Source organism: Siphateles boraxobius, unplaced genomic scaffold, assembly GCF_051911475.1.
Source record: "Siphateles boraxobius isolate OS27281-9 unplaced genomic scaffold, OSU_SipBor_1 22, whole genome shotgun sequence".
NCBI classification, from domain to species: Eukaryota; Metazoa; Chordata; class Actinopteri; order Cypriniformes; family Leuciscidae; genus Siphateles; species Siphateles boraxobius.
The window spans coordinates 16102878-16157435 of NW_027508833.1; the positions used below are offsets into that span (position 1 = coordinate 16102878).

General features: G+C 39.1%; 3 protein-coding genes across 5 annotated transcripts; 2 read left to right on the forward strand and 1 right to left on the reverse strand.

The window, feature by feature from the left end:
* Positions 1-4495: 4495 nt before the first annotated feature.
* Positions 4496-26978, reverse strand: gckr (glucokinase (hexokinase 4) regulator). Of its 3 annotated transcripts, none has more exons than XM_077238183.1 (19): positions 26810-26978; positions 26490-26642; positions 26305-26373; positions 24670-24738; positions 24238-24311; positions 24089-24155; positions 23533-23586; positions 21592-21686; positions 21372-21477; positions 21105-21223; positions 18993-19091; positions 18724-18821; positions 18512-18588; positions 18296-18392; positions 18072-18169; positions 8057-8137; positions 7829-7978; positions 7384-7518; positions 4496-4719 (listed from the first exon to the last, which is right to left on the reverse strand). In XM_077238183.1, exons 1-19 carry the CDS (start codon positions 26936-26938, stop codon positions 4564-4566), a joined length of 1926 nt encoding a protein of 641 aa, XP_077094298.1. In that variant the 5' UTR covers positions 26939-26978; the 3' UTR covers positions 4496-4563. The 3 variants fall into 3 exon arrangements, with proteins under 3 accessions (XP_077094298.1, XP_077094297.1, XP_077094299.1); XM_077238182.1 differs by having other exon boundaries at positions 26490-26645; XM_077238184.1 differs by lacking the exon at positions 4496-4719 and adding an exon at positions 6231-6328 and having other exon boundaries at positions 26490-26645.
* Positions 26979-29829: 2851 nt separating this feature from the next.
* Positions 29830-40714, forward strand: fndc4b (fibronectin type III domain containing 4b). Its single transcript, XM_077238764.1, has 6 exons — positions 29830-30658; positions 33367-33482; positions 33612-33822; positions 34698-34787; positions 35720-35856; positions 40194-40714. The coding sequence occupies exons 1-6, from the start codon at positions 30586-30588 to the stop codon at positions 40233-40235; spliced, it is 669 nt and encodes a 222-aa protein (XP_077094879.1). The 5' UTR covers positions 29830-30585; the 3' UTR covers positions 40236-40714.
* Positions 40715-42665: 1951 nt separating this feature from the next.
* On the forward strand, positions 42666-52084 carry znf513b (zinc finger protein 513b). Its single transcript, XM_077238705.1, has 4 exons — positions 42666-43338; positions 44813-44941; positions 46357-47070; positions 48828-52084. Exons 1-4 carry the CDS (start codon positions 43299-43301, stop codon positions 49589-49591), a joined length of 1647 nt encoding a protein of 548 aa, XP_077094820.1. The 5' UTR covers positions 42666-43298; the 3' UTR covers positions 49592-52084.
* The last annotated feature ends 2474 nt before the right edge of the window (positions 52085-54558 follow it).

A 54558-nucleotide genomic window follows, 5' to 3' on the forward strand; every position in this document is an offset into this window, starting at 1 on the left:
GCGACAGGCGAACAAAAGACAGGAGCACTGCTCAACACTACATGTGAAGATCACTGAGCTTCAGGAGCATTTCTGCTCAACACTTGAGTGTGATAAAATTCCCTGAGCTTCAGGAGCATTTCTGCTAAACACTTGAGTGTGAAGAAATTCACTGAGCTTCAGGAGCATTTCTGCTCAACACCTGAGTGCGATGAATTTCACTGAGCTACAGGAGCATTTCTGTTCAACACCTGAGTGCGATAAACTTCACTGAGTTTCAGGAGCATTTCTGCTCAACATGTGAGTGTGATGAAATCACTGAACTTGAGCAGGCGCCAGGCGACAATGAATCGCAGTTGCTTTTTAGGAGGCTCACTGGGGAACGCATTTCTGCGGGCCCCTGGGGGCAGCTAAAAGCCAGTGTCTGTCCAAGGGTTGTCCGCTCGGACAGAATAAATGCAACTGGCAGGGAGACGTATCTGGAGAGGCAACTGCGCGGCCCCTGAGTGGATATGACCCAGCTGGACCCCCAGGGTATGGAGTCTCCACTCACCCCTGCCATAACTTTTGTGAGGCTCATCAGTGGCACGATTCAGTTGGCCGGGAAAATAGTGGAATGAAGCGTCCTCAGAAGCTTCTGACTCCAAGGGGGAGGTGATAGGTGAGTTGTGAAATGTGAGGGAAGCTTACACAATGGTCGCAATGTCTGCCTTTTCAGACCAGTACCAGCTCACTGAGCGGCGGTGGCTCAAAGCGAGGAGACTGCAAAAACTCGAGGCACGAATGCACGTGCAGTCGGAGGTCGCCCAGGCCTCCATTGAAGCACGCGCTTTGTACATGGCCCCTCAGTCGGTGAGGGTTTGGTAGCAGGCCGGGGTGAACTGTAGTCACACAGGGTGAGCTGCTCTGCCACGGTCCCCTCTGGACTTCATTGTGAAGCTAGCGCTGAAGCGGTCTTCATATGGAGGAAGCCATGCGGCTGCATCTGCCATATGCCCCAGGAGCCTCTGAAAGTTCTTTCAGTGGGACCCTTTCTCACTTCTATGCACACCAGCCGAACACACTCTCGTTGGAGAGACGTGTTGGACCGAGTCCACCTCCAAAACTGAAAAAGAGATACTCGACCCGTGGGTGAGATTACTCTCTCCCAGTTGACCTGAAGACCCAACGGGCTCTGGAGCACTCAAATAGAAGGACTCTGTACTGATACTTCAAATATAACATAAATTCACATAACATAAATCCAACAAGATTTAAGGAAAAAAAATATATATATATATCATTCAGACTGCAGAAGAAAACATAGATACATTTAAATAAATGCACGCTCCAAAAGATACAGCTTTAGTTTGAATTTAAACTCATATAAAGAGGAGTAGTGTGATGATCATCACTGACTTGAGCGGGAAAGCCGGCATTCAGTGAGGAAGCGGCTTGCCCACAAGCTTTATAAGCCTTGCCCGTAAGAGCGGACGAGAACTTACAGGTGACGAGGATCACCTCTCCAGGAGGCAGCAGCCCGCCGGACACAGTTGCATCGCGACAGACCGCTCCACTGGAGGGATAGCCTCATAACCCTTCACCGCTCCCCCGTCTAGGGTAGTGAGGAGGGAGGAGCTACTTAGGCAGTTTCAGGCAGAGAAAGGTGCCTTCCACGCCCTCGTAAGCACTTCAGAAAAGAAAGGTACCAGGGCGATGGGCTGAGAACCAGAGTGGCCCGCCCCGATAAACCAATAAAAAAAAACAGGCAAGTCATTAAGAACAGGTTCTTATTTACAATGGCGGCCTGACAAGTGGAATAACCCACTTAGGAAAGGAAATGGGGCTAAAATAAATACAATCATCCAACCGAGATGGCTCGGGACACGGTGGAGGGTTCCACACGAGCCCTACCGCCTCGGTGGCCTTCTTCAGCATAGCTGAGGGTTCCACACGAGCCCTACCCCCTCGGTGGCCTTCTTCAGCATAGCTGACATCTCTGGATCTGGCTCGGGCAACGCTGGTCTCCCAGAGATGGTCAGCGCAGCGGAGTAGTCATCGCCGGAGTTCAGCTCCCCTTCCGATGCTGCGATAAACATACTGTCCCCTGGAGGGGCCCCAAATGAAACAGCTGGTCGGTCCACTACAGAGGGACCAGTAGGTTCACTGGGGAGCTCCACCGGCTGCGGTGCGAAGGAGGAGTGAGGGATCCACGGGGACTTGCCGGGTGGATTGCCCCCACTGTGATCCTCAGATCACTCAGCGTGGACGGCACCCCAGTCTTCCCCTGGGAAGGTAATCCAGAAGAAGAGTCAGGGCGGGGCCCAGAGGCGGGGACTGCACCTACGCTTTTGACGTAGGCGAGTCTCGACCTCAACACCGAGATGCCCATGTTCCCGCAATGAGAACATGACTCATCCACGAAAACTGCCTCAGCGTGCTGTAGGCCCAAACACGTGATACAGCTTTTGTGACCGTCAGAGGGGGACAGAGCCTTACCGCACCCAGAAACGCACGGATTGAATGGCATCTTGAAAAAGACACACATACACATAAATGGGACCATCACCAGTGCCGGAGCACACAGGGAATGACCCTTCACCAATTCGTTGATAATGACAACCATACATAGTTTCAACACTGAATCAATCAGACTGAAACAGTGAACCACTCACTTCTTGCCCTCTAACCAGCCGTCAACACACAACAAAACAGTAGAAATTTGATGCTGTTAAAACAGCAGTTGAGAGCTGAGAAGCTCGCGATAACCGCTGCATCCACGCTGTAGAACACTGGGAGGTCTTCCCGCAAGAACACCGACACACTCACTCATTGAAACAACAGTAGGGCTGCAACTAACGATTATTTTGATAATCGATTAATCGGACGATTATTTTTTCGATTAATCGGATAGAAATTAAATTAGATTTTTTTTTTATTATAACTAAATAAAACCGTAAATCTGGGTATTTATGTGTAAAAGTGTACTTTAAAAAGTGCAAAAGCCACACATTGAGTTTTACTAATATCAATATTTGCATTGTTTTTAATGATAATTGCTGATGGCAAGTTGACAAACATGATTATTGTTAAAAAAATGATATCCAACATATTATGTTTTAACACAATTTTTGTTAAAACAAATTTACACAGACATGTTGTTCAGATGTGAATATCTGAACTAAAAACAAACTAAAAACATCTAAAATATATAATTCATTTAATTTTTATTTAAAATTAATTATATACAAGGAATATAAGGATAAAGAATATAATATACATTATATATATAATATATAAAAGAATATAATATAAGGATAAATTGATTAAATAAATATAGAAAGACTGAAAACAATTGTGTGAATGTAGAGCCGCAGTAGATCGCGTTTGAAAAACAATTAAAACTTAGTAGACAAATGCTATAAAAAGAGAACGGAATGGAGGTAACGTTACCCAGCAAGCTAACAGGCTTGAGTAAAGGACAGGAGAAATTATGCATTAGTGCACAAGCATTCGCTGAAAACCACTGAGTACAGTGACTAAAAAACAATATTTTACTGCTGCTGTTATTAACTGCCTTTGTATTTAATGCTTCACTTTGTAAGCACCGTTTTAATTTAACCTATTTCTGCGGTAGCGCTATTTTAATCCATCACCTACGTTGCGAGCGAACTGATTGCACAACCTGATGCTCGAGACAAAATACAGACATCCCGGAAGTCCCGGGAGTCTCCCGCATATTGATTGCGGCTCCCTGATGCCCGCGAATTAGTTCAAACTCCCGAAATCTAGAGCGCGCAAGCAAGAGCGCACATGCGAGACAGAAGAGACTGCTCCAAACCGTGTAGCGCGCGCGCTCGGCAGAGCGCCTGAGGGAGAGAGACCTTGCGTGTGTGTGCATACCAGTAAACGCTCCCCGTGACGTAAGCAGACCAACTAATCGATAATGACATTCGTTGACAACGATTTTCATAATCGATTATAATCGATTTTATCGATTAGTTGTTGCAGCCCTAAACAACAGCACTCTTCAGAGACATCAATGACGATTGGCTCCGAAGCGAAAGGCAACTAGTGTGTGCATCCACTTCCGTATTTATACCCGCGCCGTGGGTGCGGAGTGTGTGACGCACGCCAATTCCATTTGCTCGTTCAATAGTACTCGAAGATGATTGGCTCTCTGGCGCGATCCCCATTCAGTTGACGTCAACTACGTCCGACGGTATCGACTGAAAGGGAACTAACATGAACAAACAATGATCAGCTGTATTTTTATTAACTAATGTTAACAAAGATGAAGAAATAAAGTAACTAATGTATTGCTCATTGTTAGTTCATGTTAATTAATACATTGACTAGTGTTAACAAATGAGACCTTATTGTAAAGTGTTACCAGTTACACAAAATCCAAGCAACTTAAAACACTGTATCTTAAAAAAGGCCTTTCTTTGCAAGAATGCATCATTTCGAATCACGTGATAAAGTAAACAATTTTATAGGTAAATCTCATAGAAAAAAATCTGGATCATAATTTTTTAATTTATTATTAAATTTGCTCATTTGCAAAGTATAAATGAAACCATACATAGTTGTAACATTTATGCATCATTTTATCGTGTGTTCAGTCCACAGTGCTCTTGTTTTTGAGGAGTTGAGGCAGGCGCTCACTGCATCTCGAATCACAGGATGACAGTCCAAATGACGCTGTGCTTCAGCATGAGTGCAGCCACTCTGGATCATCACCAGTGCAGTCGGAACCACCTGCCAGTGCAGGACATATCAGGTATAACATATAATACATAGTTTTCACTATATAATACATAGTTTTCACTATAAATTCAACATTCATTCTTATTTATTTTACAAAAGTGATTCAGTCAAGGGCAGTAAATTACTTTCCTTCTGATCTTTGATTAACATTATTGACACAAATGGCGACAGCAGCTTTATTAGCAGCATCTGTCACTTTAAGACCTCAGGGTCGGAACTCAAATGCGCTGTGCAAAAACCGTCTCAAGTTCACCATGGTCTCAAAACTAGCATTTACAAAATGAATTCTCTTCCAGTGCTTACTGTGCCTGAGCAGTTTAAAATAATTTGTTTCTAAACCACAATGCTTAAAAACGTGTTTAAATTATAAACTTACATCATGATGGCGCAGCAAAATTGACATATTTCTACCAGATATATTATCGCCAGCCCTTTAGGCGAATATAGAGTTTGATCAAACACAAAAAGTAATATCATACATTCATCAAGTTAATTTAGTTAGTTTTATATTAGTAAAATAACCAGATAACTTGGGGATTTTACTGAGCAGCTCATGTTTCCTCTGCTGTTCAGCTTTTTAAAAAAATCATTTTTTGAGCCCCACTCAAACATGTTTTTTTTTAAGATGACATTTTTAGCTATGCTATCGAAGACGAAGATAATGCGTGACAATTTTAAGAATAGTCTAGAATGAAGTGAAGAGTGGAGGCGATTGATTGGTTGATGCGTATATTCTAATAAGGAGCAGGCAGCCATCATATGATAGGCCTACGTGCAGCAGCAGGTTAAATAAGTTAAATATAGAATAAATGTATTTGACTGGTATATCAAATTAAAACGTGACGTTTCAATTCACCATGCCCTGCTGCCCACGGGGGTTTGATTGACAGGCGACCTGACCAATCATAACGCCGAATGCACAATTTTGTCCGACAACAAAGCTGTCAGTAGATTAACGTCGGTGGACTTGAACTTGAAAAACGGTATTGTTTAAATTACTTAAATGACAATACTTGAGAGTTGAGACTTTTTTTTCATATCAACAGTAAGCTGCTCTGAGCCCTCTCTTGTATGTCGGCGCGTAGTCACTCAGTGTAACGTTAGTCTTTGCCCCGCAATGTATTTTTCACTGCGTGAGTGAGAACATGATGTGCGTGACTCGTGAGAGCCGCCTGTCACGCAGTAACTAAAAAAGGCGGGTCTTTGCGAACGGTCACTATAACATTAATGATAATGATTCCATGATAATACATGGAATATACGGCAAAGCGCCACTAAATAATAGGGCTAATTTGTGGGGAGGGTGGTAAGGCTTTGGCAATCAGATGGCTAGTAGTAGTCAATCTGCTCCACAGCCAATCACGGGCCCCCTCCTTGCTCGGGCCCCAGGGCTTTAGCCCCGCCTAGCCCTATTGTTAATGCGGCAATGGTTGTTTGTATCCAGACAGCAACAGTCTCGGCTCAGATCTGGCCCACATCTGGTAAACATGGATTCCACACGACCCGGATGTGGGCCGGATCTGGGCCGACACTATGTTCCTGCCTGGACAATCACCTTTACTGTATACTGAATGCAGTTTCTTCAAAGCCACTGAAATTACTGGGAAAAAAATCATCATTTGAGTGTCGTACACCAGTGACCCATTCCAAATTTACCCTATTTACTTTGCCAGCACACGTTACTAGTCTAGTGATGAACAATTAACCCCTGCAAGTTCATACACAAAAAAAATAGTTTGTCGTGATAAATCAAAATCTGAAAAATTTTCTTATGCTCTGGAATGGTTTTCCTTCTCTGAAGATGTCAGTTAGACAGCTTGGGTTGAGAATCCTTAAAGGGATAGTTCACCCAAAAATGAAAATTAACCCATGATTTACTCACCCTCAAGTCATCCTAGGCGTACAGTATATGAAATTCTTCTTTCAGACGAATACACGGAGTTATGTTAAAAAATGTCCTGGCTCTTCCAAGCTTTATAATGGCTTTTCTTACACAAACGCATCGCTTTGCTTCAGAAGGCCTTTATTAACCCCCCAGAGCTGTGTGCTGCGTGCAGCACTTTTATGAAGGATAGATGCACTTTTATGATGGATAGATGCACTTTTATGATGGATAGATGCACTTTTATGATGGATAGATGCACTTTTATGGACTTCAAAACAGAAACAGTTTCACTGCCCATTATAAAGCTTGGAAGAGCCAGGACATTTTTTAATATAACTCTCGATTGTATTTGTCTGAAAGAAGAATGTCATATACACCTAGGATGACTTGAGGGTGAGAAAATCATGGGCTAATTTTCATTTTTGGGTGAACTATACCTTTAACCACTCCCCTCCAACCGTCAGTCTGCTATGAGCGAGGGATGGAGGTGCACTAAAGTAAAACCCCGCCGTCTATTCAATATTCTGTTTCACTTGGAAATACGTCACAACACTGAAGTAAAGTCGGTTGCAACTTCCGTTTCACATGGACTTTAACGTTAAAAAATATTAACTAATATGACTTAATTGTAAAATGTTACCTACTATTTGTTTGTGTAAAAAAAAACACCTTTAAAAGTAAGTGTTAGGCTATGTAACCTGACTGTTTTTTAATCTTTAAAACTTCTGTCTGTCTCCACAGATGTTCGAGATAAATAAACCAGTTCTTACTCGCTCCTGTGTGTTAGCTGCATCTGTGTGTGCGTGGACATCTGCTGCTGTCATGTCTTCAGTCAGATCATCTGTCCTGTAGACGGCTCTCAGTAGAGCACTTTCACATTCGGTTTTGGAACAGCCTGTGAACCGCTGACAGTGATGGTGTATAATTAAACAACCAAGCAGAAAGCATACAAAGGGGTCATATTACAGTTCCAGCTCAATTACTTTTTAAAATTGAAGGCTAAAATTTGCCAGACAAATGAAAGAATATGAGAATAAGAATATGATTGATCTTTGCCCATGCATAACTCTTTGTTTACATGTCAGGGTTTTGGTATGTGGTTACCAAGGTATTTTCCAGGTAATAGTTTTAGCATCTTGCATTGTGGTTGCTAGGGCATGACATTCAATATATAGTATCTTTAAGAGAGCAGTACAGAAAATTAATTACTGATACCTGTAAAATGTTGATGGCTCTCCTGTACAACTTGCTGTTAGTTACTCTGAGATCTATCATGTAATTCATGTAGACTTTTCCCTTCAGTACATGAGCTCCTGTGCTGATTGCATTAAGACACAATTTGGTTGAAAGCTCCCAGTGCTGTCTCTGTTATATAAAAGAAGGATTGAAATCTTTACTTATACAGCTAGGTTTTACAATATATGTCAACTAAATATTACTTACCATCACAACTGAGTTGTCCTTCGCTGAAGAAAAAGGCCATGTGATATTTAGGACTGTTTCAAACATGTGGCAAACTTTTTCCTGAAACAATAAATGTAAGTACATGTCAAACAAGCAAATTAACTGTATTAAAAGGGCCACATTTTGCTGTATTGAGCAGCAAACAGGTATTTGAAGCTGGAGTCTCAAGAACCTCTCCATGCAGGCTGGCAGTTGTACATACAGTTGCATTTCAGCCACCCCTAACCAAAGCTCACAAAGAGAAACGTTTACAGTGGGTGTAGAAATACATGAAGACTCATTTTTAATTAGTTGTATTTACTGACTAAAGCCCCGTTCACACCGCCAGCGACACGCAGCGACAAAGCGACATGATCCCATTCATTTCAATGGAGCCTAATTCCTAGTCAAATTAAAATTATATAGTTGTAAATATCACTTGTGATGGTATTTTGTATAGATATGGCCAGACGTGCAGTCTACCAATAACATTAGAGCGACAGCACTACAAACGCCCACAAGCTACTTCACAGTACAGAGCCGAGCGACATACAGCGACAAAGTCGCTGGCGGTGTGAACGGGGCTTAAGGCTGTGCTGCAATGGATGGTCAGGATGGATGGATTTCTGGATGGTTGGTGAATGGCCAACCTATTCCAGCAAGACTGACGTCAACAAGGAGGTGACGGGTGATTAGGGTTGGGTTTTATCCGATACCAGTACCTACTCTGTATTTTTTAAACGGTTCCGGTGCTTAAACGGTTCTTGAAACTGTACTTAAAGAGTTAGTTCACCCAAAAATGAAAATTCTGTCAGTAATTACTCTCCCTCATGTTGTTCAACCCTGTAAGACCTTCGTTCATCTTCGGAAGACGAATTAAGATATTTTTGATTAAATCTGAGAGCTGGATCACTCCTCCATTGGCTTCTAAGGGATTGATACTTGTTCCCCGAAAAGTTCGTGAGTAAATAGCCTACTGGCAGAATTTTCATTTGTGGGTGAACTATCCCTTTAAGAAAACGAAACGTCTCAGGTTACGACTGTAACCTATGTTCCCTGAGAACAGGGAACGAGACAATACGTCAACGACGCTATGGGGGAACGCCTCAGGCGTGACAGGTGTCTGAAATCACTATCAAATCACGTCAATCATATTGACCGGCGACAGCCCGTGAATCATTAGCGTGAATGATTAACGTGCGACCTGGAAGTATAAAGGGGCGCCTTGCAAACATGACAAATCACCTTATCGTCTGAAGGGACTGAACGGTAGGCAAGCCCCGCGGCATGGCAGGGAGACGTATTGTCTCGTTCCCTGTTCTCAGGGAACATAGGTTACAGTCGTAACCTGAGACGTTCCCTTTCGAAGGGAACTCAACAATATGTCAACGACGCTATGGGGAACGATATACCAACGCCGCCATGCTAAGGGGAGTGCATGCCAAGTGGCAGTGACAACTGTCAGAACCAGCAACTTCAAATGAAACGCTAGAACCACTCACCCTCAGGTCACACTGGGCTGTCAGTGACAGCATTCCCTACGGTCATAGCCCAAGCTACAGCCTCACAGAAAAACCTTCATAAACATGGTTAAATGAAAGGTCTACCTGGGCCGGCTCCGGGCCTGGAACCTCAGCTTCCAATTAGAAGGGGTCCCTTCTAGGGAATGTGGCTAGGGAACCCAAGGGAACCCCAGCCAGTCACTATTCAGGGGAACGTACTCACCCCGAAATGCCACCAGGACGGCCTGACCTGGCGCCAGTACATAGACACTTAGTCTGGCCAAATCCTGTCTGTCTGAAGACAGAGCCTCTGGACAAATGCCTTAAGTAAGGCATCCAACCCGAGGGACTGCGAAGCTGGCAGTGAACCACTCGGCCCGGATCTCAGAGACGGGATATCCCGGAGAGTATGACTCAGCATAGTGCTTTCCGACCCTTGCTAGTGAGAGGAGTTTCTCTACTCGATCCACGGATCAACCCAGTGTCTGTGTTTCAAAACACTGAGGAGGCCTGTGAAGGCCTAAGGGCTGATCTAACTGGGAGGCCTCACGAGAGGCCTACGACCGTCTGACCAGACTCAGGAAGCCGCATGCTCAAAGAGACCCTCGTGAGGGGAGCACAAGGTCTGCCTGGTAGGCAAACCTGGCTGTAGGCAGAAAAGGTTCCGGGAGGGAACCTTTAGCAGAGAATGAACACTTAAGCGAGCCAGGGCGCAAGCTCGCCTTCAGCAGCTGCCTATTAAGGCTAGCTGAAACTGATAGCAAGAGACCACTAGCTTCATAAACCCAGCACCACTAGGGAGCGTTACAGGGAGGCCCGGAGAGGCCTACTACCTGATCCTTTAGGGAGGCACGTGAGGCCTACTACCTGATAACCACAGTACGTGGGAACTCACCTTCAGGGAGGCCCGGTGAGGCCTGCTACCCTACAACCACAGTATGTGGGGAGCTCACCTTCAGGGAGGCCTGGAGAGGCCTACTACCTGGTAACCACAAACTGTGGGAACTCACCTTCAGGGAGGCCTGGTGAGGCCTACTACCTGACCGTTCTCAATCAAGGAGGCCTGGAGGAGCCTACTACCTGATAACCCCAGTATGTGAGATGCTCACCTTCAGAGAGGCCAAGAGAGGCCTACTACCTGATAACCACAGTACGTGGGAACTCCTCCTTCAGGGAGGCCCGGTGAGGCCTGCTACCTTACAACCACAGTATGTGGGGAGCTCACCTTCAGGGAGGCCTGGTGAGGCCTACTACCTGGTCACCACTATCTGTGGGAACTCACCTTCAGGGAGGCCTGGTGAGGCCTACTACCTGACCGTTCTCATTCAAGGAGGCCTGGAGGAGCCTACTACCTGATAATCACAGCATGTGGGAACTCACCTTCAGGGAGGCCTGGTGAGGCCTACTACCTGACAGCCAAAATATTTGGGAGCCCACATCCAGGGAGGCCCAGAGCGGCCTACTACCTGACAGCCACAATATTTGGGAGCTCACATTCAGGGAGGCCCAGAGAGGCCTACTACCTGATAGCCAACGTAAGTGGGAATTCGCCTTCAGGGCGGCCGGGTGAGGCCTACTACCTGATAACCATCTTAAGTGGGAATTCACCTTCAGGGAGGCCTGAGTGGCCTACTACCTGATAACCACTGGTAGCTTTGAGCCCTGAGTCCGGGTGAAAGTATAAGGTGGCCTGCTAAGGCCAGCCAGCTGGGGACTCGCCTATCAGGGAGGCCTGGTCGGGCCTACTAGCTAATAGCAAGTCATATTCTGCCATAAGGTACACTGTTGGAAACCATACTACACAGCATAATTCACTAATGGGCTTCCAGTAGCGCTATAAGGTATGTCCCACAATGTTGGGACTCACCTCCGAGGAGGCCTGTTTAAGGCCTACTACCCATCAGTGAGTCAACTGCCCGAACCACCAAGGCCAACCACGTAAAGTGAGCTGGCCTACAGTGCCCTCTGGGGGGCTGTCCAATCAAGGAGGCCTGCTGAGGCCTACTACCTAATGGCGCAGCCTTCTTTGGCAGAAAAACTGTTTACACAGCGCTTACAGCATCCTGGTGCCTAATCACATTGCCCATGGCAGTGTACTCCGCAAGAAAGCTAGCACCCTTAAAACAAGGGGAGTACAACATACGCCACTCTGCCTCAACGGAGGCCCCAGTTAGTCAGGGGCCTACCATCTATGCATGGGCGTCAGCTCAGGGCAATGCTCTGGCTTCAGGGGAGCGTACTTCGACCAAAGAAGAAGTGAAGCTTACTTCATACTCGACCCGAGCCATAGTTGTGCGAGGTGGGATAAAACAGAACTGGGAGTGAAGTGCTCAGACCTACCCTGTATCACAGGGGAATACTCACACCTCACCCTGAGGTTACCAGGGTGCGGGCCTGCCAGCGGCTCTAGGGGTGACAGAAATGTATCTGTGCCCAACCTAGGGGAGTGGGGCTTGAATGAAAGCCAACCACCTACAACCTAGCGCTCGAGCAGTAGCTCAGCGAGGTGAGTGAAGCCTAAACTGGCGGCCTAAATCCGTAGGCCAGTTCTGCATGGCAGAGTCGGGCAGGAAACCCAGTCTTCTTCGTGAAGCGAAAGACGGCCTAACCCTGCTCAATAAAGACATATATACCACAGAGGCCTGTTTGAGGCCTACCATGTCCTTACAAACCATCCTCAGCACCACGCTGCATTACTCTAGGCACCCCAGAATGCAGAGAAGGGGGCGGGCCTTGGCCTAACGACTCCCACGGGAGGAGGCTGTTTATACAGGGATGCTAGAAACCAACATTCACACAGTGAAGGGTCAGAGGAAGAAATGCTAAAAATTTTAGCAGAGCGCCTCTATTATCCCTGGCACAGCCTAGGCCAGCTACATAGGCGGCCCTGGTGAGGGCCAGCCTGCAAGCATAGATCAATCTGAGGGCTCGGAGGAGCCACAGCCTTACTAAAGAATATAGTCTGTATTATTCCATACAAAGGGCTGCAGAATCGCTCAGCCTAATGAAACCCAAACAGAGCTCAAGGGGCGAAATACTCAGGAAGAAGTGGGCCGGACATAAGATCTATCTGAAGCTCTAGCGTCAGTCAACACTCTAAGTAAAAAATTCTAAGAGAGAGACCAACTACTCTACCCTGAGGTGGCTAACAGCCCGAAGGCTAACATAGTTATCGTTCTGGCCACCTAACGGGGAACTTCAGGGCCCTAATGATCCAGGAAACTTCTCTTACCTTATTACCTTGACATGACCCCATAGCTCTATACAGGGAACGAGGTCTGTAGAGAGATACATCTCGGAATTTTAATTCACAAAAAATTACTCTTAAAAGACCAGTCAGCTCACCTGCGGCGTGCGGAGTGAAGACTCGCCAGATAGTTCTTTATGACCCTGGGGTCCACCACTTTACATGCCTGAAAGAGGCGTTTCTACTAGCCAAGCCTAGGCGGGCCATTGGAACATCGTTCTTATCATAGGCCCAGCCCCAGGCCTGATGTAATGAACGTCTGGGGAGTCAGAAGAGAGGAGAGGGCTGGATTTCTTTTTAATGAAGCCCTCCGGGGAGATTATCCATCAGCGACACTGTGTGCGCTTGTGCTGGATAACCTCCCTCAGATCCCTCTTCTTGCGGGAGTCACGCCTCTTCTGCGCCCTGTTCCTCCACGGAGGGGGCGCACGAGAGGCGACACTGGCTCTCTGGCCCTGTCTACGGTCCTCGGACCGTGAAGGGCCAGGCCCTCCCGCCTGCCTGGGTGTGGAACCGGATCTCAGCGGTATGCAGGATCCTGCAGCAGGTCGGCCTGATATGCCTGCAGCACCGCCATAGTGTGCAGGGAAGCACCAGCCTGAACCGCTGTCGTGTATGCTCTGCCATTCAAACGTGCTGTTGACTTTAGCGGTTTGGATGGCAGGGTTGGAGCTCTCAGTGTCGACGCCTGCCCAGACACGAGATAGTTCGCAAATGACTCGTCAAATTGGCGGCATCGACACATACCCATGCTCTGCGATCCCCTCAACATCAGCGAAATTAACCCGCTGATGTCGGTGAATACGGGCAGAGTATGGGCTCTTCCATGCCCTCTCGATCTCCGTGTGAAGATCAGGAAGGAATGGAAGGCTCACCTGAGCTGGTGTGTATGGCAGGGGAGAAACCGATCGCCAAGCCTACCGCGAGCGGTCTCTCCTCTAGCGCGTCGCCATGGCAGCTACAGCCTGTTGGCGGCGCACTCCACAACATCCACCAGGTCTGCATACACGGGGCAGGGTGGCTGAGAGGGTTCGGGATCTACCTGATTATAAACCTCCTCAGCCATCTCCTGCTCGTCCTGAAGAGCAGCAACTGCAGGAAACCATTGGTGCCTGCAGTTCGCCCTCGTCAGCCGTCGAATCATTTGAGAGGTTTACAGGACTCTCAAGATGATCGATGAGCTCTATCTGGAAGCCCATGATGCAAGTCGCCGCTCTGCCTCGGCACGAGCGGGACCACGCGGACCAGACGTTGAACCCCCTTCACTCAAGAAGAGGGCCAGACGAGAGCGGAGCGTTTTAAGAGAAAAACGCTCACAGTTCACACAGAGGATTCCCTCGAGAACCTCTCGTGCGCGCTCTTCTCCCAGGCAGGAAAAAACACACTCGTGTGCTGTACATTTCATTTTCTTCAGTTTCATTGAGTAGCGTTTTCAAACAGACAGTCCCTGAAGACGATGAGATGATTTGTCATGTTTGCAAGGCGCCCCTTTATACTTCCAGGTCGCACGTTAATCATTCACGCTAATGATTCACGGGCTGTCGCCGGTCAATATGATTGACGTGATTTGATAGTGATTTCAGACACCTGTCACACCTGAGGCGTTCCCCCATAGCGTCGTTGACGTATTGTTGAGTTCCCTTCGAAAGGGAACCGCACATACAAAAAATAATACCCTTTTATTTACAGGGCCAAACTGGACACAATATTAACTTAAATCTTTAAACAATATAAATACAAGTAACATATATGGTAATAATAAATAAACCAATATAAAATAAAAAATCACATTTACATAATATCAAATAAAACAATATTGTATCAAACAATGTAATAATACTGGAGATTAATAGAGATTACTACCAGGGTAATCTAATCTCGACATGGCTACAAATTCCCATGTTTTGTCTGCTTGAACCAGTCATGTAAGTTATCTGGTCGTTGCACTAGAACTTCAGCGCTTGGCGAGTTTGGTATTTCATTCTCACTGCGTCTTAGCTAAGCAGCGTTGAGTGAACCTATGAAAGAGAACGTCTCTGGTTACTGATGTAACCTATGTTCTCTGAATAGGGAACGAGACGCTGCCTGTGCTTCTCAATGGCCTTTTCTGAACATGCGTTCTTGTCTGTACTTGTGTTCTTGTGGACTTGTGAAACGTCATCAGTCGCTGCCCAAGTACTGTCTCAATACACAAGTTTGCATTTGGCAAGAACGGTTAAAAATCCCGGAAGTGTTCTTGACACGCCCATTTTACCGAGGATGCATCGGTTGGTAACTTGGGTGCTTCTGATTTCTTATTTGTGCATCCTCGTTTCTTTTCCTCGCTTCCTTTCCTAGCGTCTCAGCTCCACCCCCTGTAGGATTTGAGGGAAGGACGCAAGGAAAGAAAATGAGGACGGAGGAATCGAATGAAAGCTTTTTTTATACATTGGAATACTTGATCACTGGAGCGTCACTTCATAGCGTCATCAGCAGCGCTCAAAGCATCTGCCCTTATGTTGTTGAAGTTTGTTTATTTAAGAAATTCATAATAAATAATAATAAAGTAAGATACCCTGTTGAAATATGTCTAATGTGTGGTTTATATAAACTGCAAAGGTAAAGTATACATTAAAACAGATTGTGATCGATGTGAAGGGGGAGGAGAATGTATACCCGCGTCACGTTTAGTCAACAAAACTCTTCCGCATAGGATACACCTGTGTATCCTCACTCATGATTCCTCTGGAAGCCTCCTCACTCCTCGATCCTAGCCTCCTCGCGGTGCAATTGGAGAATTGAGATATCCTTCAAGATGGCTGAGCTCGATCGGTTTCCGGGTCATAGGATGGAGGACAGAGGAACGAGGAGACGAGGAGGGATATTGAGAAGCGCCCCTTGTGTGAACTTGACGGCAGAAATATCCCAGCATTCATTTCGGCATTCAAGGAAGGAGCGGGGAGCAGAAAGGCAGAACAACATAAGTCGTTTTTCTACAATTTCGTATGCTATTTCATCTCTAAATTCACTTCTGATAACATTTGATGCTCTACTGTGTAGATTTCAAATATTGCCATTTTTACGAAAATTTATGGCGAATCGAAAATATGCTCAAACATTTTCGGTAGTGAAGAATCTCCATAAGCGCAAGGGGGTGTAGCTAGCGAGCCAACCGGCCAGTCATGCTAAAAACCTGGCTGTTATCATCAATAATTCTTGTTATGTTTGGGTACTGAAGACGGCGCTGTGCGGGGGTATTGCGCAATACCAGCAAGAACACATCGCCTCAAACTGTCAGCAGCGTTCTGTGTGCTCGTCACCTTGTAAGTTCATTCTTCCAAGAACAACTAGCAAGAGCGTTCTCACCAAGAACAAGTCCGTTCTTTGCATTCTTGGTTTTGAGAAACGGCCAATATCCCTCCTCGCTCCTCTGTCCTCCATCCTATGACCCGGAAACCAATCAAGCACAGCCATCTTGAAGGACATCTCAATTCTCTAATTGCACCGTGAGGAGTCGAAGATTGAGGAGGGAGGAGGCTTCCAGAGGAGTCATGAGCGAGGATACACAGGTGTATCCTATACAGAAATGTTTTATTGACTAAACGTGACGCACGTATAAATTCTCCTCCCCCTTCACATCGGTCACAATAATTTTATTTTATACTTCACCCTTGCAGTTTAAATAAACCACACATCTCACATATTTCAACAGGATGTCTTGGTTTATTATTATTTATTATGAATTTCTTAAATAAACAAACTTCAACAACACAAGGGCAGATCCTTTGAGCGCTGCTGATGACGTTGTGAAGTGACGCTCGAGTGATCAAGTATTCCAATGTATCAAAAAAGCTTCCATTCGATTCCTCTGTCCTCCTTTTCTTTCCTGGCGTCCTTCCCTCACAACCTACAGGGGGTGGAGCTGAGACACGAGGACAGGAAACGAGGATGCACAAATAAGAATTGAGAAGCACCCTGCGTTCGCTGCCAAGATCCTCGCGCTGCCGACAAGCTACCTTTTTCGGCAGAGAAATCTGAGGAGCAGATGATGCGCGCGCTAATATAATAAGACGACGTGAGCGTCGAGGCGGCGCCCGCGCCATCAGCCAATGGATTGACGTGATTCTATATGTGCTTCAGGCAGTCGGCACACCCAGAGGGCGTTCTGACGCGTAATTTTACACGTGAAATGCAGCCAAACCTTGGAGCGTTTTGTCTTCGGCATCTTCATTAATCCCCGCGCAATCAGCAGACGTTCTGGGAGTCTCTCGCATATTGATAACGGCTCCCTGATGCCAATTAGTTATAATCTCCCGGAATCTAGAGCGAGCGAGCAAGAGCGCGCATGCGAGACAGAACAGACTGTGCTTCAAACAGTATTGTGCGCGCACCGGAGAGAGAGAGAGCGCGAGAGACCTAGCGCCTCATGACACAGAGAGTCAGGTACCGAAATCAGGCACCGAAATGTTCCTTCTTATTCGGTCTGGTTACTACCGTTTACGTCGGAACTGGTTCCCTATTGGCACCGCGTTTCGGTACCAATAGGGAATTTTTTACCAATTTTTGGTTTTCCGGCTGTTCTGTGCCATGTTTTGTAGTTCTTTTGTAGTTTTTCTTGTTTATTAGTCTCTCCAAGTGTTTCTAAATAGCTCCGCACCCTTGTTATCTTGTTTAGCTTGTTTGCCTGTGTATTTAAACCTCTGTGTTTCAGTTGTTGTTTATAATCTTTATGTTATATAGTGCCTTTAAATGTACCATCTCAAAGCACTTTACATAAATAAAAATACACATAACAGTCCAGGCCGTAAAAAAATAAGCAAACAATAAAAATAAAAAGCCAATATAATAACAAACAAAGCAATCACACGAATCACATAAAAGCTACCCTAAAAAAAAGGTTTGTCGGTCATTGTTTCTTGTAGCTGTTGCTATTTCATGTTCTTGTCCTGAGTTCTATTGTTTGCCCTGGATTACCTGTTTGTTTTATTAAAGTAGGCTAGTGCTTGCATGTGGATTCTCTCTCCGCTTCGTTCCTGCCTTATCTTTACAGTGTGTATATGTATGTATATACATATATTGCATATACTTTATATATACGGTATATATTCCAACCTTTATTTTTAAGTTTATTACTAAGTTATTTTCAAAAATAAAATGCAAAGTCCATGCAAATATTACCTGATTACATAAATGGCTTATGCATTTGTAAGAAATATAGTGGAAAGGAATTTTGTTAAGAACTGAGTTTTTGCTACAGGCAAAATTCCAGCTCACTCATTTTACTCACAGGAATGGTGAATTTCTCAAGGTCATGAGCAATTGCATGCAAATTAGATGTCCTTTGCCTTAGTTGATTGGCTAGCGCCGTCACCTCATGGTGGTCATCTAGAGAGAGAGAGAGAAAGAGGGGGAGGGAGAATATGTATTTAAAACATATTCAAGGAACTGCTCTTATTCCAATTTGACAATTGTCAAATGCATTTAAATCGTAATTGATTAATTTTTGCTCACCGTTCACTGTAAACAGAAATAAGATCATGTCATTTTGACTCAGGCTATGTAAGATGGTGTCCACAAAATCCTTGTGACCAAGTATGAATTCTTTTCCCTAAAAATAGTTATTATATTAATAGATGTTAATAAATGTTATTATAATAAACATTCATATAATATATTACCAATGGTGTCAGATTACTGCAAATGTTTTATCAATTGCTTTGAGCTCACCAAACATGATAGATCTCCTTCTTTGTTTTTCATTTCGCTGAAACCATTGTTGATGAAACCTCTGATGTCGCCAAAATCTGAAAAATTAAATGTGGTTCTTGGTTAAAACTTTTTCCAATAAAAGTATGCTTGCGCTGTTATTAATTTACCCATTTGTTCAAATAACAAACTGAAATAACGTATCATATATAAAATGACACTGTAAACAGCACCTGCTCCATATGTTGGGATACATTCACTGGCATCAGTCATTCCTATAATGCCAAGAGTTTTCCATCCAAGATAGTACACATGTGCTTTCATTTGAAGGCTGTTGAAACATTTAGAGAAGTACATCATAAATGAACCTTTCATGATGAAACCCTCATTATTGAGATAAATGCTCAACTTTTCACTACATGCACCTGCAGTTCAGCCTATTCATGTGCATGGGAAAACTCCAAGGTTTATGTGTTAGAAAGCAGTGAAATGTTGGTTCTACCTCTCTCCTGCTTTGTGAATAAGGGCTGCAAGTTCATCACTGCGTGAGTAAGTAGTGTCATAAACCATCTCACTCGCTGTGATCGAGGCAGACATATATCTGGATGACACATTAGTACATTACTCATGAGGGGTATGTATACACACACACACACACACACATTACATTTACATTTTTACATTTAGCTGACGCTTTTATCCAAAGCGACTTACAATTGCTATATATGTCAGAGGTCGCACACCTCTGGAGCAACTAGGGGTTAAGAGTCTTGCTCAGGGACATATTGGTGTCTCACAGTGGATTCGAACCCGGGTCTCTCACACCAAAGGCATGTGTCTTATCCACTGCCCCATCACCACCCCATCATTTGCAATATATACACACAAAACAAATTCACCTACTCAGTTCAGTTAGTGCGTTACATTTTATAAGTAAAATTGTCTGTACAGGTTATTTGGTACAGTTTTATAGGTTTATAAATAGGTTTTATCTTAGATTATATTATACTGACAAACCCCTTAAAGTGCCCCTATTATGCTATTTTAAAGGTTCCTAATTTTTATTTTCCTAGGTTTACATGCATCAAAGGTCAAAACACACTTTAATTTTCTTATAATATTGCTCATCACCACATTTTTCAATGATTCTCAAACGACTCGTCGGATGAGTCTCTCTAGACCCCTCCTTTCCAGGAGCCTGCTCTGCTGTGATTGGTCAGATAGTCCAGTCTGTTACGACTGGTCTACCGCTTACAGAGCTTACCATAACCACAGGTAAACGACCATTACCATAAATTAAGCGCACCGTCAGTTCTGGCAGGTCACGTTAGTCAAGCTCGCATCAGCTGACTCTCAGCTGATCCACATCTATCTATAGGAATACGACACCTATCCTTCAGTATTATCAGCAGCTATCATGTTTCCTAATTACCCTCCTCCCTCCCCAGCTCCTCCTCTCGTCAGTCAGTATTTGGCATTCAGATTCCCCTTCAGAATAAATTCTCGAAATATGTTGTAGGCTACTTTAAAATCTTGAATTGATGATATCTGCAATGCATTGATGTTGGTCTGTTTACCCTAAGGGGGGTTATTGCTGCTGTCCCTGCTCTTATCCATAGTCTGCATGGATGCGCAGGGAGTTCTTGCCCAGAACAGAACAATAAATAGAACCAATCCTAACTGTATGCTAATTGTCAATTGTTGATGATAGTGGTCCTGACAGAACTGAACTTCAGCTCAGGAGGCTTCCTCAGTCCTCAGCGATTGTACACACTGTAAAGACAGTAATGATGAAGTTGATTTTACCATTTCAATCCCAGCACAAGTCCGAATGATGAAACATTGGAAGTTTTTCATCCCGAACCTCTATCGCAAGGGCAATTTGAGCAGGACCTTTCTCAGTGATACCTACTCCGTTTGAGGTACATTATGGTGAATATATTGTTACTGTTTTGAGATAGAAGTGATATTGTGACAGAAATGTTTTAATTTGTTAGAGGAGAATGCATCAAAAAGAATTCAATGTAATGTGGGTGTCATCCGATGGCTATTTTTGGTAAAGCGTCAACAAAAAAACTCAATCACAGGAACTTCACATTTTTGTGATATCAACTTTAGATTTGGAACACAACTTAGTTAGACATATGTCTTTGAGTAAATATTATTTTAGAATGTATTTCATTTAAAAAAAAATGTTTAGTGCAGTGCTTTTGCTTTACAGTAAACCTAAAGTTCTATAACGTTTTTAACACTTTTTTTTTTTTACTTGAGCAATAATCTGATGAGTGTCTTCTTAAAAAAAAGACCAACCTTATTTCTGTATTCCAAAGCCTTCGTGAATTGCAACCATTTAAGTTTGGATAGTGCATTTTCATGTCTATGCTCAAAAAGGGAGTGACAGTAAAACCGAGAAAAAAAACTAGTACAAAACCCGTATAACGTATAATAAGTTCACATTATTAAAGTTAAATTATTTTGATGATATAAAGTAAAGCAAAAACATATGCCATCTTGACTTATTGATATACACATATACAAAACAAAATAATACTGTACATATTTAAAATATATATGTGTACATGAAATTAAAACGTAACTGAAATTGAAAACATACTCAGGTGTCATCATCTTGTCTCTAAATGCAGCTTCATGTCCGGCCAGAAGAACAGTTTCCAGAATGATTTTTGTTGCACTGCCTCCTTTCATCCTGGACGATCCACTGATGGCCTCAGCCTAAAGAGAAACCAGAGGTTCTTCAACTACGACAACAGCATCATTACTGCTTATGATGGGCGGAAGCTCCTTAAACAGCAGTAAGAACATTGATATTTATTATTTATGTGTTTCGTTTAAATAATTATGTCAATGCAATTTCTCAAACCCCCAATACAGGATTTAGCACGTATGCTTTTTTATGTCTCTGCTCTGCAGCCATCCTCTCTGCAACATCTTTAAAGTGAAATGAACAGTCCTGCATTAGCTCACTCCTGTAAGGATGGCATGAGTGTTAGCATTCTGCTGTTGTTATTGATGAAAAAAAAAGTTAATTATAAGTTTGTAATAAACAGAAAGGCATTTGTTTTTGCCTTGATTAGCCTTACCTCGCCATATGTACGGGATTGAATCCCAGAAGCACTGGGGTGAAGATGTCTAAGTGGTTCAGACAAAAATCCAGTTGCCCAGCAACAAATGGTGCCTTTGAAATAGAAAAGCATCATGAAGCACACTCACAGGTTACCTGCAGGTAACCTATGAGCATGAATTATAGGGTTGGGTATTGTTTGAAATTTAGTGATTCCGATTCTGCTCATCAATTCCAATTCTTATCGATTCCCAGTTTTGATTCCAATAAGTAAAACAAATCATTCACATTTATTCTAAGTCTTTTTGCAAAACATTTAGTTGCAGCTGAATTCCAAGAACAAAAACAGGCTAAAGAACTTTTTCACAAGGAACTTTAGCCTATGGTTTTAAACAAAATAAAAATAACAACAGAAAAAAATAATGAACTAATATAAATTTCAAGCATTATTAAAGGACAAGTGAAACACACAGTAATTAAATAACAAATAAACAAAGCAGCAATAGCACAAACAAATGAAATAGTGTTTTTTGGATTTTTAGGTAGGTCTAGGCCTATTAGGGTACAGAAACTGTAATAGAATTTAAAATAACACTGCACTTTATAAATAAAATATACATATAGTAACCAAAGCTGTTCAGCCAAGAACAGATCATTTTCAGTCAAGAGCAAAGAACCTCCCCTTCAGGCTGTCTGTCACGGTTTGGGTTTTGTTTCTTGTCCCTGGTTCTTGTCTGTCATGTGATCCCCTGTTCTAGTCATGTGATCTTGCCTTGTGTTCCCCTGTCTGTTGTGTCATTGGTTGATTGTTTAAGTCTTCCCAGGTGTTTCCCGTTAACCACGCCCCCTTGTTATCCTGTTTAGATCGTTTGCCCCTGTATTTAGCCCTGTGTTTCAGTCCAGTCTTTGTGAGTTCTTGTATTGTTGTAATGCTATATGCACGCTGTCCTGTTCCTGAGTCTGGTTACCAAGTCTGTTTAGTTTTGAGTTTATTTAAATAAAACACTGCTGCACGTGGATCCTGCTTTTGCCTCTGCTTCAGCTGCATGTAACACTGTCCCCGTCTCCTCGCATCTTTACGAAGGTCGCAGCCCTTGATGCTCGACCTTTCGAGGCCGAACCGTAGGTCTATCGCCGCAATCTTGATTTTCAACACATGCACTACACTGTACCTGGGTGGGTGTCAGCCTCAGACTGCGCTATCATACCCAAAGGCGGCAGCACAGAGGAGTAATCCACGTCAGAAGGGTTATCCCCCCACCCCACCTCCCCAGCCAACACAGAACGTTCCCCTAACATTCCCGAATGGTCCCATGAGGTTATTTTTTTGGGAACCAAACAAGAACGTTATAGGAACGTTCCATGTAGGTTATTTTTAGGTTCCATTTTTATAACGTAAGGAAAACGTTCGGGAACGTTCCCCTAACGTTAAGGGAAAGTTCTAGGAACGTTCTGGGAACCAAAAACTAACGTTCCCAGAACGTTCCCAGAACCTAAATTTGTTTGCTGGGTCCCCACCCCCGCCCCCTCCGCTGTAAGTGACACTTCATCTTCCTCTCGAGCCCCAAATGAGATATGAAGCTTGCCCGAGGGCCGAGCAGCCAAACTCATCCAAAAAATCGCCCGGGGGTACTGATCGTGCTGAGGAATGAGAGGCTCGTGGGTAGGTCTACTGGCCCGGCGGCAGCTCTCTCGTTGTAGTCCTTAGATCGCTCTCAGCGATCACGACTGAGGCCTTTAACCCAGAGGAGTTGTGACCAAAATGTTTTAGATAGAACTACATCTTTATTATCATCATTAGTTATCGCTAATAGTCTGTATGAACTATCGGATTTTTAGTTATAATTCATTCAATGAATCTATAAATGGGGAGATTGTTTATTTGAATTTCTATTGTCATTAGGACTATTGTCTTTTACTGCTGAATGGAATGTGATTTGAGAAAAAACAGACTTCATACCGACATGCCACAGGATATTCCAATGAACAGGACGTCCTTCTTTCCTGCACAAACCTGTTGAGAGAATTTAGAAAATTTCGAGAAGTATTAATTGTGTCATAAATATTGTTTTCACTATTAATCACTATTAATATCATTATTCAAATATAAATATGTGGCGAGGGGGCGTGGTTTTGCGAAGTCTGGAGAGAGAGCTGGACTGGGACCTCGAGGACTGCTGCCTGCCTAAAGAGACTGTCAAGCTATATGCATCATTCCTTTTATTTTCTCTTGTGCTGTGTCACGCTTGTGGCTCGGTGAATCCGCTACTGTGCACCACTTTTTCTTTCATTTATAAATAAACGAGAGTCCCAGTTACGTCGATGCCTGTCTTCTTCCTTCCACCACCCACACACTGAACCTTACCACAGAATACAAATTATTTAATATCTAAAAGTAACGTAGGCTACCTCACTTAGGCTACTTTTCTAATCGATTATTAGATTAGGCTATTAGATTTATTACTATGTAAAGCTGCATTGCATTGTTTGTCCTTTTTCTCTGCACCTGTGCTCACCTTCTCCAGCATGCGAGCTCCGAGCCCCGGGTCGTCCTCTGGAGCCTCCTGTGATGTCAGCAGGGCCCTTTAAAAACAGAGAGCTGAAATACTGCAGTGTCACACTGGAGTCTCATCTTACGCATCAAACAGACAGACTGTTTATTCACCTATCACCTCCAGCTATGATGTACGAACAGATCTGTTTCTGTCTTTGGGCCTTCAACATCTCATTAAAGGACGTCTGAGGTGATAGAAATTAAATTTGATTATGAAGAATATAAAGTATAAAGTAATTTAACACAGTGAAATGTCAGATTGGTTTCTAATTATATATATATATATATATGTGTGTGTGTGTGTGTGTGTGTGTGTGTGTCTGTGTCTGTGTCTGTGTGTGTGTGTGTGTGTGTGTGTGTGTGTGTGTGTGTGTGTGTGTGTGTGTGTGTGTGTGTGTGTGTGTGTGTGTGTGTGTGTGTGTGTGTGTGTGTGTGTGTGTGTGTGTGTGTGTGTGTGTGTGTGTGTGTGTGTCTGTGTGTGTGTCTGTGTGTGTTTTTATTATCAATTTTTTTTAATCAATAAATCTTTCTTAAACTCTATACCACCAAGAGAAATGCAATACGGCCTGATGTTCCACAACCACTTAATACAATCAAACTCTCCTCTGGGTCCTGCAAACACAAATCAGTCATGATGTTTTAATGTTTTTACAGAAAGTTTCTTTAAATTAATTAAAAGAAAAAAAGAAAATTATTAAAATGAAAAATAAAATTTAAAATATGTATAGTGCCTTACGAAAGTATTCGTACCCCTTCATTTTTCACATTTTATGTTACTGCCTTGTTAAACTGCTTTAAATTACTTTTTTTTCACATCAATCTAGACTCCATATCGCATGATGAAGAAAAAAATATTAGTGACAACTTTGCCAATAATAATTTAAAAAAAAACTGAAACAAGTACATTGCATCAGTATTATAACCCTTAACTCAGTACTTAGTTAAAGTACCTTTACAGCCTCAAGTCTTTTTGAGTATGATGCGACAAGCTTTGCACATCTGCATTTGGGGATTTTCTGCCATTCTTCTACACAGAGCTCAACTGACCTCACAAACTATGTCCGGTTGGATGAGGACGGTCATTTTCAGGTTTCTCCAGAGATGTTCGCTTGGGTTCAAGCCCAGGATCTGGCTGGGTCACTCAAGGACATCCATAGAGTTTTCCATAAGCCTAGCATTGTGTTAGCTGTGTGCTTAGGGTCATTGTCCTGTTAGAAGGTGAACCTTCTGCCCAGTCTGAGGTTCTGATGGACTAGGTAGGTTGGTAGGTATGGTTTCCTCCATACACGGTGCTTGGAACTGAGCTTCATCAGACCTTTAGGTCCTTATTTGCAAATTTCCTGTTGGTTTTCATGTGTCTTCACTGAGGAGAGGCTTGAATCTGGCCACTCTGCCATAAAGAGTGTTGCAGTGATGTCCTTCTCTAAGTTTGTCCATCTGTAAGTTTCTCCCGTCTGCATATATGCTAATGGAGCTCAACCAAAGTGACCCTCAGCTTCTTGGTCACCACTCTAAACAAAGCCCTTCTCCATCAATTGCTCAGTTTGCAATATGTCGATTTTCTTCCATTAATGATTATGGAGGCCACATGCTTCTGTGAACCTTCAATGCAGCAGAATGGTTTTTTTTTCTTGACACAATCCTGTATCTGAGCTCTACAGGCAGTTCTTTTGACTACATGGCTTGGCTTTTGCTCTGATGTTAGGCTCTTAGTCCTTCTATTGAGAGGTGTGTGCCTTTCCATCTCATTCAATTGAATTTGCCACAGATTACCGGTAACTCCACTCGAAGTGTAGTTACATCTCAAAGATGATCCAGTGAAATTGGAGATACATTTCAAGTGTCCCCAACAAAGGTATGAAAACTTATGCAATAGAATTATTTAACTTTTTTTATCTTTAATGCATTTGCAAAATTATCACAAATCTGTTTTTAGCTTTGACATCATGGTGTATAGAGTGTAGATGTTGAAAATGTAAAGCAATTTTTAGGATATAATGCAAAAAAAATGAAGGGTTGCATATACTTTTGCAAGGAACTGTATATAAATATTAGTGCTGGCTAACGATTAATCGCATCCAAAATAAATGTCTATGTTTACATAATATATGTGTGTGTACTGTGTATAATTATTTTGATATATATAAATACAAACACAAAAAATAAATAAATACTGACCCTCAGAATCATTTCAACCCTCTTTGCAACATCCACCATTGTTTGGATGACAGGTAAACTATACAGTCTCTAAATAACAAAATGCACAGGTCAGCATTTTTTTGGGAAACTCTTGTTAGGAGCATAACGACTTAAGAAAACACAATTATTCCTCACATATCCTGTTTACACCAAATAGGCCAAACCTGATAAAATGGGTCATGATTTATTTTTTCCTCAAAAATCTCAGCGTCGCATTCTTTCAGTATTTGCACCATCTGTTTGCTGTGCGCTCTGTCAATATCTCTGCTGATGGGGTTGCTTTTCTCTGTCACAGGTAGAGAGAGCTCGTAACACGACTGCTGTGTTAGACAGAAAACCGAGCACTTAAGATTACCAGCATCACTCAAGAGCTCCTTTAATTACATTTAGGCTTACAAGGGAAGAAGATTTGTTGGTCTATTACCAACTAAAGGACATTGGAAATGAAAGCACAGGCAGTTAACGGTGTTCAGTTTTCACTCACCTTCAAGTGATCCATGTTTATCAGATAGTATGAAGACTTCAGCGTTTCAGCGCAAAACAATGCACAATGTAAAAGCATGAAATTCAATGCACTGAGAGGAAAAGCCCTGATAGAGAACACAGTGAGCATAACAAAGTTCACCAAATGAACTTTGACTCATAAGCTGTAAAAAAAAAAAAAAAAAAACTCTAAAAGATGTACATTGACACACCAGAATATTTGTTTTGCTTTTTTCAACTGTGTTTGATTACTGCATATAATGATCAAGGCAGTTTTCAATTATTCTATTCTATTCTATTCTATTCTATTATGGTATATTCAATACTGTATATTCTGGTTATTTCATGTTTATTTTAATTGCACATAGCCATCTTTTTTCTAATTCTTTTATTAATTTTAGGATTTTTATTCAAATTTTTGGTTGTGTATTCTTAATCGTAGTGGACTATTCCATTATTTAATTTACAAATTTGATCAATTTTGTCTTAAAGAATCATCCTTTATAACACTTTACAATAAGGTAGATTAGTTAACATTAGCTAATGTATTGACTAATATGAACTAACAATGAGCATTACATTTGTTACTAATCTTATTGTTAATGTTAGTTAATAAAAATCCAGCTGTTCATTGTTTGTTCATGTTAGTTCACAGTGCATCAACTAATGTTAACAAATATAACCTTTGATATTATTAATGTATTAGTAAATGTTGAAATTAATATTAAATAAGCTTAATAAATGCTGTAGATGTATTTTGTTAGTTAATAAAAATCCAGCTGTTCATTGTTTGTTCATGTTAGTTCACAGTGCATCAACTAATGTTAACAAATATAACCTTTGATATTATTAATGTATTAGTAAATGTTGAAATTAATATTAAATAAGCTTAATAAATGCTGTAGATGTATTTTTCATTCTTAGTTCATGTTAACTAAGGTAGTTAACTAATGTTGACTATGAACCTTATTGTAAGGTGTTACCGAATATCAAGGGCGTAGGTTTGGTTTTGAGATTGGTGGGGACATTCCCAGAAGCTGAGGAATCAGGAAATTAATAGGATAATATTAAGGTTTTTAGTCTATATTGACCTTAACAATACGTTAATGAATTCTGTAATGTTAGGACAACTATTAAAGACAAGAAGGGAGTTTAACAGAGACTGAACTTTCCTCCGTTCATAGTGCAGTGCAATAGTGCAATGCGGTCTTGTTCCTTGCTTTTTGAAGAAGCCAAACACATGTCTGCATCTGTCATTAAAGGGATAGTTAAGGGAATAGTTCACCCACATGAAAATTCGGTCTCTCCCACAAGTTGTTTTAAACCCTTATAAATGTCCTTCTTCTACTGAACAATAAGGAAGATATTTTGAAGAATGTTGGTAACCAGACAGTTGATGGACCCTATTGACTTCCATAGTAAGAAAAAAAAAATACTATGGAAGTCAATGGGGCCCATGAACTGTCTAGTTACCAACATTGTTCAAAATAACTTCTTTTCTGGTCAGCAGAAGAAAGAAACTGGTCTGAAACAACTTAATGATGACAGAATTTTCACTTTTTAAGGAAACTATCCCGTTAACAGAAATTAACTTTTAGCATATTTGTTTTCACATCCTTACTGTCCAGTTTGTCCTGTTGGACATAACACACAACAACTTGTGCCATTGTTCTGAACCATGTTTTCAGTCTCCTAAGAGCAATGAAACTTATTTCAGCTTCAGCTGAGACTGGGATGACAAGGGTTTCAACTTGATCAAACAGACTTCTCATTTCAACAGGCCAAACAATTTTCATGTTTAATGTGGACTTTCCATAGTCGTAATGATTTATACTGTACATAGTGTAGTTTTCTATCCCCCTACACTAACCCTAGCACAGATAACTTTCTGCATTTTCAACAAAAAAAAACTTAGTATGATTTATAAGCAGTTCTCAAAAAAAAAAATCCCCACAAGGATTTCGGAAATTGCCATCTTTGTGTGGACATTTTGTCTTTGTCCCTACAAAAATGGCAATATACGAAAATCCTGTCCTTCTGGGTATTTTCTTTCTTTTCTTCCTTTTTTGGAAAACTGATCATTATTATGATATTTAAGTGATGTTTACTCCGTGATGTTTTCAGTGCTCTTTGCGCGCGCGCGCACACAAACACACACACACACGCACACACACTAACGACATGTTTGCCACTTATCCTGCGATTGTCACACATTATATTGTAAAAACGGAGCTGTCCCCGAATCATTAGACGCGATTTGCCCGTATGTTTGTGCACCGAACTGTAGATTACTCCCTAGTTTACCGCATCGAGGATGCGCCGCTTCGCACAATCAAATGTAGCTACAGCCTCTCACAAGTTAGAAAGAAAACACAAAGCCAATCAGTTTAGCAATGTGTGTTCAGGAGGCGGGACTCAGATCTATTAACCGTTTGTGTTCCAGGATTTGCGCATTTTTCTCAGAACGCTCTTATAAGAGATGTTTATCTAAATTAGATGTTTCCTGGTTAAATAAAATAAGAACTACGCAAAAGCCACTGGCAACAGTGGTTATATATAAAAATATTTGCATTTTTGATCGAAATTATTGCTAGGGACAAATCAGTGTCACTGGATATTGGTAGGGACACGTCCCTAGCGTCCCTACTAAATTCTACGCCCCTGCCGAATATGTTGTTGGGTGTTGGTTTAAAAACAAATTCCTTTTTCTGTCCAACACAAAATCTGAGATTTGGCAAATTACTGTGGATTGTCACTAATTTTTACCAATTTGAGTCATGCTTAATTAGAATTCATTTGCATAATTTCCCAAGCCCAGCAGAGGGAATCAGCTGAATACATACATACATACAGCCATTTTTATTTTATTTATATTATTGTGTATTCATAATATAATAACACTATTGCAGTACTATTCCATTCCTGATCTATTCTATTCTGTAATCATGAATGCTATTCTTTTCTCACATCTGATGTGAAATATTCAAGTATTTTAAATGGCTTTGTTTATAGCTTTAGTTTAGACTATATCAAGTCAAAATATTGCCTCTTCTGTTCTGCTCGCACAGTTCGGCCTTCTATTCTATGAGAGATTCTCCTGATCTTGATGTTTGCCGTGGTCTATCGATGTGCAAGTTTGAATGGCGTCATAAAACGCGTCTAACAGATCTGGTGAGGGTGTTTTTACTGCATTCATCCCGGTGCAGGTTCGTGCGTCATGCGGCTATAGAAGGTGAATGAGTGACTGCTGAGAATCAATCAGTAACTGGCCACCACCTGTGGGTCATGTGCCCGCGATGCAGCGCAGATTTATTGGTATTCTTAAAACGTCTTACACGAGCGAGCGCATAAAGTGAGGAAGGCGAACGCGAGCTTTGTGATGGACGCCATGCGCGCTTACACGCGTTACATTAGACGCGCAGCGGACATGTAACTGGTGGTGAGGCTGACGATTCCCGAGTTCCGTTGTAAACATAAAAAAGTGTGATTTCATTTGCTCTTAAATCAGTGAAAATAACCGCAAAAGGAAGCGTCTTTCTCGCTTTTTCTCTAGCTGATGCGGATTCGGATGGCAACAGATTGAGGTGCGTTGGACATCAGACTGCGTGGATGCTGAAGAAGAAGATGCTGCTGGTTTATTAGATTGTTTATCATCATCGCAGTGTAGCAAAGAAAATGCGTTGTTGAAAATCATGTGATAATTGGAGGGATGTTAACTTCGGGTTACTTTTCCTTGGAAATTGGCGTCAATCATCTGGAGTAACTCTTGAGGAAGATATGATTCACCTATTCACTTTTATGAGCCTTGTTCTGTCTCTGTTTGGATGCCACATCTGCTTTGCAGGGGCGAGTAAGTGAACTTATGTTCCTTCTGTCTAATAAATGTCCTATAGTATGACTAATAATAAAGATCAAATGCAACGCATCTCTCTATAATTGTGCGCTCATGTGTTGATCATCATGACTAGTCTATAAGCATGCTGTGTTATATAATCATTTCAGTGTTTTTAAAGCAAGCCCTTCCCCAGCCAGCAGAGGAAGACATTAATGAAATTGCCTTTTACTCTGTTAGTCGTTGTCTTTGATTTAATGGGCCAATAGATAGTGCTGAGAGAATGACCTGTGCTAGAGCATGTCAATTCATGGCATTTAAGTGCCAGTGCGATATATGGTATGTTCTTAAGGAAATAATGGCATGTTAGGCTACTGCTTTCTTCTATTAAAGATGATTTGATCCAACTATTATTTTTGTTTCTTAATAAATTACAGTCATTGAAGATTCCCTTCGATGGACTACAAGCCTTTAAAGTGCATGTACTGCATAACCTAACCTTACATTAAAGTTCACAGTTAATTGAAAGACTGGCAGGTCCCTCAAAGCACTTATTCTTAATTAGACAATCTTACCAGAAAGCATTGTGCTGCTTTCTAAGCTGATGTATGTTCATGAAGCATTGACCTTGGCACATTACAATGAGCTTAATTTCTCTTTTCTTGGCAAATTACAAGATAAAAGGATGAGTGCGGATACTGACGCAATGTTTGCTCTCTTGCTGAGCACTGTGACTGTGTTTGATCCTAAAACACTGGCTGAATTGCCCTGCCACGGTTGCAGTCATGGTCTTATTGGGGACTCAATTATTTACAAGGACGTGTTTTGCTTTGAAATGAAAACATAGATTGGGTTTAGTGCAATGCTGTTATAGTAGGGCTCTATTATGACATTTTAAGCTGTACCCTATAACTGTACTAAAGGTTAATGATTTTCTATTTATTTCTGGTGTATATTTGTACTTATATGATCAATATGCACTTTGTGCACTTTATTTTACAGTGTCCTTGTTACATGTTACACGTACTTACCATTGTAATAACAGTAAATGATGCATAATTACACGCAACTAACCCTCAACCAAATCCTAATCCTACCCTTAAGTACATGTAGTTGCTTAATATTACTCAGTACTTACATATATAATTTCACTGTAACAATGACACCTTAAAATAAACTGTAACCGTAATTTCTTTAAATTTACCATAATTACATGCAACCAACCCTAAACCAAACCTAGTCCCTCCTAACCCTATAGTAAGTACATGTAGTTAATTAATATTGCTCAGTACTTAAATGTATAATTACACTGTAACAAGGACACCTTAAAATAAAGTGAAACCTGCACTTCATTAAGCCTGTTATTTTAAAGCTGATAATGTGCATATTCACCAAAAAAAGCGTTTATTTGATGTTAAACAATCTGTTGATTATGAGCAAATTTCTCACTTTTCTTAAGGTCATCTCAGTAATTTAATTGTTTTCTATCTACCTCTTGAAGTAATGTATGCCAATTTATGCATGAGCTCTGGTTAGAAAGCATACTTAAGAAAATAAAGATGTCAATGCCTTTGGATGTGCATTTTGGACTTACAGTAAGTATTAGAGCTTATGGTTCGCAGGGATACAGGTTCAGGTCTGACCTGGGTCATATCCCATAGTAGCTTTTTTATTTCATATACAGTATAAGAAATTATTGGATATCAGCAAAATCCCAAATGTTAAAAATGTATTTAATATACGTACATGTTTGCAAATTATAGACCAAACGAGTCTTGCTCTGCAACCCATTTCCTGTAATTTTTGGTCTTTTTTGCATTATAATGTTCTTATTGATGTTATCTATACCTATTAAATGAATGTGCAGGAGTTATTTCGACCTTATCTGACCATTGCAACATTACGTTTTAGCAACATGTTGATTCAGACTTAATATTTTGGACTTGAATAAAAATAGCTAATTTACCACTTGAAGCACAATTTCTAATGTATCTGACTCTAAAGTATGTTGTATGATTGTCAAGACACACCATTTTTGTATAGTGCATATAAACCAGATTCACATGTCGTTATATTGTAGCAGAAGGTCATCCTTATAATGTTTTAAAGTCCCTATACTGAACATATTCAGCAAAAACATGATTAAAAGTGTCACAATGCATTAGTCTTTAACTTCTCTATATTGTTTGGATTGTTATTTTTATTTTAAGAATATGTTGTTGGGTGTGACAAAACCTACTGCATGTCCTTTTTCAGTCAAACACATTTTTCTCTTTAACACATCAAGTCAGAGATTTGGCAAAGCACTGTGGATTGGCAGTAAGTTTGACCAACTGAGCCACGCTTATCCCATTAAAGAGAAGACTTAAAATTAGAATTGATTTGCATAATATCCCAGCAGAGTGAATCAGCTGAATAGTGTTGCATATTTATGAACTGCATTATTGTAGTTGTTCATTGAGCCGTTGTCAAGTTGGTCCTTGGATGTCTCGGGGAAGCAGAGACAGGATGAATCTATAAATACTACAAAGCATCTCAAAATCCCTCACAAACATCATCCATTTGCATACAACAGGAACATGTTTAATATAATCTTTTTAAACATGACATTCATGGAGCCTGAATCTTTTATTGAACATTTCAGCTTTAATTTCAGTTGTATATGTCTAAGTGCATCAGATGGTTGTGCTAAGAAATGATTCATGCTGGTGATTTGTGTTTCACAGACCGCCCCGCTGCTCCTGTCAATGTCTCTGTTACACACCTGCGGGCAGATTCGGCCACCGTGTCCTGGAATATTCTGGACGGAGAGACCGTAATTGGCTTTGCCATCTCACAGCAGGTCAAGCAAAGTTATTACAATGATATTCAGCCCTAAAGGCCTTCATTACAATCAAGGGAGTCTAACATTTAATATCTACGTTATGCCCTCTAATGAATCTTTAAACGTGTGTATGTGGGTGTGTTTTAGCGTCAGGATGGGTTGATGCAGCGTTTCATTCGTGAGGTGAACACAACCAGTCATGCTTGTATACTTTGGGATCTGGATGAAGACACAGACTATTTTATCCAGGTCCAATCCGTCGGTCTCTATGGAGAGAGTCTGGCCAGCAAAAAGAGTCACTTCAGGACGCTTAAAAAGTCTGAACATTTTCAATCCACCATGATGGATCATCATCAAGGTAAACATGTCTGTTAGATCAGCATTAGTCCAATGTCATTCATTTAATATAGCACATTTCATGTTTTTTTTGTGAAAGACCCTATTGAGTGACTCAACCAGCACATTTTTATTTCATTGATTTGTATCTGCTAGTTTTTGTCATCTACACAGAAAAAAAAATAAAAATTGGTGTAGCATTTACTTTGAAACCATCTTTACTCAGAAAGTGTTAGTAAATTTGTCAAATAATACTCAAACATGAACGTTTGAAAATGTAGAAAGACTTAAATTCTATTTTCTTGTAATCCAATAAGCTTTTTTTTATTTACAACTTTGACTTTTTTTGGTGCATTAGCATATGATGAGCTCAAAAGCTCACACAGTTCTATCATGAAACTCTAGATGCACAGGCTGGTCATTAGGTCCTTAACTCAGTCTGCTTGCAATCACATCATTCTATATGGCACAGCTGATTGGTTCCTGCTGGTTCAGTAGCCAATGAGCTTGCTGCTCAATCTTCAAATACTTGGTCAGCATTTGAAGCCTTTCAGAAACCCTCCACCTTCCCCAGCTCCACCTGTATAGATCTGCTGTACGGCTAATTTATGTACGCTATATTGTACAGCAGCAGCATGTCTTACTTGCTCACAGCAGTGTGTTGAGTGTGTGCTGGCAGTAGAAAGTCACTTGCATGAATCATTTCTACTCAACACGGTAATCATATCCATTAGCATGCCAAACACTCCTAGTTGTCATGACTGAAATGAACTAAAAGCCACAAAACTGTCTAATTTCTCGAGTTTGTTAATAAATAACATCATCATTAATTCTGACATTTCTTCAATGATCTCTTCCATCCTCTAACATGTGTTGTTGTCTTGTTTACCTGATCAGATGACCCTGCGGTTGAGGGTCTAGACATTTCCAGACACCTTCAGACTGGAGAGATACTAATCATAATGACTGTACTACTAATGTGGGCAGGTAAAGAACATTGTCTTGGATTTAATTAAACATAATCATGATGAACAAGTAAAAATAAAAAAAATAAAAAATCTGGTTGCAATGATATTTGTGATATTGTTTACCAAAGGAAATCATTTGACTTGTCCCTCCATTTAACCCTGTAAAGTCTGATTTGATACATCAGGCTTTTATGGCTCATATAGTATGAGAAACAAGAATATGGAGCTCATTTCAATATTATTCAGAGGCTCAAACTGAGCAAAAATATGCAATAGTGCAGTTGCTGATGTTTATATGACCAAAAAGTAAGATGAAATTCTGGTAGCTTGTAATGTAAATCAATGAGACCTTTATTATAACACTACTTACATAAATACATATAAATATCAGTTGTCACTTTATATCTCTCAATAATATGTCTTTGTATCATAATATTTAAATGCTTAGTTTTTGATCAAAGTAGTAGTTTTTATTGCACTAATAACTGTTCCTCAAAAGCTGGATTTATCACGTTTGATACTCATATTTTAAGATTCATTTTCTATAAAATGATGTATGGATAATCAAGTAATCAAGTGTGTTCGGTCCTGTAAGTGTTCAATTTGAAATAATACTTACAAAATAAATGTTATTCTTATGTTTACTTAAAAATTCACAAAATTGTGATCATGCTTATAATATAGAGGCCTTGGAGATTTTCAAATCAACTATGAAACAATAGGCTTTACATGGTAGTATCTAAGCCTGTAACAATATTTCAAACTTCTCTGTTCTGCATTTCAAATATTTTCCTAAGTATTGCTTTGTTGTTGTTTTTTTACAGTGACCTTAAGAAAACTTTTGTCCTTTCAAACTCAATTGTGATATCCAGATGGAAGATAGTGTTTTGTTTTAATTAAACGTATCAGATCTGCGTCCCCGTAATCAAACTGATCTCTGTCTTGCTGCAGCTGTGATTGTGCTCTTCTGTAAGCAGTATGATATCATCAAAGACAACGATTCCAACAACCACAGTAAAGAGAAAAGCAAGCCACTGTCTGGCCAAAGTACCCCAGAGTACCATAACGGAGGCCTGCTGGGCAGCAAGGTGAGACCTTCACCACTGACCAACACTTTCACTGTGGTCAGTGTTGCCAGGGTCGCGGTTTTCCCCCACAATTGGGTTATTTTGAAAATGCAGTCACGGGAAATGTACCGCGTACTTGTATAATGTAACGCGGCCGCCAAATGTTTATCTGTAGACAAAGACAAATGAAAATCATTATTTTATTGAAAGTGTGTTGATCCTTGGAATGAATACCTGGCAACCTAAAGACCGCTGAAAGAGCAAGTGAATAATTGCACATTGATGCTTGTAGACAAAACAAGAGTATGTAAAGAGTATGCAGGCTATGGATAAACTGATTGAGATCAGAAAATATAGGTTTTTCATTTATTGTATGAAGATATGCACAACAATATGTTAAAAGAATTAGGGACGTGCACAGAAAATACGTGTTTGGTAACATAATAAGGTTCATTAGTTAATATATTTACTAACATGAATTTACAATGAGCAATACATTTGTATAGATATATTTACAGTATTTAGTAATCTTTGTTTATGTTAGTAAATAAAAATACAGCTGTTCACTGTTTGCTCATGTTAGTCACCTTATTGTAATGAGTTACCACGTGTTTTAAGGCAAAGACTATCTTATAGACATAGCGTTTGCGACTATGTCGCTAAATGCGACTATAAGGCAAACAGGAATTTTCTGTAAAGCTGCTTTGAGATGATGTGTATTGTGAAAAGAGCTATATAAATAGCCAAAATTGGACTTGAACTGACTTTTATGGATGGCTATGTCATTCATAATTATAGTTTACATTCTAAACAATTTATCTTGCAAAGTTCTAAAAAAATTAAATCAAAGACAGATTAAAAGAAGAATTAACAGTACCAAAGTAAAAAAAAAAAGAATTTTTAAAAAAGTAAAAAATAAGTAACTGAAGAGGAATAAAATACAGATTAAATAAGTAAATATGCACATATAAATATAAACATGTCTAGCTAAAATCATCTAAATAAGATGTAAACCATTAAACCGTTTATTAAGGACCTTTATGGAATCCCGCCGTTGTCAACTGTGATTGGACAGTGGAAAATTGGGCTGGGTTTCATTCCTTTTGGGCGGCGTTTGTGTCGGCTTTGGGCTGGAAATTTTTCTGGGACCTGGCAACCCTGACTGTTGTTTCCAATGGAATACTGCATTATCTACACCAGTCATTCCCAACATCGGGTGCGTGTACCCTAGGTGGGGTACGTGTGCAGGTTCCAAGGGGTACGCGATCTAGACTTTGCTTGGTTTGTTCTGCATTGGCGGAATAGGCATATGCCAGGAACACCATCAAACGCACCACATCACCTCAACTGGCGCATTAGTCACTGCAACTGTGTCAATTTACAACGTGATTTTGCTGCGTTGAGTATTGTAGCCAATTACTGGCATGTCTGTTGAAAGTTATATCCAATCAGAAGTGTTTAAGTTACTAGTTGTGAGAATCCGCCCAATATCCCTCAAAACGCTGAATGAGTTTCTGTATAAAGCCAGTTTAAGTTGTACATGCTGACAAACCTAACCCATTATAACAAACAAAGCGTAAATGCATTGTGAATTAGACATTTATTGTGCACTTTAGTTAGATTCATTGATTAAAGTGGGTTTTCGTAATTGTGCAAAAATCAGTGAGCTTGCGTTAAATTGACTGATAGCTTCAGTAAAGGAGGCGCTCGTTTTACCCTTTGTGTAATTCATTGCCAATTTATTACCAGTCAATTTAAGAACAGTTATTGTTTTTCATGAGATTTTGAGAGGCTACTTCAGTACAAAAAGTGACAAACTTTAATAATTTTATTTTTTTAAACGTAGTGGTTTTATAATGTCTAAATATAAATGTAAAAGCAAAACGAGGAAAAAAAAAACAATATTAGGGAATGGAAATAAGTTCTCTATGTCGCCATCTACTGGTTGTAGTGATAATTTCATGTCTTTTTTATTTTTAAATACGTGTTTGTTTTCCATCAAATGTTGTATTTAAAATATTAAAATTTAAAATGTGTGTTTTGTCCAGTCTTTTTTACACACAACATTAACTTGTTGGTTTAGTGTAGATGGAGGGGGCCTTATTGATGGGGTTGTGGGGGTCCCCCTGTGGTAAAAATCGAGTTTTTAATGTTGTTTATATGTCTATGTGGTGTTTTTAATATGGTTTAAGACAAACCATGAGCAAATTTAAAAGTCAACACCATTGCTGAGTATTTTAAAACTGCAGTGAAACAAAGACAGTCTCAAAAACGCAGTTTGAAATCGCTGGTGTTTCTGACGTCACAAACTACCTTGTAACCAATCACGTCAACGGTGTAAAGAGTGATACCACTGTGCAGCGTTTACCTCAGTAAGTAAGCTGAATGGATCTCTGAGCTGGCGTGAGTGAGTGGAAGTGGGGCTAATTAGCATATTCATGGTTCCGCGGATAGTTAATAAAGCAAGGGTTAGTTACATTCAAGCTATTTTTACAGGGAAAAAAACTTTAAAAATGTCAATTGGATGATCAACTATTAGTTTTAAGGGATAAAATTATTGAATACAGAGTAGACTATAAACTATAGAGTTCTTCAGTCACTGTAATTTACAAATTATTGTTTAATTAGCTTGCATGTAAAGAGTTAGATAATGTTCTTTTATGCTTTACCCTAACTGATGTTTAATGTAATTGTACAAATTTTAAGGAACACTTAATATTAATAACAAGAAATGATGGTTTAAATCACTTAATGACATTTTCCGATTTTCTGTGACCTAATCTAAAGTGTGAAAGTTATATTTACTCATAATAACCATGAACAGCTCCAATTACTACTGGATTAAAATACTCTACATCACTTATATGGTATACACGTTGTTAACAAAGCATTTAGAAAACAACTCTTTGCATATGAGCTATTAAACGATAACAATAACAAATTAATTTAATTGGAGTGACAATGACTGAAGAAATCTCTATTTGTATAGCCTATCCATATATCATAAACAAAGACTATAATTAACTAAACTAATTGTTTGCAAATGATTTGTAAGTACTTTATTATTGTATACCTATTATAAAGTGTTAACATTTTTTATGCATTCAGCAAATATTAATCAAATAAAATTATTTCGCATTTTTAAATTCGGTTTTATGTAAATACTGTATGTCTTAACTCTATAGTCTGATCAGGTCATGCAGAGGTGATAAAAATCGCACCTTAAATAACTCTTGACTGACTCATCACATTGGAATGTAAAGTTAAATAAGGACGTCTATAATAATATTGTGATATTTATTCTCATTGTCCATAAATACACAGCATAAAATATTTGATTCTTTCAAAACACACAGCTACTTTCCAAAGGATGTCGATGTAGAAACATGCTGTAGCTGTATGTTTGAATATTGCATGTTTCATTGTGGTATAAAGTACTGTACACTGCATAATTTGTCCATATCATACAGGTATTTCATATGCAGACAATTTGGTAACACTTCACAATAAGCCTACAAATAGCTTGACATCTGGGCTTTCGCTTTGATTTTACATTTTAGCTTTTCTATAGTAAACCTACATATTCACACTCTGTGGAAGCTTATATACAGTATGGTAATATTGAAGTTGTTTTAACCAGATGCATCGCATGCAGATTGCTTGTAAGGGCTGCGCTGAACATATACAATACATATAGCCTATATGTATATATAAATTATTTTTATTTTTTATTAAGCAAATAAAGGAGTGAAAAATTACTCACCCCCTGCTTTAAAACAGACATTTGGCTGTTATCTTCCAAAATGCAGATTCATCACAGCATAACTGTTTATTATTTTTTTTTTAAAACAACACTTAAAAAGACCCGCATATTTACTTTCAAGTTTAAAATATAATTTATTTGTAAAACTATATCATAGTATCTTCCAGTCGCAACTCACAAACTACGCTCATTCATTAACTAACCTTATTAACACAATTTGTATACAGTACATTTGCTACTAAATGTATTAATCTTAAAGCAGAAAGTATAGCATACAAATACAAAAATGCATTCATTGTTAGTTCATGTCAGCTCAGGTCAATTATGAATAATATTAACAGATGCAGCTTTTAATTTGAATAATGCATCAAATGTTTTAAAATTAAATTTGACCAAAATTGTTAAAAGCTTTAGAAATATTTTAATTGTCAGTTTATTGTCAACAAATGTAACCTTATTGTAAAGTGTTATGGAAAATTCACATGAATGCTGTAAAAATAGAAACATAGTATTATTATACGTGGAGTTCAAACCATCTTGCCTCTGAATTTTATTGATTTTTTTCTAATCTCTGACCATTTTTACTCTTTTATAGTTCCAAAGGACATCTTCCTCCCTTAGCATCATCAAAGTTTAACCAAGGCATCATCAGGAACCCTAGTCTGTCATCAGACCCGACAGCGGATATCAGCTCATCTTCTGAGATTCAAGACGAGCATTAAAGGCAATATTAATGTAAACCTCTCAGCTCCCTCAGCCAAATCGGGAATTGTAAGGTAGTATACGGGTATTCGGTAGTATACTCCAATAAAGAACAATGTCCTGGACAATGAGCATAGCTCTTTACCAATTACATAAACTATAATCACAAGAGGAGCTATTGGTGCTATGAATGTGATTGTGGAGTTCAAACACTGGGAGCCCGATATACAGCGGTTTAGATGTGTGTATATGGATTTGTTGCGTGAATGTGTTTCATTGAAAGAGGATGAACAATAATAACAATAAATGTGGCATTTTTTATTAATATATGTAAATTATTATAATAAATTCATCGTCAGCCACAAAAGTGGCCTTTTATTATGCATTAATAAATTCTAACCACAGTGAACCGTATATCGATGGCTTGTTTTGTGCTTTAATTGAGTATTATCACTGTGATATTAAATGTTTCAGACCCACGTAGAGTTGATTGTTCAACAGAGGGGTTTACATAAGAACCAGTTCACCTGTTCATAGAAATGGTTTGGTGTGTGGCATTTCTATACAAAAGTTTCTATTAGTTGAAGCATATGTCTACCCTTGATATTGTAATGTCTTAAAAAAAACTCCTTTTGTTCACTAAGTGAGAAGTTTTGATGAAGTTATATACAGTAAATAAGCTACACATCACTGTAGTTTTGGCATATAGATAAAGAATGTAGTTTAAATACTGTATTTCACTGCAAAGTTTAGAAGAGAAGTTTATTAATATTCTTATTCTCAATCCTATTCCAATAAACGGAAAATGGAAAAAACCATGAGTTTTGTCTGTTGGTTCTTATAGAGGCTGACATTTTATATTATATTAAATCATGTATATATATATATATACACACACTGTGTATATATATATATATATATACACACACTGTATATATATATACTGTATATATAAGCTGTATAGATTGATAGTTAGATAGATAGATAGATAGATAGATAGATAGATAGATAGATAGATAGATAGATAGATAGATAGATAGATTGATAGATTGATAGATAGATAGATAGATAGATAGATAGATAGATAGATAGATAGATAGATAGATAGATAGATAGATAGATAGATAGATAGATAGATAGATTGAATATATTATAATTCTTATTTATTACAAAAATAATTTATTAAATAACTCTTGACTGACTCATCACATTGGAATGTAAAGTTAAATAACGACGTCTATAATAATATTGTGATATTTATTCTCATTGTCCATAAATACACAACATAAAATATTTGATTCTTTCAAAACACACAGCTACTTTCCAAAGGACGTCGATGTAGAAACATGCTGTAGCTGTATGTTTGAATATTGCATGTTTCATTGTGGTATAAAGTACTGTACACTGCATAATTTGACCATATCATACAGGTATTTCATATGCAGACAATTTGGTAACACTTCACAAAAACTTAGAAATAGCTTGACATCTGGATAGAATATATATATATATATATATATATATATATATATATATATATATATATATATATATATATATATATTGAATATATTATAATTCATTTTTATTATATATTATAATTTTTATTTATAAATAATAATAATAATACATTTTATTTGTGGGCGCCTTTCATAGCACTCAAGGACACCTTACAGATTAAAACAGTTTGAATACAATTTAGGGAGACAATTAAAAAATCAAAACTAGACACAATGTAAAAATAGAATAGAAAAAAGAATTTAAAAAAGAAATAAAAGAAAGCAGTTCATCATGTAGGCGGTGGAAGGTGGAGTTATGTGGGGTAGGCCTTTCTAAATAAGTGGGTTTTGAGCAAAGTTTTAAAGGAGGATAGGGACTCAGTCGTACGGATGAATAGAGAGAGGGAATTCCAAAGCTGAGGTGCACAATAGCTGAAGGCTCTATTTATATTAGTATTTACAATTGTAACTATAATATTAAATTATATTTCGGACAGAGACAGACAGACAGATAGACAGACAGACAGACAGACAGACAGACAGATATATATATATATATATATATATATATATATATATATATATATATATATACTGTATATATAAGCTGCAGGCTATAGATAGATAAATAGATAGAATAGATAGAATATACATATATTGAATATATTATAATTCATATTTAATATATTATAATTTTTATTTATATTAGTATTTACATAGATAGATAGATAGATAGATAGATAGATAGATAGATAGATAGATAGATAGATAGATAGATAGATAGATAGATAGATAGATAGATAGATAGATAGATAGGCCTACTCTTGTCTTCCAGTAGATGTCGCGGTTTCTCTGTTTCACACTGAACTCTTTCAATCACTTCCTGTGCTTCACATTCCCATCACAACACCAGCAGCAATGAAACTTGCACACTTTCACTTCTTCAACTCATGGAGACAGTTCACAGGGATAAAAATGGACGTGGACGAATAATTCCTCATGGAGAGACGTTGATGTTCCCGCTGCTGCCTCTCCAGTGGTTATAAACACTGGACTTTTATTGTATATTCTCTTTTTGGGCTAGCTAGTCATGCTAGTTAGCCTTCGACTGATGTCAGGATTTAAACACAAATTACATCCAAAATATCCTAATTTTTTCATCGATGTGGATTAAAATCAGGCTACAGACGTCAGCCTTTCGATGTGAGGGTCATATAATCGTTAATGACAGCGTTTCTACAGTCCTGTCTGCGTATTATGTATGTAGTTTAATTTTAGCTCACGCTAACATAAATTATAACAAGAGTTTCAGTTGTTTGGCTGTTTGAATATGATTTATGGGGATACATATGATAATACGTGTTTAATTCGGGGTTTATGAGGGAATTGAGGAACTCTTTGTTCGGGGGAGGAAGAGAAAAATGAGGAAGAGGAAGGTGATGGTGATGAAGACCAGCTCAACAGGGAACTGCTGATTATTAACAGACACATTAAGAAAAATGCCAAGAAGAAAACAGTCAAACCCACAGCCTGTCAAATGTAAGTCTGGACTTCTGTCTCACTTGATTTCACCTTAATTCACAGTTTGACTTTATTTTCTGTTATTTATTGAAAATAATGCCTGATTTCCCTATATTTTACTGTTGAAATCAGTGTGATTGTGATTATTTCTGTTGATAATAATCAAATCAATAATCAGCATAAAAATGTTGTGAGTGTGTGTGAGCGCGCGCGCGCGTGTAGCCTTTATGGACATTTTTTTTAGGTTATAACTATTCACATGGCCAACCATGACTAGTCTACAATAAATTGACTGTTTGACTGTAATGCTTTGTAATCTCATAATGTAGTTTTCATTACATTATAGTTGTAATTTTCTATTATTGACATACATTTAGACTTAATAATGTAATGTCAGATCAGAATGTGTTTATGAAACACTTTTGTTGTAGATATGTTTTGTTATTGAGTCGCATGTCCTTGGTTACTCTGGTTTGCAGTTTTGTCCACTGTATTTTCGCTCTTGTTAACTTGCTTTTTCAGTACTTTCTATTGAAATAGCCTAAGTGTTCATTTTCATTTTTTTCAAAATGAATATACACAAGTTTAACCTTGAGCAGGTCTTTCCTTTTGCTGTGTCCGTTAAGAAAACACAGCTCTTTTTAGTTCCTGTCAATCTTTTATATAAGGTTTAAATGAGATGCTTTTATATAAGGTTTAAATGAGATGCCTTGACTAAGTGAGCAGAATCTATTTCCAAAAGCTCTTGTTTATTATTGTTGATTTATGTGTCTTTAAGAATCAGCTCGGTTCTATCTCAATGTAAACATATCGGCTTCCCTTTCTTCTGTCGTAATTCTTTCCTTACTCCGTTTCCTCTGAACAGACCCCCTGTTCCTGCCGCGGGACTCGGGCTTGACCCATCTCTGACCCGATTCCCTCTGTTTATCTAGTGTCTCTTCACTGTTCCTTCCTCCTTTATTCATTTCTATCATACTTTGTCCTCCATCCAGAGCTCATGTAGCTGTAGTGTTGTTAACCATCAGTCTCGTCACTATTTGAATCCTGTAATCATTGGCTGATCCCCTTTTATATGACTAAAAATAATTATCAGACAAACGCATCTGAGATGTCCTCTAGAATGTTATATTTATAGTTAGTGAAATAAAACTGCTGCTAAATGACGTACAATATAATGGTTAAATTAATATTTTACACAATATTTACTCTGAAAGTCTGAAAAATCCACTAAACATTTTTAGTAACCAAATGTGTGCCATCCATTGACACATTTGCAAGTAGATTTAGTGGACTATGACACAGGAGTCATCCAAGTGGACATGGTTATTTTCCCAATACTGAGAATCTCAAAATGAATACTTTCTTTTTAGTTACATCTTTAAGAGTGATATGATTATCAGATTGATTCCAGCATGGTAAAGACGTAGGCTATAACTGTATGTTGGCACAGGCTTTAATGTTGTACTGTTTTTTTTTTGTTGTTTTTTTGCAGTGGGAGCTGTAGATGGTGCAGCGGCAGGCAATCAGGAAAACCTCGTCCTGGAGAGTGACTTCCTCCTCGGACAGGAGCTGGGCTTTGGAGAAAATGACTACAGGATTGTTGGTTTTGAGAGGGACTCAGGTCAGTGATGTACATTAATTACTTTAATTCAACTTAAATTACAGTATTTTGCTGTACTATTCCATTGTTCAGCAAAGCATTTGCCAGATTAAAGGGTTAGTTCACCCAAAAATTTAAATTGTCATCATTTACTCACCCTCAAGTTGTTCCAAACCTGAATGAATTTCTTTCTTCTGCTGAACACGAAGATATTTTGAAGAATGGCGGTAACCAAACAGTTGATGGGTCCCTCATTTGTTTGATTACCGACATTCTTCAAGATATCTTCTTTCAAGTCTGTGTTGGCACTGCTGACCCAAAGAGAGCAGTTATCATGTATAGGTATGAAACAGCTTCACAAGCAGTCTTTTAAAACACACATTATTATTATTTCTGTGTTACAAATATTCATATTGTCACAGATGTACTGGTATAAAAGTTAATAGTTCAGATAAAAACACAGATGTCTACAATAGTGATCAAAATAGAGCAATTCAACTTTTGAAAGTAACATGGCGCTTAATAACGATTACAAATACCGTTGAAAACACGTATTTGTCATTGACTCATCGATTCGTTCAAAAATGCCGATTCATCCAGTAATGAAACAAGTGAAGAATTTAGCGATGTTAAAAATAATGAATTCAGATTAATTGAACTTTTTAAATAGACTGCAGCAATTAACATTTTATCAGAACCTCTTGGAAATTACATGTTATTTTGTTTAGTTGTCTGTTTAGAATCGTGCAAAAAACCAACTATTCTCCATGTATCCAGAATCGTGCAGCTCTACTTTACTGTAATTTTGTTATGAATAAACACCTCATAAAATTAAAATTGAATTATTGCAGCTTATAGTTCATCTCAGGTCATCTATATACTTGTGTTCTGTATTTTGCTATTTACAATTCCATTCTTTATTCCAAACTAAATTATAAAAATATTTTTATTAATATTTCATAATATAATATTTTATTATTATTATTACATTATATTTAGTGCTAGGCAACGATTAATCGCATCCAAAATAAAAGTTTGTGTTTACATAATATATGTGTGTGTACTGTGCATAATTATTTTGTATATATAAATACACACATATGCATGTATATACTGTATATTTATACATAATTTATATTATATATAAATATAAATATTTTATATATAAATAAAAAGTTTCTTAAATATATACATGCATGTGTGTGTATTTATATATACAAAATAATTATACACAGTATACACACATATATATTATGTAAACAAACTTTTATTTTGGATGCGATTAATCGTTGCATTGCACTAATTATGTTATATTATTAATATATCTTTTAAAACATGAAACCTTTGATATGTTTTGCCTCAACTTCCCATGTAAAGAAAACGGTTTTAAAACAGAAAAGCACTGCATAACACAGCATCTTGTGATCTCCCGACAGACTCCGTCACTGCTGACATGGGAATGCCGGTGTACGGCTTCAGCGACGAGGACTGCTCCAGCTACAACCGTCTCGGCATCGAGAGCGACTTTGAGGACCCGCGAGACACGGAGAGCGAGCGGGAGGAGATGGGCCCTGACGCCACGTTCACACCGTACCTCTCCTGCAGGCAGTGCGGGCAGCTGCTCGCCGATCCCCTGAGCGGGACGCTGGACCTCGCCCTGCACTGCCTCCAGTGCGGAGCCGAGGGGGGAGACGCCGACCGCCAGGACAGGCCGTTAGAGGAGGCCCACCCGGCACACAGTGCGCAGGGGAGGATCCACCGAGGCCGATCCACGGCCGATGAAAGCGCTAGTAAAACATTTGCGTGCAAACTGTGCAGTTTCAGCTCACGCTACTCTAATCACTTGAAGCGGCACATGAAAACGCACAACGGCGAGAAGCCGTACCAGTGCCAGCACTGCTCGTACGCCTCCGCCCAGCTGGTGAACCTGCAGAGACACGTGCGCACACACACGGGCGAGAAGCCGTACAAATGCGAGTTCTGCACGTTCGCGTGCAACTCTCTGGGCAACCTGAAGAGACACCAGCGCATGCACACGCAGGAGAAAGAGCTCAACTGCGCCGAGTGCGATTTCCGTGGGAGCAACAGCCACTCTTTAAAGAAACACATGATGAGCCACAAGGAGGACAAATCTACAGCCTTAACAGAAGGTATTTGTTTAATCCACCACGTTGTTTTTACTTCTTAATGAATGCTCCTGCTGTTATTGGGAATGATTCGTCAGTGCACGTTAGGGCTGCATGAATAATCGAAGTAAAACCGAAATTGTGATATAGCTTAGTGTGATTATCAAATCTGGCTCTAGTTATTTTTTACTGTATAATATAACAGTAGTGATTTCTTATTGGCTCATTCCGTGTCAGCTCAACTTTTGATAATTTTTGTGTTTTTTTTGGTGGAAGAAATACATAAGTAAAGAAGAAAGCCAAAAGGGGGGGTCAAAATAACAATTTTCATCTGAGATTTGAAGCCAAATTACAGGGGAGTAAAAATGACTTAAAAAAGATGGCAGCATCATTATTTTATTTCTATACGGAGATTGGTAGGTCTATTAGTAAAATCTGTTTACTTTAGCAATCTTTGTCGCATTATATGCCCAATGGTGACAGTTCAAAAATGGGGAAAAGCACTTCTTGTTTTTTTTGCCAAAAGTTTGCATGCCTGTAACTTTAAGAAGTATTAAATAAATCTTAATACCCCACCCTCTACAAAATAGTGGATACATTTAATATTTTGGCTTTCATCACTATTTATGTTTGTCTTTCTTCAGAAAAAATATTGACAAAATTAAACATTTGAGCTGGTGAAGTTTCTGAAATTTAATTGATTTGACATGGAATGACCCTATTTTGTTTTTATTCAGTAATTTTTATCTTTTTATTTAGAAATAATAATAATTATTATTATTATTTAATAGCCATATTGAAATATAATCACACAATTTTGTAAAAAAAAAAAAAAACTTAAATGCTAGATTTTAATGTGAAATATACAATAATAATAATGTTATATGTTTGATTTTAATATTATTAATATTATAGAAATATAAATTGATATACAATCACATACTTTAAGAGACAAATTTGTGCAGCTCTATAAACAAGCACAGCAAACCTGCATTTTAAAATTACTATTTTCATTTTATCAGAAAATTTGCACTTACCCAAATTTGAGTTCAAGTCCCAGCTTTTGGTCATTTCCTGATCCTGTTCCCCTCTCACTTCTACTGACCTTTCATAATACATGTATAAATACCAAAAATATAATAAAATACTAGTTATAGTGAGGATAAATAAGGACAGATGCGGACAAGAATCGTTAGCACTGGCATATGTGGAGATGCTCTGGAGGATGAAACTGACTCTCAGTCCCGGTTCAAAACCTACACAAAAGTGTGTGCTGGTGGTGTTCCAGGAAGCAGAACGGATCCCCCACAATCCACTGCAAACTCATGTTCAGATCTTTGAAACACACTTTTCCTGTCAATTCCTGATGGATAAAAAGTACGACCCTTAATATTTTTTCTTGTTTCACTAAAAAATGTGTCATATTACAGAAGTAAAATGGGTTATGAACGCCATTTCTTGTTAACTTGAACTACTAATTTATTTGTCTTTATTCAATTATCAGTACTAAACAGGAATACAGATTCCTTGAGGAAACATCTCTGCTAGTCTTTTGAGCTTTTGAGTGTTTCAAAGTGAACAAAGAACCACCTGTTCCTTTCAAAACTGCAGGTTTGCTGATGTATTTCCACTTTGCACTTTGAGTGCTTCATGCTGCAAGAAAAAAGAGGAAGTGGAGTGTGAAGTAAAGGGAAGTAGAAAGTGTTGGGTTCCTAAAACTGGGTTCGCTCAAAAGAGGAAAATAGCCCTTTAGCTTTTTTTTGTTTTTCCTTGTCTTTCAGAGTCGGTGGTGTCTGACCTCACTCTGCACATCAGCAACGACTCCGACTTCCTCCAAAGCTACGACACCCTACGAACGGACCGCCATCCTCCCGCCCTTCTGCACACCGAGAGTTTGGCCAAAGAGTCGGACCCTCTTCCCGAGCTGCTATTCCCCTTCACATGTCGCGTGTGTGGTGCGGTGCTAGAGGACGAGGAGGGCGCGACAGCGCAAATCTGCAGCAAATGCACATTAGACATGTTGTCCAAAAGCTTGCCCACCAGCCCGGAGAAAGACGACAAGCTGTACTCGTGCACGTCGTGTCCATTCGTCACACAGTACCCCAACCATCTCGCCCGCCACATGAAGACTCACAGCGGCGAGAAGCCCTACAAGTGCCCCCAGTGCAACTACGCGTCCGCCCACTTCGACAACCTCAAGCGGCACCACCGCGTACACACGGGCGAGAAGCCGTACAAATGCCATGCGTGCGACTACGCCTGCGGGAACTTGGCCAATCTCAAACGGCACGAGCGCATCCACTCGGGCGCCAAGCCGTTCCAGTGCAGCGTGTGCAGTTACAGCTGCAACCAGAGCATGAACCTGAAACGCCACATGCTGCGGCACACCGGCGAGAAGCCCTTTAAATGCCAGGAGTGCGGCTACACCACAGGACACTGGGACAATTACAAACGCCACCAGAAGAAGCACGGCCACTCCGCCGAAGGGTGGCTCAAGATGCAGCTACCGGAGAAAGAGGAAGAGGACGAGGAAGAAGAAATGTAGCGGGATCTTTCTGTTGATGTCTAACTCCAGTTGCCTTATTTTTATCCTGTGCGGGAACGCTACTTCGCAACATGGCCGGTTTGCTGTTTTTTTGTTTGTTTTTTTCACATAGAATTTGATTGTATTTTGTATTTGGTCCAACTGTTTACAGCAGCTGATCACAGAATCACAGGTTTGTTATTTAAGACCGACACCTCAAACTCAAAGGGCACATGTATGCACCACTGGGAGAATTTCACAAAAACAACAAAAGGACAAATAAGAAATCATATTTTGGTAACACTTTGCAATAAGGTCTCATTTGTTTAAATTACTTAATGCATTAGTTTACATGAACTAACTATGAACAATGTTTTTTACAACATCTATCAACCTTTGTTGATGTTAGTTAATAGAAATACAATTGTTCTTGTCAGTTCACAGTGCATTAACAGATACCACTTTTGATTTGAATAATTTCAAATTACCTAAGATTAATAAATGCTTTATAAGTATTGTTTATCTTTAGGTTGATTACTAATGTAATTAACTAATGTTAACAAATGAAACCTTATTGTAAAGTGTTACCCATATTTTGCATAAAGAAAATTAGGCCTGTTTCTTAGGACCATTAATATTTTTTTGCATTGTGAAAATATCTTTTAGACAATTTTTTTTAATTATTATTAACATTTATTAAACTTTTTTAGTAATGTTTTTTTTGTAATGTATTGTTTTTTGTAGTTACTGTATTGCAGTAAAAAATGAATTTAAAAATAAATTGGAGTAAATTCCAGCGCAAGTATTTTTCACATTACAGTAATGAGAAAGATTTTTTTTTGTTTGCTGTCATGAAAATGTCAAAATGCAAAAAATAAATCGTAAAACCAAACATTTTCTTTCATGCAGAATATAACTTCTTATTTTTTCTTTTGAATTTGGTATCAAATATATTCTTGATGCGTTTTGTGAGATTCACTACAGAGCTCCTAAAGGCACATAATTGAAAAAATAAATATGAGATGGGAGAAAAACGTATATTTCGATTCTTTTGTGTTGTCTTGCAAATGCTTTGCTTTCCCCAGAGAAACTTTTCTATTGCCCTGCAAAATGTTTCCGTTCCCCCAAGAAAAGCAATGTTTCTCCGGGGAACGCAAGAGAAAGCAAACGCATTGGAATATAATTTTTCCTCCCATCACCATGTCCCTTTACGGGCACCATAGATTCACACCTCTGCTGGTTTGGATTCTAATTGAATTGCTGAATGAAAGAACTGAAATAAAAGCAACGAGTCAGCAGCTGTAGTTGTTTCATGAGGGATTTGATGACACTGAAGATGTCTGGCTGCTACTGTATGTTCACTTATGCACAATGACAGTGATGTTGCCTTGTCTTGAGGAGGTGCTGCACCTCCTTCCCTCATTTACTGTACATGAATTTCCTGGTGCCACTGCAAAATGCTGCACTGATCGGGGGTTTCATCCGCCTCTAGCACACTCATAGTTTTTCCAGGGCATTAGAGGGACACGTATGAGTGAGTCTCACGAAAACTGTTCAGAAACGCTAGTGTCGTATTGAACCCCAAAATCAGAATCAAGGGAATGTTTTGCATGAAGAATACGAGGGTATTCTTTTTTTTGCATTGTGACATTACTGTCCCCCTCAACAATGTTCATTACTGTAATATAAAAAAAAGTATATAAATTGTACTGTTATTGTATATATTACGGTAGTATATGTTCTATCCCTTTATTTTTATTACTGTATTACAGAAAGTGATTTTTTTATTGCATTACAGAATAAATGATTAACTGTCTTGAAATTGTCACAATGCAAAAAAAGGCATAATGGTCCTAAAATAGGCCTCATTTTCTTTATGCATTTTGTGTGTGTGAGTGTGTGTTGAAAATGACTCATTGTTTTCATGAGATTCACAATTATGTGGGTGTGCGTTAGTGCGTCTTTTGTTTGACTTTAGTTTTATTTCGATTAATGTGTGATGCCTACTGTGAGATTTTCTCTTAAGAAAAGTAATCATGGAAACCTGTAAAGGTTTATTTTTTTCACACATTTAGTGGGAAAGACCCTGTTTTGCTTTTTTCTTTTGGTTGTGCAAACCAGTTCAGGAGTATGAAGGTGGGGACCACACAATAATCATCTCTTTATTGACAAACACAGCGAACAAATCACATTCAAAACAAACATTTAAAACATTTTGTACACAGTCACTTTGATACATATAGGATATTAATTGGTCCTCCCTTTTGTCCAATGTTGCTCTGTTACAGAACTGGCAGTGCGAGAGTTCAGTGCAATCAGGGAATTAGTGAAATTGAAGCACAGCACTGAAACCAATGAAATTTGGTTTGCCATATAATGTAATATGATTATTTATGTACTGTATTTTTGTGGGTTTCATTAGCTTTCTGATTTTTGTACACAAATTGTTGGTCTGAAGAACTGTCAAGTGGCCTTTGGTTTCATAATAAAGATGTTTATAACATTTTATTAAAATAGCTGAGTTAAGACATTTGTAACAACAAATGGAACAAAATTGGAGTTCCGAAGAATAAATATTTAGTAAAATACTTAATTACTGTGCAGTAATTTGGTTGGACAAGCAGAGTTATAACAATGCTGATATTTTGTTTTATTGTATCACTCCACTAGTTTACTTATAATTTCAGCTTGTGATTCTGCTGCTTTTCTCAACCAATGCAAAACAGTTAGGAAAAGTAAACAGAATTGCTGGTCGTATTAGGCTAGATACTAGGGCTGGGTATTGACACTATATATCGATTCTATATATCGATTCACAAGCTTGCTTCAATATCAATTAATTGGGGCCAATCAGGTACATGGAAAATATTCTCAAGGAAAAACATCTCTCAACTAATGCTGTAACCTATACGGGAAACACCTGTTGGTAGCTTACATTACTATAAAATTAAAGGTTAAAAAATTAACTGATTGCTATAGGCTACTTACTTAAAATTACACAAAATGACATTTTTATACAAATATTGTTATAATAACTTTTTAATCACAATTATGTTTCTACTTGTTTTTTGAAATATAAACATTTAAATGGTGTCTGTCATAGATGGCAGATTTATTCAAATATCCATTAAATATTGATGAATGCAAAGAATATGCAATGTAGTTTCACAAAATGATCATCTAAAGTTCATTTTTCCAGGTGACTAACAAGTTTGTGGTCATTTTATGTTTTTTTTCTGGGGTAAATGTAACATAAGCTGTTTTATTGACATCTGACCATATTAGCCCGGTTCTGTCAACACTGCAATGACTCCCTTTTAAACATTGTATACAAATTCAAAAATATTGCTAATTACTTACAAAGCACTAAATGGTTTAGCTCTGCAGTTTGAGCAAGCTCTTAACGCATAATAGTCCTTCATGTCTATTGCAATCTCAAAAATCCGTACAGTTGATAATACCTAGAATATCAAAATCGACTGCTGGCGTTAGATCCTTTTCCTGTTTAGCACCAAAACTTTGGAAAAGTCTTCCTAACATTGTCCTGGAAGCAGACACACTCTGTCAGTTCAAGTCTAGACTAAAAACACATCTCTTTGACCTAGCATACACAAAACACATTATAGACTTCTATAATTCTATGTTAGGCTGCATAGTTTAGATCAGCCGGAACTGGGAACACTTCCCATAAATCCTGATGTACTTGTTACATAATAAGTAGGATAGCGTCTACGCTAATATTAGTCTCTCTGTTTATCCTGAGGTTTACCGCAGTCCGCCGGATCCAGGCCGTTTCCAGATCTGATGAAGGACCTGCGCCTGAACACGACGACAACGCAGTCCTGAAGTGTCAACTAGTCTCTCCCCTGTGAAGACCTCCTTCCCTTCCCTTTACCTCTGTACAGATAAAACGTTGTCGGGATAATTCTAGTTCACGTGGCTACGCGGAAGCGATAAAAAGTGGCCAGATCGCATTAAGGGTTTTCTGTTAGAACGGTGTCGTGTTAGCGGCCCCTGAGTTAATAACGAATGAGCGTTGCGACGGAAGTGAATCAATCAAAACTAACTTTAGTTTGACAGTAACTTTATTCTAAAGCTGCTGTAAAGCCAAAACAATCGCTGTTACTTTAATTTCCTATTATCACTGTAAAGCTGCTTTAAAACATTGTTAAGAGTGCTATATAAATGAAGGTTAATTGACTTGATTTGACCTGATTTTGTCTGTGGTTGAAACGCTGACTGGGCGATTACATGAGACAAGATACAGATTTTGGCAAGTTATACTGTTTCTTTCAACCTTGTGTTCATTCATGTTTATTTTGTGCTGTAACTAGTAGTAAAGCGGAAGAGAGGACCTGTGTTAGTACATAAGATAACTAATACAGACATTAATGGTCATTTTAACGTAGTTCAAACAGCATTTATCATATGTTTTGTAGGATTTGTATACAGGCGCGAAAGAGGGTGCATAATATTAAATGTAAATGATTTGGAGTCCTAATTTCGAGGAGGGCATTGCCGACAGCGGTAACGAGTATGGGGTCTCTGTGTAACAAAAGTGGGTGTTTCTAATTTTTTTTTTTGAGTTTTCAAATTGGTGGGTGTTTATAAATCATGCAATGAAAATGATGTCTTTCACCTGACCCCGCCCCTAAACCTGCCCTCACTGTGACATGGGCAAATCAGGTAACGCGGTTGAAAACGCCCCTCTGTCGCCCACTGATCTGGTAACTCCTATTACTGTCCTGCAGAGACTTATACTGTATTTGGAGGTAACAGCAGCGATCTGTCACGCCCTATGGTCACGCCATGGTTTCAGCCATTAAAGAGCGCCAAAACGGTAATTATTGTTTGAATTTCATAATAGGCTACAATTGACAATTTGAAAGCTGAGACTTTGCTGTATATCAAAAGTAACAAAGCTTATTGTAAATTATAGGATGGTGATGAAATATTTAAAAGAAACCAATTGTAGAAGTAACGTTAGT

What these genes read in the sequence shown, in the direction of transcription:
- znf513b (XM_077238705.1), top strand. Translation starts at nt 43,299, where the DNA reads ATGCCAAGAAGAAAACAGTCAAACCCACAGCCTGTCAAAT. An exon ending in AAACCCACAGCCTGTCAAAT is followed by an intron (nt 43,339 to 44,812) that starts GTAAGTCTGGAC and finishes GTTTTTTTGCAG; the next exon opens with TGGGAGCTGTAGATGGTGCA. An exon ending in ATCTACAGCCTTAACAGAAG is followed by an intron (nt 47,071 to 48,827) that starts GTATTTGTTTAA and finishes CTTGTCTTTCAG; the next exon opens with AGTCGGTGGTGTCTGACCTC.
- gckr (XM_077238182.1), bottom strand. Translation starts at nt 26,938, where the DNA reads ATGCTCACTGTGTTCTCTATCAGGGCTTTTCCTCTCAGTGCATTGAAT. An exon ending in GGGTTGAAATGATTCTGAGG is followed by an intron (nt 24,739 to 26,304) that starts GTCAGTATTTAT and finishes TTGTGTTTGCAG; the next exon opens with GACCCAGAGGAGAGTTTGAT. An exon ending in GAGCTCGCATGCTGGAGAAG is followed by an intron (nt 23,587 to 24,088) that starts GTGAGCACAGGT and finishes TTCTCTCAACAG; the next exon opens with GTTTGTGCAGGAAAGAAGGA.
- fndc4b (XM_077238764.1), top strand. Translation starts at nt 30,586, where the DNA reads ATGATTCACCTATTCACTTTTATGAGCCTTGTTCTGTCTCTGTTTGGA. An exon ending in GCTTTGCCATCTCACAGCAG is followed by an intron (nt 33,483 to 33,611) that starts GTCAAGCAAAGT and finishes GGTGTGTTTTAG; the next exon opens with CGTCAGGATGGGTTGATGCA. An exon ending in TGTACTACTAATGTGGGCAG is followed by an intron (nt 34,788 to 35,719) that starts GTAAAGAACATT and finishes GTCTTGCTGCAG; the next exon opens with CTGTGATTGTGCTCTTCTGT.